The sequence below is a fragment of the Lepidochelys olivacea genome (assembly GCF_965140295.1).
Source record: "Lepidochelys olivacea isolate rLepOli2 genome assembly, chromosome: 16".
Taxonomy (NCBI): domain Eukaryota; kingdom Metazoa; phylum Chordata; order Testudines; family Cheloniidae; genus Lepidochelys; species Lepidochelys olivacea.
The window spans coordinates 23,258,772-23,330,860 of NC_140426.1; the positions used below are offsets into that span (position 1 = coordinate 23,258,772).

At 42.8% G+C, this 72,089-nt stretch overlaps 1 protein-coding gene across 1 annotated transcript; it reads right to left on the reverse strand.

Annotated features, from left to right (window-relative positions):
- Positions 1-5,040: 5,040 nt before the first annotated feature.
- LOC311532182 (N-acetyllactosaminide alpha-1,3-galactosyltransferase-like) lies at positions 5,041-41,300 on the reverse strand (the record flags this gene model as incomplete). The annotated part of the gene is given in 9 exon segments (XM_084650434.1): positions 5,041-5,316; positions 5,320-5,485; positions 5,487-5,537; positions 5,539-5,730; positions 16,590-16,727; positions 32,148-32,213; positions 39,027-39,886; positions 40,744-40,794; positions 41,244-41,300. Coding segments are annotated over 7 exon segments (921 nt in total). The 5' UTR covers positions 39,059-39,886; positions 40,744-40,794; positions 41,244-41,300.
- Between the last annotated feature and the right edge of the window lie 30,789 nt (positions 41,301-72,089).

Genomic DNA, 72,089 nt, shown 5'->3' on the forward strand with positions numbered 1-72,089 from the left:
GTATCTAATTGCAGTGTAGACATACCCTTAGAGTACAAAAAGGGACACAAACAAAGGGTGGGAGGGCTTGGGAAAGACAAGCGTGACAAAAGCAAAAGATTGTGTGACCGCCTTCTTACTTTAAGTTAATATGTAGTCATTACAGTATGTAGGAAGCAGTGGTGGAAGGCTAATAAAAAGGATCTTTAAGGAGGGATGCAATTCAGTGTGGGTAGTATTCTTTATTCTGATTGTATATCATTGCAAGACACATAATATGAGTGCCCTATGTAAATAAAGTAGCACCCCGTTTATTTGACCCTCCATTACCTGCCTCTCTGTATTAATAGAAGAGCCAGCGCACGCAGGTACAGAAGCGGGCAATCTCTCCTATGGCCACTAGATGGCACTGCAGCTTCGCACTTTTCCATTCTCCAGTTTATGTGAATTTTTGATTATCCAATCTGGCTCTGGTCCCAATAAGATTGGATAAACTGGGTTCTGCTGTACTCCAAATATTTTATGATTTGCAAATGGCAGTACATAAAACCAGTAAGCTACACTGGTAGGATAAATTGATCTTTTAAGTTTTATATATAGTGCACATCATCTATAACTTAGCCTCTAAGCAATGGCTCCCTGCATTTTACTGGATAGGATCACAACATCTTTTTGAACTTTGATCTTTTTTAAGTTTTATGGTATTCGCCAAATGTAGGGAAAATTTATTCTTGAGCATGTCTGCATGGGGACACTCAGAAAAGTTAAGATGAACTAACTGTAGGTGTGAATTTAAAGAGCATTAAACCCTTGTGTGGGCTTTCTCCTTCAGAAATAAAGTGTCTTTTATTCACCTTAATTTAATCCTTTTAAAGGAGATTAAGCTACTGCTGACTTTTATATATTGCACATGACTGTTTGTGTCAATGCTGTGTGTCTTAGAAATTGACTTAGGCCAAGCTAACTTTGTAATGTAGCCCAAGATTAAGACTTGAATGCTAGCAAGGTTTAATTATGACCTTGTATTTATACAAAGCTTATTTTAGTCATTAATGGCATTTTCAAAGAGTAAGACAATTCACAGTAACAGAACCTGAACACACACCTGAAGTCACACCGGATGGCATTGGCCCATTGTTATGATACAAGTTGAGCAATGAAAACCTGTCATTTGAAGTGAGCTGTAGCTCACGAAAGCTCATGCTCAAATAAATTGGTTAGTCTCTAAGGTGCCACAAGTACTCCTTTTCTTTTTACATTTTCTGAGTGTTTCAACAGAGGCCTTCAGCCCTGGATCTAGGGTGACCAAATATCCTGATTTTATAGGGACAGTCCTGATATTCAGGGCTTTTTCTGTTACTCCCCCATTCCCTGTCCCGATTTTTCATACTTGCTGTCTGGTCACCCTATAGATGCCATGAACAACGATACATTTTAACAGTGCAGGACAGGCTACTTCAAAGCACTGTACTGACATCCATTTTGCATTGCATATAATATTAAATAATGTAAAATTTTCTCACTGGGTGCAGTACTTAGCTGCATAGAGGGGAAACACTAGGATTCTTTTAAACATGTCTATGTGGTTTTGGTGCAGGATTAATTCCCAAGATGCACAGAGAGTGGGCCTTGGGAATCTCCAGCGAATTTTGTGTACTTTCCCAGACTGACTGCTAGGTGGTACTATTGTGTAATGCAATAAATATTCCGCTGCCATTTCCCATAAGATGGCAGGTTAAACAGGACCAGTCACCAGTGCCTGTTTATTTTAATTTTCTTAAAAAACTGAATTCAGGGCTGGCTAAAGGTGTCATATAATATCTTTTCAAAGTGATGTCCAGAGAACAGCTATAGTGTAGACCATAGCAGTGCAGGTTTCCCTACATCACTCACTGCCCTAGAGTGACCACTTTTAGGCATGACAGAGTAGTTCAGTCTCCATGGCTATTAAATTTTGTTCCCTTGCCATGAGATTGCCAGTAAGGGTATCAATTGTGATGGAGATTCTTGTGGTGTGATCACCTGGTCAAGTCGGAAATGGACTGCGACCCAAAAACTCATGGCACATAGGACAGACAGCCATCAGGTGATAGTTTACAGGTAATCGGTCATACAGGTCACCATCCACCTCCAAAACACCTTTTAACAGAAATACATAATAACCAAACTAACAATTTTTGATAAAATAAGAATATTTTTTAACATTCAAGATTTACAACAAAATAAAGCAAATAATTTAAAAAAACATTGTCAATTTGTATTTTAGGAAGAATTTTTAAAAAAAGAAACCTAAATTCAGTAACTGTTAGAAGATGATTTTAAGCCCTTAAATTTATATAGCCAGATCTAATACTATATACAAAACTCAATATTATCTCAAACATTCCCATCTGTATTCCAGATCCAGTCCCAGAATGACACTGTTGAGGGTGTTTCCTGCTTCCCATCACTCCATGCTTATTAAAACTCAAGTCGACAGTATTTTTAAATATCCATTTAAGGTGCTCAGGTACTATGGTGCTGGAAGCCATACAAGTATCTATATACACAGGAAAATCTCTCAACATGATTCTATTTTAATATGGTACATATCAGCCTTCCAGATATAAGGCCTCACTGATGCCATTTAATAAAGAAAGAGCAGCCCCAAAATCTCCAAGAAATTTTGTAAAAGGAATTAACTTCTTTACTTAACAAAAAACTCACGCTCCACCACAAAACAAAAGAAATATTATATCCTTCCCATGTTTCTAGTATTCCGTTTAATAGTTTTGCTAGGATTTCACAGTTTCTTGGTGATAAAAATAATTTCACAATATAGTATATAAAAATACAGTAGTATGAAGTCATCACATCAACTTTCTTATGGTCATTTTATGGTCATTTTCTGGACCAGGGCTAAAACAGTTACTTTTCATACCATGATCTCATGTTCAGCTCCTAATGGACCTCTTCAAATGTGCCTCAGCATCCTTTGCACTGATTCCCACAGCACTTCTTGTGGTGTACTTCTGGCATATGAAGAGGATCGGTTGCAGAGTCCAATTTAGTGAAATGCTGGAGCCAGGGAATGGAACAAAGGCTCAGTGAAATCTCCAGAGAGCTGATAGCAATCTCTCTGTTGCTGGAAGCTACAGATATGGAATGCCTGTTCTAGGCAAACATTCTGTTAAAGCAGAGAGAAATCCAGCTGCTTGTGCCCTAACCTGATGGACTATAGAATGAGAACATCACTGAAAGAAAAACAGATGGTTCTCTGAAGACGTCCACGCAGTATGCAGCAGCAGTCAAAAAAGCAAACGGGATGTTAGGAATCATTAAAAAAGGGATAGAGAATACAACGGAGAATATCTTATTGCCCTTATATAAATCCATGGTATGCCCACATCTTGAATACTGCATAAAGATGTGGTCCCCTCATCTCAAAAAAGATATACTGGCATTAGAAAAGGTTCAGAAAAGGGCAACTAAAATGATGAGGGGTTTGGAACAGGTCCCATATGAGGAGAGATTAAAGAGGCTAGGACTTTCAGCTTGGAAAAGAGGAGACTAAGGGGGGATATGATAGAGGTATATAAAATCATGAGTGGTGTGGAGAAAGTGAATAAGGAAAAGTTATTTACTTGTTCCCATAATATAAGAACTAGGGGCCACCAAATGAAAATAATGGGTAGAAGGTTTAAAACAAATAAAAGGAAGTTCTTCTTCACTCAGCGCACAGTCAACCTGTGGAACTCCTGGCATGAGGAGGTTGTGAAGGCTAGGACTATAACAGGGTTTAAAAGAGAACTGGATAAATTCATGGAGGTTAAGTCCATTAATGGCTGTTAGCCAGGATGAATAAGGAATGGTGTCCCTCGCCTCTGTTTGTCAGAGGGTGGAGATGGATGGCAGGAGAGAGATCACTAGATCATTACCTGTTAGGTTCACTCCCTCTGGGGCACCTAGCATTGGCCACTGTTGGTAGACAGGATGCTGGGCTGGATGGACCTTTGGTCTGACCCAGTATGGCCGTTCTTATGTTCAGGGACTGTAGCCTGTTTCTGGATGGTTTAGCCACTTAGGAGTACATTTTCAAAGTGTTGTGGGTGGCATTTTAGGATCAACATAAATAGGAGTCATGTGATTAGACCTCATACTACAAGAATCTCTCTACAGTGGTTACTCTTCCCCTCCACTGCACGCCACTCAATCCCCCTTTAGCTGAATGGAGGTTGATTCAGGGCAATCATTTCTTCCATCTCTTTGGTGCCCTGTTCTTGTTCAAAAGAGGAGATGTAATAGTGCCTTTGAAACATCAAATAATCCTCAGCATCTCTATGAGGTAGGTATATATTGTAATATTCCCATTTTACAAGGGTAAATTGGAGGAAAGGATAAGCAAGTTGCCTAAAGCCACACAGCAAATCAGTACTTAGAACTCAATTGCTCCTCAGTCCCTGATCTGTACTCAGGCTGTAGACCATACCACTCTGATTATAACAAATAACAGAGGAACATGTAACTTTCTAAACACAGTGTTATACTCCAGAGACATTGAGAAATCACACTGTAGGCAGACAATGGATAACTGCAAACTCAAAAGCAGTATGACAGCTTTGCTTTTTTAAGAGATTTCTACTGTTGAGTCAAAGGCATCTTCTCCTTTTATGAAAGTGAGAAGAGATATGTAGAAGACTTGGACAGCAGCAGTGGATCTAATCAGTGTAAATTTTTTACCCAGTATTTTCCTTTCCGCCTTGCCCGCTAGCATAAATTAATTTTATTAAATCGGATTTTTACCAAATCTCTGCTGGATGTGTTTTTCATGATAAACAAGGTCAAGTGTTTTCCATCCCCTACCAATATGTTCTAAAATTACTTTATATTTACATATAATTCTCCAGCATCAGTAAATTATTCAAAAAGATGAGGAATACATTTTGGCTTATCTTGCAGTTTATGGAACTACATTTTAAAAAAATGTTAATTTTTCTACCATCTATTGGTCATGTCATGATCAGACTCTGAACTACAGCAGATTAGACTTTCCAATGCTACTCTCCCAGGATCCTTTATAAATTAGGAGTTACTTCTGACCTCATCATATTTCTTTGGCATCCATGATAACTTTACATTTTTTATATCACTATTTTTGCCAATTTTGTAATCCCAGCAGTATTCCGGAGATAACAGTTTAGTAGGCTTGTTTATAAAATAATATTTGTTTAAGTGGCTTTCATCATGCCATATTGCCTCAGTGTTCCTTTCTTTGTCTTTTTTAATGCCTTCATAACATTCCCTGGTAAGGTTGAAAACACGAAGAGGAGTACCTCCAAAGACAGCAGCATGATAATACTAGTCCCCCTGCATCAACGGAATATAAGCTGTTGACTGGGGATTTCTCTCATAAGTGAATTTCTCTTTATCTGCCTTGTAAAACCAAGCTTGGAGCTGTGCTACAGACTCATCAAGCGTCTCCAAACCATAGTCACTCTGGAAAACTTGATCCACGTCCATACAAAACAAAGTCTACTTCATACTTGATGTGGCTTTCAATAAGGTCCCCTATGGTCTTAGCGCATCATACTTATATCTTGCCATCGGCTTTCTTTATTAACTTGGAATAGTTTAGATGTCCACAGGGGTCCCAGTTCTATCAAAGGCATTTTCGAGAGATCATCCACCATAACGTAGAAAATCACTTTATGGCCAACCATGAAGAAACTGTCTGCAGATATTAAGAAGGTTTTTAAATACTTATCGAGATACCTAGAAAAAAATGGGAAAATCATTAACTTTCTTTATCTACAGTTGGGGAATAAACTAGAGTCAGTAGGCCACATTCATGTTAATGTAATCCTGTTTCAACAGTATTCCCTTAGAGCAGTGGTTCTCAAACTTTAGCAACTCAAGGATCCCCATTTTGATTTAAAATTTTGCTGCAGACCCCCAAACTCCCCACTCCACCCCTTGCCCCAAGGCCCCAGCCCTGCCCCATCTCTTCCCGCCCATGCTCCGCCCCTCCTCTTCCCTGCCTCTTTACACACCCTTCCCCGCCCTCCGAGCTTTTCCTGCATGCTGGGAAACAGTTGTTTCCCAGCTTGTAGGAGATGCTGGGAGGAAGTGGAAGGAGTTGATCAGCGTGGCCTGCGGACCCCCTGGAATACCCTCGTGGACTCCAGTTTGAGAAACGCTGCACTTGGGAACTTTTAGTGCATGCCAGCAGGGTCCGCCTGGGCCAGGTTAGTGCATAACACAGTAGTGTACACTAGAATTTACACCCCTCTGGTGCAGACTAATGCACCATGTTGACAATCCTTCAATTTCTAGAAATTATTTTTCAGAGTATTAAGCATTATGTAGCACTTCATACGTTCAAAGCATAGCTTCCATTGACCTCATTTACAAATGTGAGTGCTCAGCACTTCTGCAAGTCAGACCCCAGCATCTCAAGACAGGCACCCAGAAAATGAGGACCCAACTGAGGCAAGTTGGGTTTAAGAGAGTTGCATCACACAAACTCTGTGGTAAAGGCAGAGATAGAATCTAATTCTCCCAGGCCCCATTCAACTGCCTTAACCATGAAACTGTTCTTTCTCTTCCTGCAATACCCTGCCACATCCTCTCCATATCTTCCAACTAATTAGATTGTTGTCTGTAGGCCCCCTACCTCCTTTACTAAACAATCCTGGTTCTTCCCTTGAGCAGATCCATCCTGTGCATTGAATGGAGTAGGGGTCCTAGCATTTCTTAACTACTGAGTCCCTGATTTGCAACCTTAAGAATGTTCTTTTCATATAGGTTGTGTGTGTAATTTCCTAGGTATTTAAAAAAACAAATTGAAAAAACAAATTCCATCATGGGGCATCATATTCACACGCTCATGTTTGATCATTAGAACTGGAACCTTTAGATCCACCACACAGAACTCTGCTACTTGGTCTAACAGAGTGACTGATGGTAGTAGGTCGTCATCCTCTATGTGGACCAGCACTAGGAGGGGGATGAGACATATTTTTGCCAGTGGTTTTCACAGATATTTGCTGACAGCAGAAGAACACTGAGAATCACGGGTTCCATTCCAGGCTTTAGTGGGCATAGACTCTTCTGCCCATTTGCCCCAAAGCTTAACCTCTTCTGTTTCATGCTCTTCTGTCTCAGTCCTGTCTCTTCATTAGCCGGTCCCAGTCTCTGCTCCTCAGGCTTCTTATCCCAGTCCCCTTGCGCAGCCAGCTCCCCTCCCACCCCCTACTGATGTTCCCATTTCTCATCTCAAAGTCCCAATCTCAGTGTCCACTCAACTCCCATCAGCTCCTTGGCCCCATCTTTTTGACCAACCAGTCCCAATTCTCCCACACACACACTGGCTCACCATTAGATTTATTACGCTCACTTCTACCCCACTGGTTCCCAGTCCTACTCTTTGCCCAGCCAGTCCCTCATCCAATCTCAGTCATTTGCCCCCCAATTTCCTCCCTTGGCTTCCAGCCTCCCCCAAACTCTCAGATTCTTTTTCTCTCCCCCGCCTCTCCCCCCCACAACTACCTCAAGTTGCTTGTCCAATTTACTCCCCCATCTGGCTCTTTTCAGAGCCAGAGAGTATTTTAATGAGGCAACTTCCTCCTTCTCAGTGCCTGGGCGCCAGCTGGGGGACCACTGAGAACACAGGAGACAGTTTCCCTTGCTTTCATTTCAAGTACCAGACCCAGCTTGGCCTGCAGCTCATCAGCCACCTATAGCCCTGGTCTGCAGCACGCTCAATGTGACCAAATCTTCAGATTTTAGCTGTAAAGCTCTAGCAAATCTCTACTTAGCATGTGCGAACTGCAGTTTTTCTAAGGTTGATAACTTGTCCAAATTTGGGTAGATTTTCATGGATTAGCAAAAGGCACATCAATGACACAATGGCTATCTCCTGCCAAATTTCAAGTTCCTCCAAACCATGGAAGTGCAAGACATTCTCAAAGAAAAGGACACCACATTTTTTTAACATGGGCAAAACAACATTTTTACAAAGCTTAATTCCTGGAAACAGCTGAAACATTTTGGACAAAATTTCCAGCTAGCATGGAAAATTGCAGCCCAAACAGTTTAAATTTAGTAAAGTTATGTGGTGCTAAAAACAGTGTTTTATAATGGGAAGTGTTGGGCAATTTTATTAATTGGTGGTGTTACCAGTTCCACCTATAATGTCAAACTGTTAACTTATAACTTAATTATTAATGTTAGGGTAGTTAGTGAAGTAAAGTAAAGTTGCATCTTCATTCTACTTTATTCTTATTAAACTGTAAAAATTACTATAGTTTTAGTTGCTCCTCTTTGGGCCTGTTCTGCTCCTATTCATACCAGTTGGAACAGAATAAAGCCCTTTATTTTAAAATGTATCTATAAATGTGTGTAGCTCCAGAAAGGTTCTCAGGAACCATATGTCTTTGACCTTTGTTTTCTGGGATAGAGTGGCTCATTGGAACAACAGTATAGATTACTGGAACACAAGACTCCCTGCTTTCATGCCTCATAATTTCCAAGAACAAACAACTGTTTTTAAGGCAGCAAACCTGCCATGTTAAAATGCAAGTATCAAAAGAAACTGCCAGCATCTGCAGCCATCTCCATTTGAATCCAGACAGCATCCCTGAACTTTAAAAAGCTCTTGCAAAACCTTTTTAAATGGAACATGTTGACTTTATACTTCTGTATATTCAGAAAACCACTTCTGCCATTGATCAAAAATGTTAATGTCTTGGCTTGTAGCTGAAAAATACGGACAGAAAAGTGACTTAGTCTGAATTTACAGCAGGTGGGGGATAAAATGATTGCAGTCTTCAGATCTTGTTAACGAGCTTGAATTATCTGCTTAATGTTCAAACAGATTCCTTGGAAACCACCAGAGAGGGTAATAATAAAAGAATTTCCATGCCAGAAATTCCTCACTAGATGGAGTGGGAACATTTTAGGAAGAATTGGCTACTGGAAGTTTAGTTTGTGACTGCAATAAGTTTCTAACAACTCAACAGGATTTTTTCCTCCCTTAATTATACACTTGATAAGTGGGACAATTTGGGAAATCTGTCTGTACTCGTGATTTCTGGTTGATATTATGAAGGTGTTACTATGAAAATTGCTGTATCACTGAAAGCCTCTATATAAATGTGGAATCCACCATAGACTGGCAGGGTCGTGTCATGTCTCTGCCAAAGCAAGGACAATGGTAGGGCCATCAGCTATTCAAGGGGAAACACCTTGAGGACAATGAGCTTGCTAGTCTGGAGAGTGGAAATTCTCCAAGCAGGACAAAAAGAGGTGACAAAGTGGGCGGTTATTAAAAGGACTCAAGGGGGATGACTCAGAGCCACACAGGAAATTTTGGACAGGAGAAGAGGAGGAGATGGACCAAAGTCACAGAAGATGAGCTAGGGCAGTGGTTCTCAAAACTTTTGTACTGGTGACCCCTTTCACATAGCAAGCCTCTGTGTGCGACCCCCCCTCCCTTTTAAACTAAAAACACTTCTTTACATATTTAACACCATTATAAATGCTGGAGGCAAAGTCGGGTTTGGGGTGGAGGCTGACAGCTCGCAACCCGCCTTGTAATAACCTCACAACCCCCTGAGAGGTCCCAACCCCCAGTTTGAGAACCCCAAGGTTAGGGGGAAGAGGCTCCCTGTCTTGGAACAGAAGTTATGAAGCTGCCAGGGAAGGATCTTGGATCTCAGAGAGGACCCTGACACAAGCCCAAAGAATGCTCTGGATTAGTGAGGAAACTGAGGCAGGAAATGCATATAATGTTTATTATTTTTGTATAGATGTCTATTTCTTTTACTATTAAAGAGCAATAGCACGTTAGAATGTTGTGCAAAGTGTCTTATGTTTCACGTTATACCTATCACATTGCTCTTGAAGTTATAAATGGTAAATCAGAAGATTCACATGGTGGAGTTCTGGGAGAGGGTGTGTTTAAGAGATTGCAGGGGCAGTCTGAGGGCTCAGCACTGGTTCCAGGGAGTGACCAGGTCTTTTGTTGCACTGCCTCCTGAGAGCTGCACCCCAAAAATGTGCTCAGAGACCCTAAGACAGGGGCATAGCCGTGGCTCCATTAAGACTCTGAGGGCTTAAAACATGAGATTCAGCAGCTGGATCCCCTTACAGCTGTTTGACAAGAGGCCAAAAGTGGGTGCTGGACTATACCTGTAACAATAAGAAACAGAAGAAAGCCAAGAGAGGTTTTAATTTTTTCCCTGGAAAAGTGAGAATAGATTTTGGTTAACAAATTTACATAATTTTTCTGTTCTTATCTGCTTTAAAAATTGTTAAATAGAAGCAGCCAAGGGGCTGAATTTTAGCATGTTCAGAAGATAACTGTGGGCTGTTAAATAAGTTTTATTAAATCCAATCCCTTGTCCTTATGAAGGCAAAAATTCCACTGAGTTTGAGAGATTTGAGAGACTTCTGTAGAAGTTCAGGGTCACACCCATTCCCAAAGCTGAAATTCTTGCATCAGTATTAACTCTCCTTTATGTCCCTGGCAGAGCCTGTACTTACATAATCTTTTCTTGAATTCTGATCTCTTTACTTTTGTTTTTTAATAGTCAGCTTATTAGCCACAGTACTGTGTTGAAGCAGAGTGTTCTAGAGACAGTTTCTCTCCTCCATCAAATGTAGTTACAGCCCATATATGATCTGTTAGAGATATCTGATCAATATATGGTTTATAGATACCAGTTGCTGTTTCTGTATTGTCTTAATTAATAAGTATGTGATTACTGTTTGTAGATGAGTTTTCTTCCCCTATGGAGAAAACACTGAGGACAATTTGTGTAGTGGTCACTAGTCTTCTTTGATGGCAGTTGATTTTCTTGCCTGAATCAGGTCTTTGGAGGCTTTGGAATTGTCCTGGGGACAAAATTTTTCAGCACAGTCCTGTGAGGGAAAGTGCTCTGCTGGAGTTCTTGGGGGTAAACTAATTTCAGACATCTCAGAGGGACAACGCTAGCATTCATAGTTGTATCATTTGCAGTCACTGGCATCTAATGCTCATGTTATAAAATAAATACAGTGGAGATTTAACCCACATCCAAAGTGTCTCATTTGGTTCTGCCTAGAAGGGGGAACCCCTCCATTCCACATGGAAGGGCCTCTGTCAGGTTCAGAGATGTGTGGCAACAGGGAGTAGAGATAGGAAGGTGCTGCTTTGCACAGCATTGTGCCTTGCAGAATGCAAGATTTCAGCAGATTAGTGTTCTCTTTTGGTCTTTACACAAGAAACGTAACAGGAAGGAACCACACAGGCATGGTGGGATCAAAATAACTGTTTACACCAACTATATACAACATGCAAGGCCTAGTTACATATACTCGTACTCTGGCAGGGTTCTATGAAACTTAGAAGACGCTGTACCCCTAGACGTTTCAAAAACAATTTAAAGGGATATTATCCAAGTCATATACATTACAGGAAATAATGGTGAATTACGTCTCCAAAGAAGAGCTGTGGGGGACCCCATGCAATCTTAGTATGGCTCCTGCTAGAGCCGTCTGTCTGGGAGGAGAAGCGGACAAGCGGAGTGGCAGGTATTCCTGCAGGATGACTCCTATCTCTATGAAGACCTCTAACGTTGGGAAGGGCCATGGCCTCCAACTCCTCCAGAGGTGATGGGTATAGAAAAACTGTGAGGTTTTTGCAAGGGGAGGGTTTTGACTCCACATTGACTTTTCTTACACCAGTCCTGCCTTTTTTAAAAATCACTTGGCTTTAATAAAGTTCCAGTTCATGATTATGGAACCTTGACATGGCTCAGAACTACTGAACAGTAACTATAAAACAGGAGTAGTAGGATTTGAAGAAAGTCAGGGGAGGAAGAATGGACACTGGATCTTACACTTCTCAAACAAGATGAGCTGGGGAAGCTGCATTATTTTACAACTTTAGTGTGCTGCTCCTGCTACAACCCCACCCTTCTGTCTTCTCAGTGTAAATTGCATCATCTACCATCTGTCACTTCTGAATTTGGTCCTGTAATATTTCATAATAAACTCCAAACTGTGCAGTCTGAGAAAATTAAACTTCTTGGGTGCTTGTGATTCAAGATTGTCTCAACCATTGCATGTCTGATATATAAAGAGTGGGTATATAAATGTATGTACATAATATAGAATTGTGTGTGCTTGAAAAGTGTTACATATCCATGTCAACATGTAACAGACTGAATAATTAAGAAAACTTTCTTAGAATAACAAGAAAATAGTGGAAAATAAACCAGCAGTTAGGTTCTAAACTTTTAGAAGTCTGAGCTTTTGGGGTTTTTTTTAAAAGAGGAAATAGTGGTTGATTTTAAAAAATGGCAACCATATTTTGAATAAATCAAAACAAAAAAAAATTTGTTTTTGACTTTGAGCCATATAATGCAGAATTTCTGAGTAGAGAAAACATTACAGTTTAGTTATAATTACCTTCTAAAACTTGCTATTTATAGTATGCTAACAGGTAAATACAATTTCGTTTTACACAATAATATTTAAGAAGTGGGGTACATGCAAGTGCTGTGTATACTCTATACCAGGGGTTCTCAAACTGGGGGTCGGGAGGTTATTACATGCGGGGTCGCAAGCTGTCAGCCTCCACCCCAAACCCGCTTTGCATCCAGCATTTATAATGGTGTTAAATATATTGAGTGTTTTTAATTTATAAGGGCGGGTCATACTCAGAGGCTTGTTATTTGAAAGGGGTCACTAGTACAAAAGTTTGAGAACCACTGTTCTATACAAAGGAAATCTTCTAAGAGTTCTACCCTCTGTTTTTCATCAGATGTTCTTCTTACATGCCTGTGGCACATAAGCTAATATAGACAGATGGTTATAAGGTATATTATGGAAAATATGCTTGTATTCTCAATATGAGCCCCTTACGTTATTGCATTAACCATATCACGTTGGCCATCTCTGCTCCTGTATATATGCCACAATAAGTAGAGATGAAATTGAAATCTTTTTACATTAGAGTATGTTGTGAAGAAAGAGGGAAGAAAAAAGTGAGCCAAACCTGATGCAATCTTCAAACCTGGGCAAGCCCAATGTAGTTAATAGGGGTTTGTCAGCATGTAGCCTGTTATAGTCCAGCATGCAATATTCAGTTTATTCTGACATGGAGAGGGATTCAGCAATTTTTAAAAAGAGACTAAGATTTCAAGTCAACCGGAGAAATGCCTTAAATATTAGGCTTCATTTTCCATATATTAATGTATTTATAAAAAATCAAATGACAGCAGGAGCAGTAATACTGAGTCCAATTGTTGTGTGTGTCAAAGGGTTAGATAGCTCATTAGAAGATAGCACAAGTGAAGAGTTAAGAATCTGGATTTTTGAGATCATGCTTTGAGAAATGTCTCCTTATGGAAAGTGGAGGGGGTACCTACAGAACTGCAAGAAGAGGAAGGGTATTATTGCTTGGCTACTATGGACCATGCCATGCTGATTCAGAAATTAAAGTTTTGGCTAAAGCCAAAGTATTTATTCTGGAAGTGCCATCCCTAATTCATTTTCAATAATTTACTTGCTCTTTGCATTATTAGCAAAAGTTTTTGTAAAGTACTGTAAAAAGCAATTTCAGAAAGAAAAATCTCAGCAGGTTTCTCTAATGCTGTGAGTGGCAACTTTATGGGCAATTTATGTAAACTGTACAGTGCTCAAATAAAAAGCCCAACAGGCTACTCGCACTATGAGCTCTGAATACCGCACAGGACGGAATACCAAGAAATGGAGTTGTCATAAATATAAAGGGAAGGGTAAACCCCTTTGAAATCCCTCCTGGCCAGGGGAAAGCTCCTCTCACCTGTAAAGGGTTAAGAAGCTAAAGGTAACCTCGCTGGCACGTGACCAAAATGACCAATGAGGAGACAAGATACTTTCAAAAGCTGGGAGGAGGGAGAGAAACAAAGGGTCTGTGTGTCTGTCTATATGCTGGTTTCTGCTGGGGATAGACCAGGAATGGAGTCTTAGAACTTTTAGTAAGTAATCTAGCTAGGTATGTGTTAGATTATGATTTCTTTAAATGGCTGAGAAAAGAATTGTGCTGAATAGAATAACTATTTCTGTCTGTGTATCTTTTTTGTAACTTAAGGTTTTGCCTAGAGGGGTTCTCTATGTTTTTGAATCTAATTACCCTGTAAGATATCTACCATCCTGATTTTACAGGGGTAATTTCTTTATTTCTATTTACTTCTATTTTTATTAAAAGTCTTCTTGTAAGAATCATAGAATCATAGAATATCAGGGTTGGAAGGGACCCCAGAAGGTCATCTAGTCCAACCCCCTGCTCAAAGCAGGACCAATTCCCAGTTAAATCATCCCAGCCAGGGCTTTGTCAAGCCTGACCTTAAAAACCTCTAAGGAAGGAGATTCTACCACCTCCCTAGGTAACTCATTCCAGTGTTTCACCACCCTCTTAGTGAAAAAGTTTTTCCTAATATCCAATCTAAACCTCCCCCACTGCAACTTGAGACCATTACTCCTCGTTCGGTCATCTGCTACCATTGAGAACAGTCTAGAGCCATCCTCTTTGGAACCCCCTTTCAGGTAGTTGAAAGCAGCTATCAAATCCCCCCTCATTCTTCTCTTCTGCAGGCTAAACAATCCCAGCTCCCTCAGCCTCTCCTCATAACTCATGTGTTCCAGTCCCCTAATCATTTTTGTTGCCCTTCGCTGGACTCTCTCCAATTTATCCACATCCTTCTTGAAGTGTGGGGCCCAAAACTGGACACGGTACTCCAGATGAGGCCTCACCAATGTCGAATAGAGGGGAACGATCACGTCCCTCGATCTGCTCGCTATGCCCCTACTTATACATCCCAAAATGCCATTGGCCTTCTTGGCAACAAGGGCACACTGCTGACTCATATCCAGCTTCTCGTCCACTGTCACCCCTAGGTCCTTTTCCGCAGAACTGCTGCCTAGCCATTCGGTCCCTAGTCTGTAGCTGTGCATTGGGTTCTTCCGTCCTAAGTGCAGGACCCTGCACTTATCCTTATTGAACCTCATCAGATTCCTTTTGGCCCAATCTTCCAATTGGTCTAGGTCCTTCTGTATCCTATCCCTCCCCTCCAGCGTATCTACCACTCCTCCCAGTTTAGTATCATCCGCAAATTTGCTGAGAGTGCAATCCACACCATCCTCCAGATCATTTATGAAGATATTGAATAAAACCGGCCCCAGGACCGACCCTTGGGGCACTCCACTTGATACCGGCTGCCAACTAGACATGGAGCCATTGATCACTACCCGTTGAGCCCGACAATCTAGCCAGCTTTCTACCCACCTTATAGTGCATTCATCCAGCCCATACTTCCTTAACTTGGTGACAAGAATACTATGGGAGACCGTGTCAAAAGCTTTGCTAAAGTCAAGAAACAATACATCCACTGCTTTCCCTTCATCCACAGAACCAGTAATCTCATCATAAAAGGCGATTAGATTAGTCAGGCATGACCTTCCCTTGGTGAATCCATGCTGGAACTGAATGCTTTTTCATTGTTCTCAGATCCAAGGGTTTGGGTCTGTGGTCACCTATGCAAATTGGTTAGGCTTTTTATCCAACATTTCCCAGGAAAGGGGGGGTGCAAGTGTTGGGAGGATTGTTCATTGTTCTTAAGATCCAAGGGTCTGGGTCTGTAGTCACCTAGGCAAATTGGTGAGGCTTTTTACCAAACCTTGTCCAGGAAGTGGGGTGCAAGGTTTTGGGAAGTATTTTGGGGGGAAAGACGCGTCCAAACAGCTCTTCCCCAGTAACCAGTATTAGTTTGGTGATGGTAGCGGCCAATCCAAGGACAACAGGTGGAATATTTTGTACCTTGGGGAAGTTTTGACCTAAGCTGGTAAAGATAAGCTTAGGAGGTTTTTCATGCAGGTCCCCACATCTGTACCCTAGAGTTCAGAGTGGGGAAGGAACCTTGACAGGAGTTCTAAACCGGGTTCTGATACCCGCTCTTTCTGTGGCTTTGACCACTCACAACCTCTCTGTCTCCGTTCCCCCATCTTTGAAGTGGGAACAATGATCCCTTGCTTCAAGGAGTATTGTAAGAAATAGCTAAAGTTTGCAAAGCACTCTGAAGTTGAAAAATGCACACATAACCTAAGTATTGTTATGAAAATATAGCATCTTAAACTTGGAAGTTTAAATATAGACTTTAGTCTTCTAAATATTTTTAACACTGCTAGCTGTCAGCTCCTCACCTGGCATCTTACTATCCACCTCTTCTCATCTCCTGTTGCTCCTCCCAAGCCTTACTGCCTTCTTTCTCTGCTTTTCCCCTCACTCTTTCATGGGAGTCCCTCCTCTTGTCCTCTAAGATATACTTCCATCCTTTCCTCCTTAAAACCTACTTCTTCCACACCCTTATACTGCTCTTTCATCCAAATCTGAATGCCAGCCCTGATATTTCTGTTCATAACCTTATATGTTCCACACAGGTGGGACCACATCACCTTGTTCATTTTAAAAAGTGCTGTGCACATTTAAGCATTTTATAACAGTGGAAAGGCTTCTAATTTCCTTGCTGTAAATTACAGCATGCTGGTTTTCTGTAGCACTCCCAAGGTTTAAAAATAAGTCCAGAGTAGTAACTAGCAGTACTTACTTCCTGATGGCAAAAACTGTCAAACCCACCGTGACGTTTCTCTTGCTATAATAGTCTTCTAGCACAGATCTCTTGAATGTACCATCCCATACAATTGGGGCAGACCAGTCAGTCAAAGTTGATACCTCTGGTCGCGCACTGCATGAAAGAATGAAAGAACCAACAGATTACCAAAAGTTAGCAGGAAGTGAGTCCCCCAAGAATATAGAGACAGGTGATTTCTGCATTCTCTCTTCCTTATTTTCAGAAATGTTTCTACATTACTCAGTTCTGCAGTCTTAGGATGGGTGGCAAGACATGATTAGGTTATGCATTTTATTTATTCAGGTTCTGTTTACATTGTATGTTATTTATTCTTTCCGTAGCACCTTTAGGTGGGCTAGGCACTTTAAAGATATGTAAGAAAAAAAAAAGACATCAGCACAGAGGGCAGTGGAGAATGCAACAAAAAAGCAAAATGATTGGGCAATTGAGCAGCACCCTCATTTTATAAATTCCAAGGGGCTCTGTAGTTTAACATAAGCCAAATTAAAAAGTAAAAGGGTGGAAATGCTAGCCCACAGAACAGAGTGAGGTTGCTTGGCATAATGGAAGAGTGAGGCTTTTCCAGGTTTGAGGAGGTTACAGATTCTGAGTGTATGATGTGCCCAGAGCTACGGATAGGACCATTTTAATTAAATCCTAATCAATCCATTCACAAGAGGAAGTGGTGAGAGAGCCAAGAAGTAGGCAAGGGGTTGCCCCATATAAGACTTCTATGGTGAGATTGAGTTTGATCTTGCTGAAGAATGAGACATGAACCCAATGGAGAGATTTGAGAACTGGGATCCACTAGGTGAAGTGGTCAGTATTGGGCAAGATAGTTTTAGCTGCACTATGGTGAATAGGCCAGAACAGGGGGAGAAAATAGATGTGGAGATCAAAGAAGAGACAGCACTATTTCCTTAGCAGATGACTCACCCTGACCAACAGTAAGATTCTCCCTCCCCTTCCTCCACCAAAAGTAATTTGCTGCTTGGCTCTTATCCTAAGTGTGGTAATGATGATGATGGGCGATCACTCGTTACCGAGTATGATCATCTTCCATGGGAGTTATGGATCCTCTGGTGGCTAATAAGACCAATCCTTGAACCACAAGTTCTATTGCAATGATGGCAGATGTTTTCAGGCTCAGCAGGAGGCTGTTGACCATGACTGGAAGTCAGTCTCTCCTTCCTTCTGTGTTTCTTGAACTTGTTCGCCAACAAGCTGAAGAGGACAAAATGCAGGGGACCATCATGTAAGACTTCACCCCATTTTAAGCAATCCTGGGCAAGTGTCTCCCAAGTGTCAATGTCAATATTACACGTTTTTAGGTTGTCCTTCAATAAGTCCTTATATCAATTCCGTTGTCCACCCACGTTACAGTACCCTTCTTTCAGCTGAGAGAACAGGACCTGTTTTGGGAGGCAATGGTCTGGCATCCGGACAATGTGTCCAGTCCAGCGGAATTGCTGACAGATGATCATTGCCTCGATACTGGTGGTCATTGCCTCTTCCAGGACACTAACATTGGTGCACCTGTCTTCCCATTTGATCTTCAGAATCTTACGAAGGACTTTCGAGTGGTGTCTATAGGTTGTCCAAGTTTTGGACCCATACAATAGTATTGGGAGACTAACGTCATGATAAACAAGAAGCTTGGTGTCTGTTCGAATGTCGTGATCTTCAAAAATCCTGTGCCGTAACCGAGAAAAGGCTACACTGGCACAGCTCAGGCAATGTTGAATTTCTGCATCAATATCTGCCTTGGATGAAAGATGACTTCCAAGGTAGAGGAAATGATCGACATTCTGCAGTGCCACTCCATTGATTTTTGATAGATGGGGCGTGTAATACCTTATTTGGAGAGGGCTGATAGAGCACTTTAGTCTTCTTGATATTAAGAGTGAGACCAAGACATGCGTAAGCATCGGCAAACACATTCAAGATAGTTTGAAGATCTTTCTCAGAGTGGGCAAAGATTGTGTTGTAATCAGCATACTGGAGTTCCACAATAGATGTTGTGGAGATCTTACTCTTGGCTTTCATCCTGCTAAGCCTGAACAGCTTTCCATCCATTTTGTAAGTGATTTCAACGCCAGCGGTAAACTTCCCAGCAACTAGGTAAAGAATGACGGTGATGAAAACCGCAAAAATGGTTGGAGCGATGATACTGCCTTGTTTTACTCCTATTTGTACTTTGAAAGGTTTGCTCTGGGAGCCAGTGCTGCTCAGAACAGTCGCTTTCATGTTATAATGAAGCAATTTTAGGACATTGATGTATTTATCGGGACATCCAATCTTAGAGAGTACAGTCCAGAGGACACGGCGATTCACTGAATCAAAGGCTTTAGTTAAATCAATAAAAGCCATGTACAGTGGTTGGTTTTGCTCCTGACACTTTTCTCGCAGCTGCCGTGCTTTGAAGGTTATATCCACAGTTCCACGACATGGTCGGAAACCACTCTGTGACTCCGGTAAAATTTCTTCTGACAGGGGCAGAAGGCGAGTTGCAAGGATCCGCGCCAGAACTTTGCCTGCAATGGCTAGGAGGGAGATACCACGACAATTTCCACAATCTGCTTTATCCTCTTTCTTGAAGAGAGTGACAATCAGGGCATCCCTCATTTCACTGGGTATCTCCTCCTTTATCCAGATTTTAAGGATAAGCAGGTAAAGCTACCGAATTTGCTCTGGTCCACCGTCTTTAAAAATTTCAGTGGGGATCCCATCTAGACCTGCTGCCTTGTTGTTCTTTATCTGCTTGGTGGCATTGTGTACCTCAGACAAATTAGGAGGTCTCTGAGCTCATCCCTAAATGGTCGTTGAGGGATTTACTCAAGGACTTCATCTGCAACCATAGAATTACGGTTAAGGAGAGCTTCAAAATGTTCTTTCCAGCAAGAATTGATGGCTTCGTTGTCCTTCAGAAGTGTGGTTCCATCCTTAGAGAGAAGAAGATTCATACCATGGCAAATTGGCTCATAAAACAGCCTTGGTGGCACTAAAGAAACCACATGTATTGTGGATGTCCATGAGATGTTGGAGTTCTTGCGCTTTCTCAGTCCACCATTTATTCTTGAGTACTCTGGTTTTATGTTGGACTTCTGCCCGGGCCTTGGCATGGGCTTCTCTCTATATATTACAATTTATGTCATTCAGCCAAGCACAAAATGCCATTCCTTTCTCATTAACGAGTTGCTCAATTTCAGCATCATTCTCATTAAACCAGTCCTGATGTTTTCTGGTTTGGTAGCCTATGGTTTCCTCACAGGCATTGATGATTACAGCTTTCAACTGGCTCCAGTGTTCCTCAATTTCTTCTGGAAACTCTGATGGCAGCTTTTCTTCTCAGACTGCTTGGAAGTGGTCACGCTTAATAGGTGCCTTCAAATCTTGAATCTTCAACTTGCGCCTGACCTGCTTCTTTTGCAGCCTCCATTTGGGAGCGATCTTAATTTTCATTGTGGTTCGAATAAGGCGATGATCAGTCCAACAGTCATCAGCACTTGTCATTGTTCCTGTGAGAAGTACGTCGCTATGATCTTGGGCACAAACTATAATGTAGTCGAGGAGATGCCAGTGCTTTGACTGTGGATGTCTCCAAAATGTTTTGAACTTTTCCTTTTGTGGGAAGAGAGTGTTCGTAATAATAAGTTCATGTTCAGCACACTTGGTCAGGAGCAGAATTCCATTTGAATTGCTTTTGCCGACTCCTTCTTTCCCGATTGTTCCCTTCCACAGGTCTGAGTCTCGTCCCACACATGCATTGAAATCCCCCAGAAGGATGTTCTTGTCTTCTGTAGGGGTCGCCAATAAGTTGGTTTCCAACTGAGAATAAAAATCTTCCTTTACATTCTCATCGGCATCCAGTGTTGGTGCCTAGGTGCTCAAAATAGTTGCCTGTTGATTTTTGGTGAGCCTCAATCGGAGTGTCATAAACCGCTCATTGATGCCAACTGGTACCTCAGAGACGCACCTTACAAGTTTTTTCTTTATAGCAAAGCCCACTCCATGCAATCAAGATTCATCAATAGATTTTCTTCCAGAAATAGGTGTATCCTCGTTTCTTCTCCCTCATCTGTCCCTCATCAGCTCTTCTAGTTTCAGACAAAGCAGCAATACTGATGTTAAACTGACTCAATTCACAAGCAATAATGGCTGTATGTTGCTCTGGTCGGTCGCTGTTTGAGTTGTCCATCAGGGTATGTAAGTTCCAAAGTTGAAGAGTTTCTTACATTTTCGACCGCTGAGGTGGTGATCCTGCTGGATGCGGCTATCCAGCCAGGAAAAACAGAGGCAAGACTATTTTTAGGGTACCTTTTCTAACCCCCTCCCCAAGTGGGGCGAGCAGAATGGATCCTAAAAAGGACTGCTCAGTCGTGGGTGCAGCTGCCGAGATGCTCGATCCGCCTCAAATCTCGAGCAAGATGATTGTAATATACACCCACCGCCTGTGTGTCAGTCTGTAACTAGGAACTTCCGGATTTCACTGTCCTGTTCCCATCGCCACTCACCGATTGCCACCGGACTTTTGACTTGTGCAATATTATTTTTCCCAAAAATTGGAAGATGCCTGTCTAGGACTTGTTTTTTCCTCTCCATGGATCACCACCTTTTAGTGGTGGAGAGGCTTGCGTGTCTCAATGACCCAGAGAGCGATGCTGCCTGGAGTAATGTACTCCCTTAGAGCTACCCATGGCACAACAGTCAAGGGCAAGGGTTCCAGACAAAGTGTGATCCAAGAAGTCCCTAACAGCAGAACAGAGGGAGGATAACTGCACAATGGAAGTGAAATTGTTGTGTAATGTTACGACTGTGAAGGTGGATGAAGACTGCAGCAAATAGAGGCTGTCCAAACATCATGGTGCCCATGCCATTGGTTTCAAGTTCCCTATCTATCAAGGATAGTGTGCTGACTGTTGTGCACCAGTCTCCCCCACCAGTGTGGCAATGCATACTTGCCATCCCTATTAACTATAGGAGTGTATAGGTGAACCCTGTATCAGCAAGATACTTAAGTACTTTGCTGAATCCAGGCTTTAGTCTCTGCAGGGCAGATGTTCCACATCACATTAAGCATTGGCAGTAGGCCTCTGTGCACATAATTTGGAGACATGAGGAACAGTTTTATTCATAAGCACGTTGCCTGGGATTAGTCTCCCCTAAAGCATCAAACTTGAAATAAAACCTGAATGTTCATCTGGCTAACATTTCTCACTGTTATGACTGTCTGTACTTAATTTTAGCTGGATATTTTTGTATTGTGAGATTGTTTTTCAGTGGAAACAGAACTTTTTTTTTTTTTTTTTTTCAAATCAATATCAAGATAGGAATGTGCTAAGAGTGGGCCCATATATCAGCATTCTGTATTTGGGACCATGTTGCTCATAGGCCTATCTAGCCACAGATAGACATTGAAAGGTACACTTGTAAAATTTCTTATCATTGGGCTGCCAGAAGTGGGGGAAGGTGCATGCACATGTTCTCTCACTCTATAGCAAACATACACTTACTGAGCACCTCTAAAAATGCTTTACAAAATAAGTATTTAGAATCTATTTTGCAAATGAGGAAACTAAGGCACCATGCTGACAGGTAAAGTTTTCAAAATTATGTAAGAGCAGGTTTTTAAAGGTATCTAGCAATTGCATAAAGATGCTGATAAATGTCTTGTGAGATTTTCAGACTGCCTACGCACTGAACTCCCATTGAAATCAATTATAGTTTGGACATGTAGGTGCTATTGAAAAGTTCCACTTGGAACCTATCTAAATATAGTACTTTCAAAAAATTGAGCCCTAATTAACTTAGGCTACCAAGTCCTATTGACATTGGGTTTCACAGTGAGCAGCTGAGAACAGAATCCAAGTTTTGTTATTTCCATTTCCCTCTTACTAGAGCATACTGCTCCTTTCTCATCTGACCTCTTCAAAGGGGACTGGATCTCAACCCTGGAAGAATTCCAACAATCTCTCTCACATACTTTCTCTAAGAATATCCTGGCAACTGTGCCCTCTCGGTTATTCTCCAACTTTGCCTTACTGTCTATTTGAGCCTAGGATGAGCAGCTGTCTTGTGTTTTTGGGAGATAATACTAAAATAGCAAAAAAATAAAAATAAAAAAAAAATCACAATTCCATTATTAAACAGGAGAAAACTGCAATGACTAGACCAACACAACCGATTCCCCTTTTCCAAAAAAACAAAAACATCCTTCTTTGCTGAACTTTGCACTCTCCAAACTCACAGCCAGCAGTAGCTCAGGGAAATGGACAGTTCAGTTTCTGGGAAGAATTTTTCATGTAATACTTCTGTCCTTGTTGGAATGGTCATGCAGTCTAATCTAAACAAGTACAATTCCAGAGAATTGCGTGCATAGAAAACAGAATGTGTCTCAATTGCCCAAACACACTAACTCCTCTGGGAGCTGATCTAGTTGATGGATGGTGTTAAATACATTGCCTCTTTCCCTCAGTCAAAGGGGTTATGTTTCTGTATACATAGAGAAAACATATGTTCAGTCTAAATGATTTATTTTAGGTTAAGAGACTGCACCACAAAAATAAAGTGGGTAAAATGTTCAAGAGCGCCTAAGTGACACAGGCACTTGGGTGAAATCTTGGCCATGTTATAGTAAATGGAAAAACTCCCATTGACTTCAGTGGAGTAGATTTTAACCCCATGCGCCTAAGTCATTTTTGAAAATTGGAACTTGGGCTCCTAAACAACTTAGAAACCTTTTAAAATTTTACCCAATATCCATAAGAGCTCACAACGTGCACTTTTCTTTTGTAACAATCAGCAAAGAACACAAAAAGGCTTCCCGTTTCTAGAATCTGAGTCCTTAGAGATTTAAAGATGCATTCTACAGAAATAGTCAAAGTTACGTAGCTTTATATACAAGAGAGGGAAAGATTTGAGATGTCAGTACTGTTATATTAATTTAGATGGAATAAAGAGAACCAAAAAGTCAAAGGTGTTGTCAAGGTTCCTCCCCCACTCTGAACTCTAGGGTACAAATGTGGGGACCTGCATGAAAAACCTCCTAAGCTTATCTTTACCAGCTTAGGTCAAAACTTCCCCAAGGTACAAAATATTCCACCCTTTGTCCTTGGATTGGCCGCTACCACCACCAAACTAATACTGGTTACTGGGGAAGAGCTGTTTGGACGCATCTTTCCCCCCAAAATACTTCCCAAAACCTTGCACCCCACTTCCTGGACAAGGTTTGGTAAAAAGCCTCACCAATTTGCCTAGGTGACTACAGATCCAAACCCTTGGATCTGAGAACAATGAAAAAGCATTCAGTTTTCTTACAAGAAGACTTTTAATAAAAATAGAAGTAAATAGAAATAAAGAAATCCCCCCTGTAAAATCAGGATAGTAGATATCTTACAGGGTAATTAGATTCAAAAACATAGAGAACCCCTCTAGGCAAAACCTTAAGTTACAAAAAAGATACACAGACAGAAATAGTTATTCTATTCAGCACAATTCTTTTCTCAGCCATTTAAAGAAATCATAATCTAACACATACCTAGCTAGATTACTTACTAAAAGTTCTAAGACTCCATTCCTGGTCTATCCCCAGCAGAAACCAGCATATAGACAGACACACAGACCCTTTGTTTCTCTCCCTCCTCCCAGCTTTTGAAAGTATCTTGTCTCCTCATTGGTCATTTTGGTCACGTGCCAGCGAGGTTACCTTTAGCTTCTTAACCCTTTACAGGTGAGAGGAGCTTTCCCCTGGCCAGGAGGGATTTCAAAGGGGTTTACCCTTCCCTTTATATTTATGACAGGTGTTAACATAACCTAGTCACTGTCCAACATTAAACAGTGTCAAACAAGAGACCTCAGCCTGCTTAGTATCATGGCAAATACACCATAAAAATCTGTTTAACCTTTCATTAAGGATATAGAAAAGGAGAAACAGTTAAAGCATTTGAAATGTAAAGTATTAAGTACAGCTAATTTTAACAATATCCTTCATTTCCTTTAATTGGACAAGTTTTTAGAAGGAAAAAAATCCCCTTTGTTTGACAGTCTTTTAGATGGAAATAACCAGTGCTTAATTTGTGCCATGAGGCTTGACAGTTCATAGCCCCAGCACCTCTGGGCTAGGTGCGTCAGTTATTAAAGTAAAAAAAAATTGCTTGAGCCCCAGCACTTCTTTCATTACAAATTAAGCACTATCCCTTTTGGGGGAAAAGTTAGTTGAGATGGGCTGGAGCTGTTATTACCCTTGTTAAAGTCCGATCCTGTTTCCTAGAAAACAAAAGAAACACACACAAAAGGGAAAAGGAAAGAACAGCAAACATAGAAAATGCAGATTCTGTCTCTGGTTTTGACCCATTTGCAACCTCACTGTTGGAAAAAATAAAACAGGCACAGCACACTGTCTTCTCAGCCACTTCAAGACCTGGCAAACTCCTTTCAGCATTGGACTGTTTAGGCCGTTGCTTTCATCTCCCTTTCTAGCACAGGCTGTCACGGAGTGTGGGGGAGTCCAGGCCCTGCACCCCTCTTCCTGGGATTCACCGAGACTCTCAGCCAGCCAGTAAAATGGAAGCTTTATTGGACAACAGGAACACAGTCCAAAACAGAGGTTGTGGGTACAACCAGGACCCCTCAGTCAAGTCCTTCTGGGGGAGCAGGGAGCTTAGACCCCAGCCCTGGGGTTCCCTGCGTTCTTCCACCCAGCACCAAACTGAAACTAAACCCCCCCCAGCAGGCTCCCTTCTGCAGCCTGTCTTCACATTCCTGGGCAGAGGTGTTACCTCCCCCTCCCGGCTCAAGTTACAGGCTCTCAGGTCTCCCATCCCCAGGGCACATTCCCAGGTCAACAATCCCCCCTCCCTGCTGCGTCACATCGTCACACAGGCTTACAGCAGTGTCGCAAAATATGCAATCTTGGCTGGTTAAGGCAAACTCTTATTATACAGAAAGAAAAGGAGGACTTGTGGCACCGTAGAGACTAACCAATTTATTTGAGCATAAGCTTTCATGAGCTACAGCTCACTTCATCGGATGCATTCACGAAAGCTTATGCTCAAATAAATTGGTTAGTCTCTACGGTGCCACAAGTCCTCCTTTTCTTTTTGCGAATACAGACTAACACGCTGTTACTCTGAAACCTCTTATTATACAGAAGGATAAAGGAAAGATAGGAAAAGAAGAAATAAGGTAGGGAAGGAAAAGGACATGTGGAAGGAGGGATGAGAGTCTCACGTGCCTGACGGTGTTTGGCATTTCGCTGGAGCTAGTGGCAGTGTAACTTGCCTCCCTCTCTCTGGCCAGGACATCCTTCAAGATTGGAATGAAAGTTGGTCTGGGGTCCCAGGAGACTGTGGGGTGGCAGCCATGATGGTGAAGCTGGCTCCTTCCTCTTCTTTCAGTTAGCTAGCATCATGGTTCACTTTTCTTTCCAAAGTTTATTTTTGAGGACCCAAAAAGGTAGGAATGGGTGGACTAGCCCGTCCTCTCATTTTGTCTACCAGTTAGGCCTAATTTTCAATGCACCAATTTTGGTTCATTGAGATCCAGTTCTATGCTTTTCTTGTTTACCAAGCATGATCTTAACACAGTCCTTGATTTATATTAGTAGGCCTTTTTATTTGGACTAATTTCAGTAAGTCTCTTTTGCACCTTTTCCCCCATCAACATTTGTTATAGACTATAGTGACATTTTATGAACTTTCACTCATTTTTACAGTTGAGCTCACAATTAGGGTAAAATTGCAGGCCCAATTATTGTAACAGTACATAGATCCACATCATCTTATACTGTAAAGTTCTGAATAGGGAATATTTATTTCCTCTTAGGCAATGTTTCATGGTTGTGTGTCCCAATTTCAAAAAACCTAAAGCAAACAGTTGCAAAATACGAACTGTGAAAACTGCATATTAAATTATGCAACATAATAAATACCTAAATATTTTTTAAAATACAGTATGTAGGCCTGGCTTGACATGAGTAATTAAATATGGATGAGGACATTTCTCAGAAAGCATGGGTGGAGAATTAAATGGATCAATAGGCTAGAGATAGGATATCTGTACTAGATAAGATTAGGAGGAACACCTCATTACTTTTCGTAATGGACAAGATAAGCCTGGAATGTAGCATGAGGTTAACTTGCACAGCGTGTGGACGAAGCAAGATTGGTTCCTACAAAGTAACCAAGTCAATCCCCAAACTGCAAAATGTGTGATATAATGTTTAGTAATGCAATGTCAATGTTATCTAAAGGAGGAAGATTTCTGTGTAACTTGGGATCTTTGATGTACCCCAAGCATTTGAGTCTGATCAACCCAGCATAGCTTTGCTGTATGCCGACTAAAGAAACCTGACTGACACGATCTGAAGTTGAACTGAGTTCTTGGGAAGCCAAGTAGAAGAGGTCTTGGAGGGAATCCCAAATACAATTAAGATTTATAGTTAGAGGGATGCGTCCAGATAATCACATTAAAGTTCCCTGTTCCATTATTAAAACTGAAAACATTAAAAAAAATTAACTACATTTACTGTCCACCATTTATACTATTTTTACTTTTCTTGTACAGACGCTCACCGGGTTACGCAAATCCAAGCTTATAAAAAAACTTCCGTAATCTAGAAATAGGAGGAGTTGGGGTTCTTTTGTTTTTTTGCATAATGACCGGAGATACATTTCCAACTTACGCAAATTTCAACTTACGCTAGGTGTTCCGGAATGGAACGTTTGCATAAGTTGGGGAGCATCTGTAAGTAATTCAGATTTATTTTGTATTTTATTTCATCCCAGAAAAACAGGAAGAGGAACAACTACATTCGAATTGAGAGTACTAAGTGTTGTATGGGATAACAGAAATAAAAGGAAGAATATGTTGCTATAAGCTACTCATTATAGATGAATGTTTAGTTTAGTCTTTTTGCAAAGTGGAAGGCAATTTTGGTGAAAGTGATCCTGAAAAGATGATTTAATGCTTCTTAAGAAAAAAGAATGAGCGGCAGAATAAGGCCAATAGACAAAAGGGAAAGCAAATATCAAAAAACTCAGAACTGGTAGGTAAAGTCCCATGGGAAGAAAATCTAAGGGGAAAATGAGTTCAGGAGAGCTCCTTGCAGTTTTTCAAGAACACATTATTAAAGGAACAACTGCAAACTATCCTGATGTGAAGGAAATGTAGGAAGAATAGTAAGAGGTCAATATTCTGGGATGCATTAACAAGAGTGTTGTATGTAAGCCACGGGAGGCAATTGTCTTGCTCTGCTTGGCACTGATGGGGTCTCAGCTGAAGTACTGTGTCCAATTCTGAGTGCCACACTTTAGCAAAGATGTGGACAAACTGGAGAGAGTCCAGAGGACAGCAACAAAAATTATCAACGATTTAGAAAACTTGACCTATGAGAAAAGAAAAAAAATTGGGCATGTTTAGCCTTGAGAAAAAGACCTGATAAGTCTTTAAACATAGAATCATAGGACTGGAAGAAACCCCGAGAGGTCATCTATTCCAGTCCCCTGCACTCATGGCAGGACTAAGTATTATCTAGACCATTCATGACAGGTATTTGTCTTACCTGATCTTAAAAATCTCCACTGATGGAGATTCCACACCTCCCCTAGGCAATTTATTCCAGTGCTTAACCACTCTGGAAGTTAGGAAGTTTTTCCTAATGTCCAACTGAAACCTCCCTTGCTGCAATTTAAGCCCATTGCTTCTTATCCTATTCTCAGAGGTTAAGAACAACAATTCTTCTCCCTCCTCTGTGTAACAACCTTTTATGTATTTGAAAACAGTTTTGTCCCCTCTCCAGACTAAACAAACCCAATTTTATCAGCCTTCCCTCACAGGTCATGTTTTCTAGACCTTTAATCATTTTTGTTGCTCTTCTTTGGAATTTCTCCAATTTGTCCATATCTTTCCTGAAATGTGGTGCCAAGAACTGGACACAGTACTCCAGCTGAGGCCTAATCAGCACAGAGTAGAGTGGAAGAATTACTTCTTGTGTCCTGCTTACAACACTCCTGATAATAAATCCCAGAATGTTGTTTGCTTTTTTTTTTTTTTTTGGGGCAGTGTTACCTGTTGACTCATTTAGCTTGTGGTCCACTATGACCCCCAGATCCCTTTCTGCAGCATTCCTTCCTAGGCAGTCATTTCCCATTTTGTATGTGTGCAACTGATTGTTCCTTCCTAAATGGAGTACTTTGCATTTGTCCTTATTGAATTTCATCCTATTTACTTCAGACCATTTCTCCAGATCATTTTGAATTTTAATCCTATCCTCCAAAGCACTTGCAACCCTCCCCTTCCCCCCAGCTTGGTATCATCTGCAAACTTTTTAAGTGTACTCTCTATGCCATTTTCAAAATCATGTTGATTTCACTGGGCACATACAAACTTCTGAAAAATATTTCCACTGATAATTGGAATTTACAAATAGACAAAAATGCTGCTTGAAAATTTTAGAGTTTGATCTTTTGACATGTGATGTTTACAATGTGTGTTTTAATGGCTATAAAGCTTTAACTTCTTGAATATCAACTCCATCAAATTGTCTAAACCCCCCATTTGTCTGAACCAGCCATAATTTCCCACAACTTCAAATTTAAATGCATAAAAATAAAAAATGCTTAAATATAAACACTGGTATATGATTTTTTAAAAAATAATTTCAACATTCTGCCAAGCCTAAATATTTACATATTCACTCATAGCATGTGCTTGAATTATTGGATGCATTTTATGGAATGATTGTTTCATGAGAGAAAAAATGTAAAACACTTGTCCTATGTCTTTTTCCAAAAAGGCGGTTTAGCACAGTTCTATAAATTGGAATCTCAAGCTCTGTGTCTTTGTCACCTGACTATTGCAAGTGGCCTCACAGTTGCCTTTATAAACTTTGCTTCCTAGGACAATAACCAGCCCAGATAAAGTGACAGCAATAAAACGGGAACTCTGTCCACATGACACCATCAGATTTTCAAAAAGTTAACGTTAGTTGGTATCCTGCTGAGCCTTAGTAAACTGCTATGGGTGGTGACCAGCATACTTGGAATTTAAGATGTCTGTAAAATGTGTTCCCATGATTTTTCCTTACCTAGCATGAAACCAGTCATCTAGCTGCAATGTATGTGGCTCTTTGTCAGCAGTATAGGTGAAGACACAAAGAGACAGTAAGGGTCACAAAAATAAACGAACCATTTAGGGCTGTTGATTAATCGCAGTTAACTCACTTGATTAACAAAAAATTAATCACGATTAATCACAGTTTTAATCGCACTCTTAAGCGACAGCATACCAAGTAACATTTATTAAATATTTTGGATGTTTTTCTACATTTTCAAATATATTAATTTCAATTACAACACAGAATACAAAGTGTACAGTGCTCATTTTATATTAATTTTCCATTACTAATATTTTCACTCTAAAAACAAAAGAAATAGTATTTTTCCATTCACCTCATACAAGTACTGTAGTGCAATCTATTGTGAAAGTGAAACTCAGATATATTTTTTTTGTTACATAACTGCACTCAAAAACAAAACAATGTAAAACTTTTAAAGCCTACAAGTCCACTTAGTCCTACTTGTTCTTCAGCCAATTGCTAAGACAAACAAGTTTGTTTACATTTACAGGACATATGCTGCCTGCTTATTATTTACAATTTCACCTGAAAGTGAGAACAGGCATTTGTGTGGCACTTTTGTAGCCAGCATTGCAAGGTATTTACATGCCAGATATGCTAAATATTCATATGCCCCTTCATGCTTCGGCAACCATCCCAGAGGTGCTTCCATGCTGCTGATGCGTGTTACAAAAATAATGCATTAATTAAATTTGTGACTGAACTCCTTGGAGGAAGAATTGTATGTCTCCTGCTCTGTTTTACCCACATTCTGCCATATATTTCATGTTACAGCAGTCTCATATGATGATCCAGCACATATTTGTTTTAACACCACTTTTAGTGCAGATTTGACAAAATGCAAAGAAGGTACCAATGTGAGATTTCTAAACATAGCTATGGCACTCATCCCAAGGTTTAAGAATCTGAAGAGCCTTTCAAAATCTGTGAGGGATGAGGTGTGGAGCATGCTTTCAGAAATCTTAAAAGAGCAACACTGATTCTTTTTTTGGAGCTTTGGGTTCTGTAGTTTTCTCATCAATCTTCTGATGGTGACATCTGACTCAGATGATGAAAATGAACATGCGTCAGTCTGCACTGTTTTAGATCATTATGGAGCAGAACCTGTCATCAGCATGGATGCATGCCATCTGGAATAGAAGTTGAAGCATGAAGGGACATATGAAATCTTAGCACATCTGGCACGTAAATATCTTGTGACGCTGCTATAACAATGCCATGTGAACGCCTGTTCTCACTTTCGGGTGACACTGTAAACAAGAAGCTGGCGGAATTCTCTCTCATAAATGTAAACAAATTTGTCTGTCTGAGCAATTGACTGAACAAGAAGCAGGACTGAGGGGACTTGCAGGCTCTAAAGTTTTACATTGTTTTATTTTTGAATGCAGTTTTTTTTTGTACATAATTCTACTGTTGTAAATTCAACGTTCATGATAAAGAGTGCATTACAGTGCTTGTATTAGGTGAATTGAAAAAATATTTCTTTTTTTTAAAGTGAAAATACTTGTAATCAAAAATATAAAGGGAGCACTGTACACTTTGTATTCTGTTGTAATTGAAATCAATATATTTAAAAATTGAGAAAATATTATAATAAATGGTGTTCTATTGTTTAACAGCACGATTAGTCTTTTTAATCATGCAATTTTTAAAAATTTCTTGACAGCCCTAATAAAAACCAAACGTTCAACCAATTTTGCAGTAAATCATTTCAGTGCTAAGATGTTTTATATGCACTGTGGATTTTTTTTAAGGTGTGGTGAATTATGGATCAGAACTCCACAATGTAACAATAATTTTACAAAAAACAATCTAAATGAGTACTTCCTCCCATAAGTGAGCTCTGGGATCTGGAATTTCTGGTGCATAAATGCAAATGAAACATAGCTCTTGAACAATACAGAGAGCAGATTGGCTATGCAAACTCCTTTTAGAAGTGCTACTCCTATTTCAAACACTTCACAGAAGCTGATGGCCATCTGGAACTCCCACACCCATAATTTTACATGGTGCTCAGCTTCAAGCCCAGCAGTCCATCAAGAAGCCATTTACGTTTCCCTGATTCTCTGCCTCTACCATGGCCTTAGAGCAGGTTACAGCTGTCCTCTGGAGCAGAGGCTGTGGGGAGTATTATGCAGGAGCCAGCTATGCTGGCTCTGCCTGCTAGTGACTTTCCCATGCTAAGGGAGTTAGGAATGGAGCAACTGTGGACTAGAAAATCTGGTTGTGTTATTGTTACACTAGCTGTATAAGCTCTCAACCTAATGCAAGTAAACAACACTAGAGCTGCTCTCAGAGTTCCATGAGAGACTTTCCACCTGCATTTCCTTACACACTGTCACCACCGAGGTTACTCATGTATATATAGGTTTTAGTTGCCGGTTATGAAGTAACTTTACCTGCAATTGAACCAATTTGTCAGCCAGTGTTCTGTTTGATTTTTCGATATAGTGATTTCTTGGCTTCTGTATGAATGACACAAAAGGAAAATCATGTTTAACCAAACCAAAGTCACCGTAGGTAGCAGAGACAACAAAACAGACCTACTAGAATAAATTCAAAGCCAGCCAAGTGTCTTAAAGCAGTGCAGTATATCACGCTATAATACAGGTGACCCAGTTTCAGGAGAAACCCTTGTATTATATATGTCACTGAAATGACAGGCTTGTTTCACTGAAGAACTTGTTGAATGTTTCCATAGCCTCTCGTGCTACACAATCTCACTAGATACCTCTCATGGCAGAGAAATGTCCCTATGATACTAACAGACTTGGAAGAAGGCAGTTGGTTGAGATGGTGCTACTAGAATGAAGGCATGTTAGAAGGGTGCAAAAATCAATACATTTACTGTATACAGATTCAACACTGATCTATTCCTATTTTAAAATGCAGAAAGTTATATTGAATCTATTTCAGACCAAATAGATGAAAGCATTAGGATAATTTAAACCTGTTCACAAAGGTTCCAATGTCTCTCTGAGGGCATTTTACAATTTATAGTACAGATACACCTATTTCTGACATACTGTGGCTTATCCAAGGACACTCACTCAATCTGCTGTATAGTAAATGGACTAAAAGCAATTTGAAAGGAAATGTAATCAAAATATGTAGTACTTCTCTCACTAATGACTCAGGATGAAATTCTCCCACGTGCAGAGGGTCAGCTGCATTGTAGCCTAGAAAGGAGTATATCAACTTCTCAAATGAATGCACCTGGTATAATGTATTTTTCATAGTAGCACAAACTTGGCCATTTGTAGAAGGAAAAAAAGTCAAAGAGAAAGAACACAGTAGCAATACTTCATAAAATTTTTACATGGCATGCACTTGTAACCCTTCTGCCCATCAGAGTTGGCAGCAACAAGGGCCGGGTTCAATATCTAGGGGTTCCATTCCAATAACACAATGCAAACCGGCTCGAGCCCCCACCCAGTGACCTGGGACAAATATATACCACCCCCGCTGGGCGCCTCCAAGAGGCAATACTTCCCCTCTCGCAAGCACATAGTCTGAGTGTAGCAAAAGTCTTTTAATAACAGAGAGAAACAATGTGGCATTATGTTGGGGAAACACCACCAACAGGATTCATAACACAACCCATGAGCAAAAACAACCCCACCCCAGGCAAATTGGGGCATGCCCTTTTCCCTTTGGTTCTTGAGTCCAGCAACCCCAAATCACCCGAAGTCCCAAAAGTCCAATGCCCCAAAAGTCTCTGTCCCTGGTCAGGGCGGCCCCAGAGTTCGAAAGTTTATCGGCGGAGCTTTACCTCCCAACCTGGGTGGAAATGGGACAGGGGTAAGAGGCACCTTACGTGATCTGAAGCTGACCGCCCCATAGCTCCATAGCGGCGCTCCGCTCCGCCAGCCGCCCCACGAACTCCTTCGCTCAGCGGCGCTCCGCTCCGCCAGCCGCCCCACGAACTCCTTCGCTCAGCGGCGCTCCGCTCCGCCAGCCGCCCCACGAACTCCTTCGCTCAGCGGCGCTCCGCTCCGCCAGCCGCCCCACGAACTCCTTCGCTCAGCGGCGCTCCGCTCCGCCAGCCGCCCCACGAACTCCTTCGCTCAGCGGCGCTCCGCTCCGCCAGCCGCCCCACGAACTCCTTCGCTCAGCGGCGCTCCGCTCCGCCAGCCGCCCCACGAACTCCTTCGCTCAGCTGCGCTCCGCTAGCCGCCCCACGAACTCCTTCGCTCAGCTGCGCTCCGCTCCGCCAGCCGCCCCACGAACTCCTTCGCTCAGCTCCACGGCCCACAAGCAGCTCCTGCCATCCACACACTGCTCCGCATCAAACTGCTTCACCAGCCGTCCCCGCAAACTGCTCCACAATATATCTTCAGGCTCCCCCACTACTTAACACAACACTCAGTGATTTCAGCTCTTAGGTGAATTCAGCTTATAGTAGGGGAGCCCCAGTGCTGGTGCACTGTCAGCCCAAAGTGAGCTCAGCAGCCTATAACTAGACTTCTAATGATATCAAAATTAGCTCTGATATTCCACAGTGGAGAGAGGAGGAAGTGCAATCAGCATGTAAGGCCCTCACCAAGGGGCCCATGCCACCAAGTATTAATACTTGTCCCCAGCCTCTCTCCATTCACACAGTTTTGGAACCCATGACCCTTGCCTAGCGAGTGCTACTTAGTTGATGGTGAATCCCTCCATCATAACAAAAGGCCACGTACAGTTCCAAGCAAAGTTCCCATAATCAGGGTAATAACAATTTATTCTTCCTGCCCCAATAACAGAGACACTGGGGATCCCACAGCAGCCAAAGTGACCATTTGGGCAGCTATGGTCTCATTCTAGGCGTGGTGGGTGTGCCTATGCAAATGAGATCGGCCCCTGAAGTTCTTTTCCACAACTTGCCACACCTCACCACCAGATGTCAGGGTGGAGCTCATCCTGACACTGCTTACATCCTCCCCCCAGCCGAGACTTTGTCGTCCCGACAAATCACACTCCCTTTATACCAACTCATTGGTTTCCTCCAAAGGGCCTCAGGAAGCCCACTTTAGCTTCCACAAGCCTGTGTGCTAAATGTATTGGCTCCTCACTAGTCACCCCAGGTGCATCATAAGTTAACCGTTTCACTGGTCTTATCACCCTGTCTCGTCTATTGAGAATCTCTGTTGCCGAAGTAAGGGGAACATCCTCTTGAGTGACGGATGGAGAGGCTTCCCTGGAGGGTCCCTTGGCTACTGGCGTAGGCCCCTGCACTCCTAGTTCTAACGCTGGAGGGTCCAAGGTGCCCAGGACATCCTCTACCTGTCTGTCCCCATTGTCCAATAACCTGTGTGTGTCATCACAGGGGGGTCTCATCAGCAGCACCGGGGTATCAGAAAGGGGCCTAAATAGTTCCGCCATTGGGTTTAGGGCGGAAGAGGGAAAACTCTCGTTTGGTTCAGCTGATCGAGACTGAAATCTTGTCTCCATCCCAGGATACACCAGGGTTGTGTCTTCCTCCTCAGACTCACTCTCAGATGTGCAGAATAGGGGTAAGTTAGCTGTAGGGGGCCCACTGTCTGTGTTGGATGGCGGCTTTGGTCTAGCACCTCTGTTCTGCCCGGCGGCCCTGCCGTGGCCCATCTCACAAGGGGTGCTTACCAATTCCCCCACAGGGAGCAAAAGGTTTCTATGCACCGTCTTTATTTGCCCTGGACCGTCTTCAGGTTTGATCTTGTAGACCGGCAGATCTCCCAGCTTTTCCATCACCAGGTAAGGTATTGCCTTCCATCTGTCAGCTATCTTGTGTTTGCCAGCAATACCCAAATTTTGCAGCAGGACTCTGTCCCCCGGCTGGAGCTCCTGCGAACGCACTCTAGCATCATATCGATGTTTGTTGCGGTCTGCGTTCTTCCGAGCCGCAGCGGTAGCTAAGCGATAAGCATCCTGCAGCTTTTCTCTTAGTCGGGATACATATTGCTGATGAGTTTCATAGCTATCTCCATCCTCTGATACACCAAAGCACAAGTCTATGGGTAATCTTGGTTCTCGCCCAAACATCAAGAGATATGGGGTGACTCCCGTAGCATCGTTCTTTGTGGCATTGTAGGCATGCACCAGAAATGCGACATGCTGGCTCCAGGTTGCCTTCTGCTCTGGTCGCAAAGTTCCCAACATATCTAATAGGGTTCGATTGAACCTCTCTGGCTGAGGATCACCTTGGGGGTGATAAGGCGTTGTCCTAGACTTTTTAATTCCTGCTATCTTCAGCACTTCCTTCAGAAGGTGACTCTCAAAATCCCGCCCCTGATCAGAGTGTATCCGAGCCGGGAATCCATAGACTGAGAAATATTTGTCCCACAATACTCGAGCAACGGTGGTGGCCCTCTGATCACGTGTGGGATATGCTTGTGCATACCGTGTAAAATGGTCAGTCACTACTAGAATGTTTCCAACATTCCTCTTGTCTACCTCTACAGACAAGAAATCAATGCATACCAACTCCAAAGGTTTGTTGCTGGTGATGTTCTTGAGATATGCAGCCCTCGTGGGCAGAGTTTTCCTTTGAACACATCGAGCGCAAGTCTCACATTTCCTGCGAACATCTTCAGCCATTCGGGGCCAATAGAACCTACTACGAATAAGTTCCAGGGTCCTCTCCATCCCTAAATGCCCAAAGTCATCATGCAGGGCCCTCATGGCCAGGGCTCTGTACTTTTTTGGCAGTACTAGTTGTGCTCGTTGTTTTTGTAAAGGGTCAGTGGTCATTCGGTGTAGCACTCCCTGAATCAGTTTTAGTTTGGTCCATTCTCTCAATAGTAGTTTACCCTCCGGGTTAGGTGGGACAACCGCAGCTGGGCTTCGCCCCTCCCTTTTGGCAAGTAGTGTATCACGAATGTCAATATCTTGCCGCTGGGCTTCTTCCCAGTCAGTCGCATTGAGCATGGGCAAAGGAGATTGGTCTAATGCAATATAGTTCACCGAAGCAGAAGGCATGCATTCAGGGGGCAGGCCCAAAGCTTCTGCAACACATCCCTGAAAGCCTTCACGGGCCTCTGGCTCTCGGCGACTCACACTGCAAATAGCTCTCACTCCATCTGTGGGTATCACAGCAACTTCTGGAGCCTGCGGACGCCTGGACAATGCATCTGCATCTACATTGCTTCTCCCTGATCGGTACTGAATGCTGAACTCATAGCTAGCCAAGGCGGCCACCCATCTCTGCCCTGTAGCATCCAGCTTAGCACTTGTTAACACATAAGTCAGTGGATTGTTGTCTGTCCACACCTGGAACTGAGCACCATACAAATAGTCTCGAAATTTCTCAGTGATGGCCCATTTCAAGGCCAAAAACTCCAGCTTGTGGGTGGGATAGCGAGTTTCACTATCAGACAATCCTCGGCTGGCAAAGGCTACAGGTTTACATTTGCCTTCCACTTCCTGGTACAGGACTGCTCCCAGACCCTCCAAACTGGCATCAGTATGCAGGATAAATGGTTTGCTTGGGTCAGCAAAAACTAGGACTGGAGCATGAGTTAGGCAAATAATGATTTCTCGAAAAGCCCTTTCACATCTCTCATCCCACCGTGGCCCAAATGGTGCAAAGGGGCCATTGTGTCTCTACACAGGAGGCTTTGGGGACCTCCCCTTATTCTTGGACTTAGATTTGTTCTTGCTGGACTGATGTCCCCTGGTAAGATCATTCAGAGGCTTTACAATCGTAGCATAGTTTTTCACAAATCTGCGGTAGTAGCCACTAAATCCAAGGAAGGTCTTGAGTTCTCTGTAGTTACTTGGACGTGGCCATGTAGTGAGTGCTTCTATTTTATCAGGATCAGTACTCACACCTTCTTGGGACACAATGTGACCCACATACTTCACTGAGGTTCTGCAGAACTGGCATTTGTCAATTGAAAGCTTCAGACCATAATCCTCCAACCTATCAAGCACTTTAAGAAGTCTTTCTTCATGCTCCTCTAAGGTTCTTCCAAACACAATCAGGTCATCCAAATAAACTAACACTTGCAGTAAATTCATGTCTCCCACAACTTTCTCCATGAGACGTTGAAAGGTGGCAGGTGCTCCAGAAATCCCTTGGGGCATGCGTTCGAACTGATAAAACCCTAATGGGCAAATGAAGGCTGTCTTCTCCTTATCTTCTTCTCCCAGAGGGATCTGGTAGTATCCACTTCGAAGATCCAACACAGAGAACCACTGGCTTCCCAGCAAACAGTCTAAGGCGTCTTGCACTCGAGGCATAGTGTACTGGTCGACCACAGTACGGCTGTTTAGGGTGCGGTAGTCAATACACATCCGGATTTTCCCATTCTTTTTGCGGACTACCACAATGGGTGAGGCGTATGGGCTGCGGGACTCTGTAATGATGCCATTCGCAGCCAGCTCCTGAAGATGATGTCGCACATCTTCCATCTCAGAGAGAGCAATCTTCCTAGATCTCTCCCTGAAAGGTCGAGAGTCATGTAGTCTGATATTGTGCTCTACTCCTTTTGCACATCCCACATCCCACTCATGCAGTGAGAACACCTTGGATCTTTCACAAAGTTTCTTCCTCAGGCGATCTTTCCAGTCCTCGGACACTGGTGAATCTCCAAAGTCAAACTTTGCTGGGTCTATTGTCGGAACTTGAGTTTCACACTGGGGTTTTACAATCGACTCAGGCTCAAAGAGGTCTGCTATCTTTTGTCCTTGCTTCACAAAAATATCACGACTCGTTTCATTAGCAATCAGTATAGTCACCCTTTCCTGGGCTTCAGCAGGTAGGGTTATGACTCCACTGGGGACCAGCACTCCTTCAGGGAGCTCTCCTCCCATCGGCTGCTCTATCACTGCTAACGTCCCTTTACTGCCTTTCAGACAGGTACTCATGACAAGCACTTCTTGCTCCGTCCTTGCAGGCACTACTAAGGGGGTTGTGCCCGCGTACTTCAGTGCCCCAAGCGGTAGCTCAGATGTGTCCCTTTTAGCGCTCTCAATTTTCCTATAGGCTTCAGCACAAAGCGTATGGATCATCAGGGTATTCAGGTACTGGTCCCCAGCCCGCCTTCTGCAGTAATCCGCGAGTACCTTGAAGAGACTGGAGTTGGTCCCTATCAGCACAGACACATCAGAAGTCCCTTTAGGGTCAGGGCATATTAAGGCAGCTGTGTCTACCTCTTCTCTTACCCCAGCAACCCCAAATCACCCGAAGTCCCAAAAGTCCAATGCCCCAAAAGTCTCTGTCCCTGGTCAGGGCGGCCCCAGAGTTCGAAAGTTTATCGGCGGAGCTTTACCTCCCAACCTGGGTGGAAATGGGACAGGGGTAAGAGGCACCTTACGTGATCTGAAGCTGACCGCCCCATAGCTCCATAGCGGCGCTCCACTCCGCCAGCCACCCCACGAACTCCTTCGCTCAGCTGCGCTCCGCTCCGCTCCACCAGCCGCCCCACGAACTCCTTCGCTCAGCTGCGCTCCGCTCCACCAGCCGCCCCACGAACTCCTTCGCTCAGCTCCATGGCCCACAAGCAGCTCCTGCCATCCACACACTGCTCCGCGTCAAACTGCTTCACCAGCCGTCCCCGCAAACTGCTCCACAATATATCTTCAGGCTCCCCCACTACTTAACACAACACTCAGTGATTTCAGCTCTTAGGTGAATTCAGCTTATAGTAGGGGAGCCCCAGTGCTGGTGCACTGTCAGCCCAAAGTGAGCTCAGCAGCCTATAACTAGACTTCTAATGATATCAAAATTAGCTCTGATATTCCACAGTGGAGAGAGGAGGAAGTGCAATCAGCATGTAAGGCCCTCACCAAGGGGCCCATGCCACCAAGTATTAATACTTGTCCCCAGCCTCTCTCCATTCACACAGTTTTGGAACCCATGACCCTTGCCTAGCGAGTGCTACTTAGTTGATGGTGAATCCCTCCATCATAACAAAAGGCCACGTACAGTTCCAAGCAAAGTTCCCATAATCAGGGTAATAACAATTTATTCTTCCTGCCCCAATAACAGAGACACTGGGGATCCCACAGCAGCCAAAGTGACCATTTGGGCAGCTATGGTCTCATTCTAGGCGTGGTGGGTGTGCCTATGCAAATGAGATCGGCCCCTGAAGTTCTTTTCCACAACTTGCCACACCTCACCACCAGATGTCAGGGTGGAGCTCATCCTGACACTGCTTACACAGTCCAGTCTCCGCTAAAACAAAAAAAAAAATCATTTTTTAAAAATTAAGGAATTTTCTGCCCCTCATCTCACAAAAAATTACTACAACTAAAATCACCCAATCTTTTTGTGTATGTAAAAGGACATTGTACTTTGGATGTAGTTTTAAATGGCACAGTAAAAGCAATGGGACTTTGTGCCCACCTCCACCAGTCCCTCCCTGTGTGAGGTATAAGATTACAAAGGGAGGACCTGAGGCTCAGAAAGGTCAAGAGATTTATCTAAGGGGGTGGGGCTGAGGGGTTCGGAGTGTGGGAGGCGGCTCTTGGCTGGGGCAGAGGGTTGGGGTGCAGGGGTGGGGCTTCAGCTGGGGGTGTGGGCTCTGGGTTCGGGCCAGGGAAGGGGTGCCCATCTGCAGCAGGTCCAGGGCTGGGTTCTGGCCTCGGGAGGGGTGCCCTGGCTGCGGCAGCTCCGGGGCTGGAGGCGGGGCACCCCTCCCCCCAGCCCAGCAGGTCCAGGACTGGGTTGGAGCTAAAGGAGGGGTGCCCCTCCCCGGGTTCTCTATGCACCTGTGCAGTACTTAATAGGCCACTTCATGGCTGTGTAGCTTACAGGGAACTTAGGTTGCCAACCCTCCAGGATTGTCCTAGAGTCTCCAGAAATTAAAGATTATGTCATATGATGAAATCTCCAGTAATATGTCTATCCAAAATTGGCAACCCTAGCCTGAGTGGGGGCTTTTGTTTGTGATACCTGCAAATAATATGTTTATTAATTTTTGAAATTTAATCTGTGTATCTACTTCCAGTGGATACACACACACCAGTTGAACCTTTATAACACTAGTGCTTTACAAGCTTCAGTAGCATTCAATTCTCTTTCCTACTCACCAATTATTTTTCTTTTGTATGTATCTCTTCCCTTCTGAGTTCCTGATAGGACTAGAAACAGGAATTAAGTAAATGCAGGTGGCAAGGGAGAGAACAGTAGAAGAGATTCGTCTGAGCATATCCAATCCCTCTCCTTGTTATTGGAAAGAAAGGAAGAGGTCCCCACCTTGTCCCCAGGTGATTGTGTTCTGGTGTTTCCAGTTGCAGTGGGAATGCAGAAGAGCAGAGGGAGTCATTCAAATGAGAAATGAACTAACCACACATCTTAAAGGGTCAAAACAGGTTCTGTTTGTGTGTGTGTGAGTTTAGTCAAACTACTCTATAAAATAACTACAGTTTTGCATCTGCAAGAAGCCAAGCCCTCATTTGCCCCTGAAGTCAGTAGAAGCGGAGTGTTTTCCTCAAGACCTAGGATCAGATCTTTCACTTTTTAGATGCTGGCAAGTCCCCCAGTGGTACAATCACACACATTTAATCCTGGTTTTATACTTAAAATTTACCTGTTAAAATACACAACTCCACTCCCAAAGCAAAATATTAGAAAGGCCATTCATCTGGGGGACATTTTTATCTAATGGGAGAAAAAGAAGAACTTAGTAAAGTTTATAAGAGACTAAATTAAGCAAAGGATGCATTAAATGTACAACTATGTCTAAAGTCTGAGAGAAATTGGTCTCTCTCTCAAACAAGGGTAAGTTCACCAATTTAACTTAAACTTGGTTTTAAACCAATTTAGTTAAACTAGTGCATAAGGCTATGTGGATCTTTATTTCAGTTTAAAATGAGGGTTATTTGTGGTTTAGCTTAAAACTATTCCTAATTGACTGGAGCTAAACCAAAACAAAACCCTGCAAGCATACAAACACAGGTCTTAGAACAAAAGAAGAGTGTCTACACATAGCACAAGCTAAAATACAAAACAAATTTACCTCCATCAAGTCTGGGGATTACAACAGTCAAGGATTCTATATCTGATATTCGATATTTGGCTTCAGTTGACAGTCTTCATTTCTTTGCCCTATGTAAAAGAAAAAAGCTCAGTTTCCCTACAGGATTAGTAACATTCCACAGCTTCTTCCATTTCTGCCCTTAAATTCCCAGACTGAGTTACTTTTCTGATTAAAAACAGAGAGATAAAGTACTGCTAATTCATGTCAGTTTGAAACCGAAGCACCAATTTCTGGCAGCTCAGCTACGATTTACACGTGCACAGTGCAAGATCAGAACACTTGCACTTTCTAAGTGAGTGCCTCGGCGGGTGTATATGCACTGTTATTTAGAGTCTCCAAAAGGTTAGTGTAATTAGGTGGAGTTTACTCTTGGTTAATAGTGCTTTTTTCTATTCAGGTGTCAATATGTTATCTGTTTATATAATTATTCCTACCATGGTCATTTAACATATCAGAAAGGAAAATCGAAGTAGGCTTCTTAGTCAAAGGTGGTAATTATATAGGGCCATATAGGACATTGAGAATAAGTCTAGAATCTTGCAATACAATTCAAACAAAAAAGCAAACATGGAACAGTAGTTCAAGTATTGAAGGATGCAGAGATGAAAGTTAAGAAGGATCCATGGAAGATAGGAGGTGTAAAGGAGGGCTTATGGGAGGTGGGACACGCTACCAACCATAGCAGCAGCAAAAGCAAAAGTATGAAACCAACAGTTTTCAGGAAAATTCTGGATTCTGGGGAGCCCAACTGGAAGCAATGTTTTCCTTAACAATTTTAACTTTCACCTTCGTCTCTTTCAGTCATTATTGCCATATCTTTCAAGCTGCTTTAATGGAACTCAGAAAAATTCCCTCTGAGCTAAAATGTGACAGTGCAAGGTCCCAGTCAAGGGTAGTGACACTTTCAGTCATTGGTGAATAATGGAGATGAAACATGTCTGGTCACTTCTGCATTTTAGGAAATCACTGGCAATAGGCCTTTGCAAACACCATAAATGCAGGCTCTGCCAGGGGAAAGCCCCATAGATGGATGGCAACTTGGAATCTGATAAACGCCACTGAATGCTCAGTAGTCTCTAATGCAAACAGTTTACTTTAGTATTAAGCTGCAAAGAGCTCTCTACACTTCAATAAAGCAGCAACATATATGTTCACTTAGATACCACAGTGATAGTTGCTTTAGATATTGTTACGAATTATACCTGATAGGTCACGCACACAACTGCTGCAAATTATACCTGATAGGTATAATTTGCAGCAGTTGTGGACTTTGTTCATGTGCCTCAGCCTAGATTCGAACTGGACGTGTCCTATCAGGTCACGCACAAAACTGCTGCGGAGTTCCCAAAACACACTTAAGTTTATTACGCTCGAGCGTGGTGCCCCCCTGCTAGTCAGGAGGAGACCCCGAATACAGATTATACAAAGGTTATATACCTTTTAGCAAAGCATGTTGCCCTCGTGCATCGGAAATCTTAGCCAATAAACAAACCCTTTTCTTATCTACCACCTATCCCTGCTTGGTGTATTCCTTGTGCTAAACTAGTATGTTAATTACACAGCATGGTCCTAAAGCAATGCATCAGTAACTTATTATCAGGATGGGAGGCCTTACATCAAAGGCCAGGAGATAGGGAGTTAGGGACAGACAAAGAACAGATACCGGGAGTCAAGGCAGGCTGGAGACAAGGAGGAGGATTTTCACAGGAATGCAGTATCTAAGGAACACTCGTCCTGGTGCATGATGTGCTTACTTTTAGACAATGGTGGGCCCCAAACCAAAATGGAGTCATGTGTGCTAACTTTTCCTTAACAATATATTGCAAACAGCCCCTTTTTAAGACTACTACCAGTCTGAAGAGACTTTTGGAGTGATTTTCTTACCTCTGATGGAGGTCACTCCCTTGCTGGATACTGCAATCTGATCTCTGCTAGAAAGGAATCATCACTGGGACTCAAATGTATTAAGAGCAAATATTTTGCCTTTATAATGCACCAAGTAGCAAGTATTTCTAGAAACTCTTCTGCGAAGAAGATGCACTGGAACCACTACAAAGTCTTTATTTACACACAAAACAAGGTCCTATACTGTCAAGATTCTCACTCTTTCCTTCCAGAACAAAGTAGCAACACTTGCTGTAAATGGACTTAGAAAGTATGTTGTCCTAGTGGTGTTGCCTCCTTCATGGTGTGTTTGGCTGAGAAAACAAATATTTCCTAGTCCTTCCCTGACCATCTCCTTGGGAAAGGGGTTTAACCAGAGGCTTGTGGGTGGGGGTGTTTTGTGGGATTCCTTTCCTCAGATGCTGACAGCACATCACCGAGCAACAGCACCACCACTCACTGCTCCGTCAGTCCAGAAAAGCTCCCCCACAACACACCCTGTCACCTCTGGACTTCACCTCTAGAAAACTTTTCAGACCCCCAAATCAGCTCAAAATCCAGATTAGAGATTGGTCTTCAAACCTTGGGGAAATTCAGATTCAAATCCAGATCCAAACTTTGTGGTGCATGCCCAACTCCAATTTTAGACAAAAACCATCTCTGGTTAAAAATAAAGAAAATCAGCTTTCTACATCTATAGTAGCACAGGCTCCCCCCGTACTACTCCAAACTTGCTGTGGTCCCAGCTGCAGACAACAGGAGTCAGAAATTTTTGTTCTGCAGATATCTGTAGAAAGCTACAAGATAGGAAAGGAAATTGAACCCTGGGCAGCTATCCAGTATTGTAGCACAATGAACAGTTAAGACCCTCTATGATTTATAAAGAAAAGATTGAGACTAAAACACAGTATCACTGAAACCTGAGCAGACGGCACAACTATTTAAAAAATTAGAGCAAGTCCAAAAAAATAAGCTTTTAATAGCAGTTTCTATCTGACATTCATTCACTCAACAGCTCTGTTTTCTCCCCTTGCCATAGCTACTGCGTATTAGGGAGGTAGAGTACCTATGCCAATGGGAGAAGCTCTCCCATCGGCGTAGGTAGCGTCTTCACTAAGTGCTACAGCGGCACTGGTGCAGCACTGTAAGTGTAGACAAGCCCTGAGATGCTGCTATAGATTTATCTTAAACTCTTGTCTGATGATTGGTTGAAACATAGGTTTGGTGATCTGATCTTAAGTTTCTCCCTTTCCTTCCCAAGAAGTGAAGAATACAGAGCAATGTTGTCAAACCAGATAAAAATATACAAAAGGCTGCATCTTTCTGAAAAAGATGTTCAATTTCGTTCCCGTCCAGGAATGGAGATTTCAGTTTATTCATTTGTTTAGGTTTAGAGCACCACCAGTCCAATACTGATGGGGCTTGTGCTTTCTGGTCATTCTGTGAGGTACTTCCAGATTCACCTCTTCTCTTTACAAGAAAATTGTTACACACTTGAAGTTTACAATAATAGAACTTTGCAGCTATTTTTGATTAAGGCAATCAGAATGGATGTAAGGATGCATGGGAAGACTTGATATTTTGGTGACTTTAAGCAAGTGCTTTCCAACTTTTTCTACAAACAGTCCACACATTACATAAAGGCCAAGCTCAGCCTCTCCCTGGATTTTGGCTTTATTAAAAAAACAAACAATGAAATATCGTAAGGACTAGCTCAAACCTCTACAACTGCTCATAGTACTCCTCCTTTAGGACTGCTCAGCTCATATCCCAGATCCTTTTCCGCACAGAGCCTCTCATGTTTCATATTGGAGTAGACTAACCAATCACCAGACCCCAAAGAATCAGCAGAAGTCAGAATCCTTTCTCAGCAACATCAACACCTGAATAGGAAAACACTGCCAGCCAGTAACCATCAAGATTTATTGTCCCTTGAGGCAAGTACTGATCATGAGATGATTCTGTGATTCTCAGGTCTGTAAATTTTGATAATCGCAACATAAATCTGTATCTGATCTTTTACAAAATGTTCCTGGCCCAAAAGGGCCCCTTTCTTGGTGTATCATTACCCTGTCCACCACCAAATTGGTACTGACTGACGAGCTTCAACGTAACTAAGTCACAGCTTTCTTTTAAAGAAAAGGAGTACTCGTGGCACCTTAGAGACTAACCAATTTATTTGAGCATAAGCTTTCAAAGCTTATGCTCAAATAAATTGGTTAGTCGCTAAGGTGTCACAAGTACTCCTTTTCTTTTTGCGAATACAGACTAACATGGCTGCTACTCTGAAAGCTTCCTTTTAGGATTGCATCACTCCAAAGAATTTTTAAATTTAATTATTAAAAAAAATGTTTTAAGGCAGAAACAAATGCTTGCATTGTTGGGATGTCTCTAGCCATCTTAATCAGAATAGAAACAAAAATATCTCGACAGGGAGAAAGGTGTCCTACCTAATAGAAACAGTAAAGTATCATACATTGATTACCTATCTATAAAGGCATCTTTGACCTATCATAGATTTGAAAGACTATTAAATCAGCATATGGCAATCTATACCAATTAGTGTTTCATTGATATTTTACATGTAGTGACAGACCTTTTACAGTTCATTTTTACAGTGATTTTATCTGTAAAATAAAAAAGTCCTTTCCTCTTAGTAGAAGCTCTGCTGTATTTCTGTAAGTAGGGATTACGTGACAGAACATAAAACACACCCATAACCGCTTTGCAAACACACAGTCCAATGGCCACACTAATATTGTGTTTTGGATTGCTTCTTCACTGCTGTACACATCTGTGCTGATGGCTTTTTCTGTTGCAGCTGGTGTGTTTGCATTTCTAGTTTGGTGAGGGTTAGACTCTGACCTGTCATAGCAAGTTTTCACTCTCGTGTCATGTTCCAGCCAAGAATCCCTCCTTAGCTCTCAGAAGAGTGCCTAGGGAGAGGGCCATCTAATCGGCTATGTACCATGTCTCCAAGGGAGTTTAAGAGCATGCCCAGAGCAATGTAGAGTATCTCCTGTTGTCAGCAGCAAGGGCTAGATGAGGTGAATACAGCTGCTGCTTTTCAAAGTAGCAGCAAGCTACATCAATGTGAATGATAATCTTGATAACTGTTAATGCCACTGAAATGATTGCAAATGTAGTCAATTCTGGGACAGATATCTGTCTGACTTTTGTTGCCTGATAGCTGGCCCAAAGAATGTTGATGCCACCATTTCTTTATACCGTTGTTTTAAGAAACTTTTTCATCTCACTGAGTTTATACTTCCAGATAAAATAATAAATACGTGCATTTTCCACAGAAAGGAAAGGCTCTAACTTAGACCCCAGAATCTGTATTCTTAATATTAAGTCAGTACAGCAAGCAATGGCCATATTCTGTTCACAGCAAGACTAGCAGGCTAAACAAAAAAATTCTACGGCTATTAAAAACATCTCTACAAAATATTGCCCCACCCACCTTGTCTCTATCAAATGAGTCAGTTTTAAGGCTTGGGGAAAGAGAGACCTTGAAGGCTTACATTGTTCCCCTTAACAGCACAGCGAGAAAGTAGTATATAGCTCAGCATACACACACACACGCAAAACTAGGCTCTTAACAGAACAAATAGCAACATTAAAATCTCCCTATAAGGCAGAAGAATTTAGCAGTTCAACTACATACATATCACATGGCTGGACTTTTCTGCGCAAAAAAAATAACCTGTTGAGCTCTGCACTTCCTGAACCAGGCAGGACGGAAATAAAAGGAAACAAAGTTCCAGTCCTTTCTGACAAAAATAAGCCCCGTTCTGTTTGAGGGGGGGAATTTCTCTTAACACAGGATTTTGAACATTTCTACAGTAACCTGCTGTGCTGCAGAATGGTGAAGTGAAGATTAGCCACCCTGCCTTGCTTGATACAAAATAGTGAAAAAAACAGGCATAGGAGCTTCATATTTTTTGGTATCTTATATATCACATTTCCTGGTTTTTGCTTGCAAAAAGTGACAAGTAATGTTTCTGTTAATGCAAATAAGATAGGCGGAAAAGACAACCATTTGAAGGTGGCACCCTTCCTTTCTCACCTAAAATATTACATTGGCTGGTACGCTTTGATGAGCTCCTAGAAAATAAGTTTTGAGGGGGTGCTTTTAGCTTGTTTTCCAAGAGATGCTTTTGGTTTTGCTTTTGCCTATTCATTCTTTTTAAAACTTTATTTACAGAATAAAACAACAATCTTAAAAAGCCTAATCCTGCAAGGTTCTGAGCACCTCCGACTCTGGGTGCTGAGCACTTTCAGCTTTCAATGATTTAAATAGGAATGGAGGGCCCTTGGTGCCAATTAAATAAGAGACGTTCAGTAACTCCCAGGATAAGAGTCAAAAGAACATTTAATCATTAAAAAAGAAAAATATTAATGATCAACTTGGGCTTTTTTTATTTTTGCAAAATCTCTTTTGTTTGGTTTTTCAAATGAAGTGATTCCTCACTGGATTCTGTTTTATCCAAACCCCAAAAGTTCAGACAAATTGGGGGGAGCTTTAGACATATATTTCTGGCTGTGAACCCATTTACGATGACAACTAAAACTACAGCATGATCTCACATGTTATCACTCATGACAAAAAAAATTCTAAAACTTAAGCTTTTTACACTCTAATATCATCTCACTTTAAAAGGGACACAAATTTAAGCTAGGAAAGGATTTTTTCTTTAACTTTTTATTAATTTTTAAAATATAAATTGAAAACACTATAATAAACTTCATACCATATTACCCATTTTCTGCCTAGCCTTAGCTATACTTGAAACAATTCACATAAATGTTTAAAATATAAATCAATTTATATTACATAATTTACAATCAAAATGTGTTTAAAAATCCAATTAGTTAATGAAAAATTATTAAGAAAAATAATAGATGCAAAATTCAAAGGAGGGGGATAGAGACCGGGAGGGAAAGAAGTGGGCAGAAAGGAGGGGGAGATAAGGGATGGCAAGGGGCGGAGTATGCATTTAATAGGATCATTCAGATACTTCCAGGAAAGCTTCCTATATCTCTAAGAATTTTTATTGGATTTCTGTTCTGGTATATAATCCTTCCATCATAAACTAGTAAAGAATTATTATAAAACTAAAGGGACACTGCCAAGTAAATTTACGTTTTATAAAATCTAAGATCAAAAGAGGTTTCTATCCTGTGTTTCTCTTAAAATTCTAGTGGAAGCAGGTTTTCCGTTTGAGCGTAAATATTTCCATGCAGGATTTGTAACCCAAACGTTACAGCATTGTGCTAAAGCACAAGAGCTAGAAAGCAAAGATGATGGGTCTGTTTTTTCCATTGCCCTTGCTAAGACCTATAGTCAGATCTGCAAAGGCATTCTTTCTTTCTGGCATAAAATGCTATTAGGGTTCTATGCTAGTACAGGAGTCTGCCCATATGCAGCCAAGGACACATTAGGAGAGGAAGGGAAAGCAACCGTGCAGATCCAATTGCAGGACCAAGGCCTATGAGAAGTACAAAAAATTAAATGAACATTAATAATTAATCAAAGTACATTTTAAAAATGTATATTATCTAAGGTGTAAGCAAAAAGGAGTTATTTAACAGAATATGATTTTTAACTTGGTAGTGATGTATACTGTTCAGTGATTAGAGTTTACTGGGAAGAGTAGAACAAGAGTAAGTTTAATTGAAGTGGTAATACATTTAAGATCTTGAAATATATTATTTTATATTGATAGCAAATGTGTGGAAGGCCTTTCCACACAGTGTAGAATACTTAGTGTTTAAATATTTTAACAAACATGGGATGATTATGTGGACTTTAATAAATTAGAGCATCAGCTAGTTTTATGCTTGAAATTAAGTATCTGCAACTGAAGGAGTTTTTCCACTGCTCCTGCATATTTTCCCCAGACTGTGTCTTGGCTGGCTGCATAGAATTGGTTTTGTTATTGTTTTTCCTCCTTCTCTGGCACAAAAATGTTTAAGAGTCTATAAATCATGGTAGCAAAGTTCTAATCAAGGTGTTCCAGGTTCTGGTCCTGTACAAAGGAGAACATAGCGTATTCCACACAGAAGGATCCCGAAAGTGACTACTGGATGGAGCAGGGAAAGAGAACAAAGCAAGAAATAGTGCTAAACTGGCAGTCATACTACAAATAAATTAAGTAGAAAGGGACCAAAAAGTCACTTAGAGTCAGTAACTTTTCTTAGCTGTCCCATGGCTTCAGAAAATGGAACTCTGCCACAACACAGTGCTTCTTGGATTGGGATAAAAAGAACATGGTTCTTCACTCTCAGCTAAATATAGTCAATTTAGATATCAGAAATATGATGCAGTCATTAAAGGAAAGCTTTAAATGGCAGTAGACTAAATACTTCACAATGAGAAGGGCATTTTTTGCTCCTTTTCTATTATGAATTAACCCTCACAGAGGGGACTGATTCCTCTATGATAGAGTCCACTGAACAAAACAAAAATTGAAACAACCATTTGAGGAAACCCTACAGAATATCATTTTGCCAGACACACAGGTAGATAGATACTAGAAGCTGATATCGTAGGTTTTATTTTACTGCACCTTTTAAAGAAGTTTTCAAGCCCAAGAGCACAGCAACAGAGATCTGAGGCCCCAATCCTGCAAAGATTTACAACCATGCTTAACTCTCCAACCATGAGTAAGTTTAATTGATTTCAGTGGGACTACTCATGGTAGTAAAGTTAAGCATGTATGTAAGTCTTTGCAGGATTGTGGCCTCAAACATCCAAAGGCAAGGTCCTCTCTCTCTCATATCCTGGTGAACAGAATGCCTGAGCACCAAGGAGCCAAACATGGAACCAGTTACTTAAACCCACCTCAACACTGGGGTTTTGAATCAACTGAACACAGATCCAACTTATCCCATTTCTGGTTTTACAAAGGCAAGATGCAGCCCCCAAAAGTCTTCTCCTTTGTCTTAATTACCTGATATTTCACAAGGCTGCAGTTTACTAACTGCAGGCTCTGTATAGTAAGATTTGTGGCTTTGTTTCCTCATATATTTGCTTCTGGCTATTGTGACTAGTAAAATTGGCTTAATTTCTCTGTGTAGATATTTCCATTGGCACCCTCTCTGTAAATTCAATGTGAGCACAACACATATTGAATCACTAGGCCATTCCAATTTGCTTCACATTCCTCACGCTTGGCTTAGGAAAAGCCCCAAAGTTAAAGGGAAAATTACTTTTTCTCTGTACTAACATTTATTGGAAGAGCTGTTTTTCCTTCATTAGGACTAATAGTGGGATTGTCTTATTTCCTGCACCGTGTGTACTAGATATTGTGTCATGTGGTCTTTTGATTTGTATAGTTTATTTGCAGTATGCTGGGTGCTCAGAGGCACCTGTTCACAAGGCACTTCATAAAGTAGAGATATTTTATTAGTTCTAATTAGGAATTTTATTTTTCAGCAACAACAGCTAGAGGGCACTAGAAAAAACAGTGCAAGGAAGCTTCCTCTACTGGATAAAGGGGATTAGTTAAATATTCTAATCAGTATTTTCCATTCCCAAGTCACTGTATAACTAAGCAAGTGTAAAAAAAAAAAAAAAAAAAAAAAAAAAAAGAGTACTTGTAGCACCTTAGAGACTAACAAATTTATCTGAGCATAAACTTTCATGAGCTACAGCTCACTGCATCAGATGCATCCGTAAACCGCTGGCCTGCCTCCCCAGCTCAGGAAAGACTAACCCCACACCTAAAAGTCACTTCAGGCCCTTTTCTCAGGACAATACTTTATTCTTCACACACAAAACTGACAACATAACAGAACTATTCCCTGGCAAAATCAAATTGCAGGAACCTCAAGGCCTTTCCTATAGCATCTCTGCCCCCTTACTCCAGGATCAGCAATAGGCACTCACCTGCTTCCTGTGGTTTTCCCCTTCAAGGGCAGGCTCTCAGCCCTTTATAGAAATTATATAATCCTTTTCCAGCTGCATCTGATAATTGAACAGGCTGGCTGGCCCCAGGACCTTAAAGGGGCAGGCCACACTGTTATGTATGGTCAGCTCAAACTTCCCCTTCTATTTGGGCTTGGCTGCTCCTAGACATGCTTCCTCCCTCAAGATTGCTCAGCCAGCATACCCTCTCTCCCTTTCCCAGCAGGGTGCACACCTGACAACAGGACTGATCATTTCAGTCAAACACTGCCAGCCTTTTACACCAATATAAAGCAAAAGCATGCCTGGTTGCTGGGTCACTCCCTGGCTCTACTACACCCCCATGGGGCCCTGCTCATCTGCTTCTATTTCTGTCAGCTACTTCCCTTCTGATATCATTTAAAACCCTTTTCCAGAGCTCATCAAAACCTTCTGCTTTGTTTACTAGCATATAAATGATCTCTCCCATAAGCAGCCATTGCTGCCAATCTGCAATCCACTCTCTCTCTCATCTTTCTCAGCCAACATATCTATCCAATGGAGAAATATATATTTTGTGGGGGAGCATTGGTGTTATCAGGTGTATCCTAACCTGGTTAGAATTTTCATAAGAAGTCTATTTTTACTTCAGAATGAAACCGTGCAAAGAGCCTTATTATTGAGTGATTCTAACATTAATGTATTATGTAAATTAACAACAATATTTTGCCTGAAAAGCATGGTATCATCTGTGTTTATGTAGATAAGCAATGTCAGGGATGGACACACATGCTCTCTCTCTCTTACCCCCACCCCCACACAATCTGACAGACTCTTCAAACCCCAATCCCTACGCCCCAGAGCAGAGACTTCTCTTCCTACCACTCTTGAATCCTTGATCTTCCTCCTAAATGAAGCAGCCCAACCCATTGCAGACAGCGTACTACTGCCTGCTACTCTGCCTCTGCGGCTCAGCTCCGTCTATATTCTGATGATGAGGCCTGGATTCCAAGGATCCTGCCTTTAATCCTTCCCCCGGGAAGGTGTGGCTACTGGCTGCTCCTCATGAATGAAAATGAGATGTAATTCATGAGGCTATGCTGGAGAATATCATTTCCCATAAATAAATAAAATCTTGGAAAAAGCCCCACGCTGCATAGCACCAGGTGTCTGAGAGTAGACAGTAACTAATATCCTGTGGGTGGAATTCACACAATCCACAAACTTGATTATACGAGTCTTATTCATGAAACTATGTAGTTAGGGCCCTTCATTTTAAGTTTTGATTTTATTTAATTTTTCCTGGGAATTTATCAGTGTTTGTTACCACTACACCAAAAACAGGTGAAAATCAGTGCAAAAGTCTATTAATAATTTTTCTGGGTAAATATCGGGGTTTATTTTGGTGGACAGAAAGACAGGAGAAAAAAGTATTCAGTAGATTAATGCTTTAAATTCTGTTTTATCAGTGTAGTTTGCTGCAGAACTAAAACAGAACTCAAACCACAAAGCCACCTCTGAGTTGAAGAAAACAATATATCTCTAATCCCCAAATAAAACTTTTCATTTTAATAAACAGTTTACTGTTGTAGACTTAGAACTATTAGCCTATAAATATTTACATTTAATAATTGGGCCCCACCATTTGCCGCTCATACACTCAACTTCATCCTTTTCTCCTGTTTGTTTTTTTTAATTTTTTTCGAATACTTCCTTGTGTTCTGAAACATATTCTCATACAGATTTTCATTTTCTTCCCATTTTAGTGTGTAAAATCTTTAAATCGTTATCTGCTAACAGCTTGAAATGTGTACATGATAGGCGTGAGATTAATCAGTACGTTCAGCTGCATATGCACTTCAGAACTTGCATGCGTACCTGTTTGTTTATTGTGTGTATCTTCTAAACCAGGGGTGGGCAAACTTTTTGGCCTGAGGGCCACATTGGGGTTGCGCAACTGTATGGAGGGATGGGTAGGGAAGGCTGTACCCCCCCCAAACAGCCTGGCCCCCACCCCCTATCCACTCCCTCCCACTTCACACCCCCCTCAGAACCCTTGACCCATCCAACCCCCCCCCGCTCCTTGACCGCCCCCTCCCAGGACCCCTCATCCCTAACCCCCACCGGGACCCCACCCCCCTATCCAACCCCATCCCTGCTACCTGTCCCCCAACTGCCATGACCCCTATCCACACCCCCGCCCCTCGGGACCCCATCCCTTATCCAACTCCCCCTGCTCCCCATCCCCTGACTACCCCTGGGGACCCCCTGCCCCTTATCCAACCCCCCCGCTCCCCACCCCCTTACCATGCTGGAGCCAGCCACGCTGCCCGCGTGGCGGCATAGCTGCAGGGGAGGGGGGACAGCAGGGGAGGAGCCATGGACTAGCCTCCCCGGCAGGGAGCTCACGGGCCGGGCAGGATGGTCCGGCCCATGGGCCGTAGTTTGCCCACCTCTGTTCTAAACTAATACATAGCCTTACTTCAACAGGCAGCTTTGCATGTACACACAGACTAATGTATTATAATACATAGATCTCACACAATGGATTGTATTTTCCTAATAAAACAAGTTATTTTTATATATTGGAATGATGCAAAAGTAGGGTGAAAATCAGAAAAAACTAAATCCTTTTTCTGAAACCTGGGAATTTTTTTGGTAAAAATCGGTTTAAACTGAAAATGAAGGGGCTTATATATGGTGCTTGAGGGTTAGAGAATCCACCCCAACATATGAGCAGGGTGTAGGGTATCAGAACCTATATAAAATAGAATAGCTCTGCAGCCTCTGTTCAGCAGCTATTCTGGGCCCTATGCTGGAATGACATGATGACCCCTGTTGGGGGTTTGCAGCCCTCACTTTAGGCCTCTTCTGTGCTGGGCTGTGTGGAAGTGGCATAGGAGCCCTGCTAAAACACACAGAGAAGATGTGGAGGCCCTCTGTTCATAGCAGGCCGTCTCCCACACAGTACAAAGACTGCGCTTCTGTTGTACGGGAATGAGGAAGGTGCCAGAGCCCCTGCACATTGATGTGTGAATTTCACCACAGATACAGAAACGCCCAGAATTTCATGTCATTACAAATCTAATCTATCCACCTCCCAAGCCTTACCTTAGACATAAACTCCCAAAAATAAAATCTACAGCATAAGACCATTATACAAATACAGACTATTAACGAGAGAACAAAAAAGCATGCTGTTATCAGGAAATAAAAACAATAAAACCTGCCTCAATACACATTATTGGCTTGCATGCTGCAAGCAGATCAGAAGGTTCAATTAACAAAATTCCTACAACCATATATTATATTAACATTTTTGTACTAAAATTTCCTGCTGCTCCCAGTCTCTAAATGATCCTCTGAATTAATAAAATATAGCTGTCGCACCTAGGTATCCTTTTATCAAAGAGAAATCACAACTGTTCTGCTGAAAATGAAGACTATTGATTTAGAGCTGTGGTTCCCAAGCTCCCATTGGCCTGGAGCAGCGAACCGCGGCCACTGGGAGCTGCGATCGGCAGAACCTGTGGACGCAGCAGGTAAACAAACTGGCGTGGCCCACCAGGGGCTTTCCCTGCACAAGCGGCTGAACAAGTTTGGGAACCACTGATTTAGAGACCTCAGGTCTGCGTCCTCTGTGCTGGTCCTAATGTACTTTGAAGATGTATACCATATCAAGTGACTTTGTCTCATTCTTTCTTTGAAAGCCAGTACATTCATAGTTTTGAGGATTACCATCATATTCATTTTGTGTTTGTGTCTCTATATTTTTAGCTAATAAAACCCCAGATATCTGTGTTATTTAATTTTTTTCCCCTATTGGTATCATAGAAACCACTCATTTTCATTTTAGGCAAGCTCAATGTTTCATTAACGATGCAGCATTATTCAGTCTCTGTCTGGTAGAACTACCGGCCATTTTTAAAAGAGGTCTGATTTTCACAATTCACTATAATTTCCATTTTTAAAAATTAAAAAATATTGTAAAGCTTTCCCAACAAGGAAGATACATTCATTTTTATACACAAGCCAAAAGCGTAAGGCTGGACGATCCAGTTGTTCCAGGGCTAGCCTTGTATTTGGCAGACACAGGTTCAATCTCCTGCTCTACCACAGCTCTCCTGTCTGACACTGGGCAATTCACCAGTTCCCATCTGTGCTATGGGGCTAATAGTACTTCCCTAACTCACTGGGGCATTATGAGGTTCACTACAATAACGATTGTGAGCCACTCCGAAATCACAGTAATGGGGCCCTTTATAGAAATTCTATCACTGTGCTGGCACAGGTTGCTGTGAAGTTATGCCTTCCTTCAACCGCTGTCACACAGATGATTGCCAAACTAAAACACGTATAGCTTGTCACATCGAAGGATGGATCCATGGTGTAGAAGTAGACATAGGAAGTATACCCCTGTGCTGGTCAGACCCACTATCTGCAATCAGACAGCAGAACCTGTCTGGATTAAATTATTTAGGCACTGGGGAGATTTGTGGGGAAGGGACAGGGATAGGCAAACTACGGCCCTTGGGCCGGTTCTGGCACACAAGCCATTTTAAGCCTGCCCACAAGCTCCCGCTGGGGAGCGGGGTCTGGGGCTTGCCTCGCTCCGGTGCTCCAGCCGGGGTGCCAGATTGTGGGCCACGCCACACACCTCCTGGAAGCAGCCTCATGGCCCCTCTCCGAGGGTTGGGGCAGTTTCTCGTGTAGGAGCTGGAGAAGGGACATGCCACTGCTTCCGGGAAGCCGCTTGAGGTAAGCGCCCCTCGGAGCCTGCACCCCATAGCCTCTCCCCGCACCCCAATCCCTGCCCCAGCCCTGATCCCCCTCCTGCTCTCCAACTTCCTTGATCCCAGCACAGAGCATCCTCCTGCACCCCAGACCTCTCATCACCAGCCCCACCCCAGAGCCCACAACCCCAGCTGGAACCTGCACCCCTTCCCCCATCCCTACCCCAGCCCCGATCCCCCTCCCGCCCTCCGAACCCCTCAATCTGAGCTCAGAACTCCCTCCTACACCCAAAACTCCTCATCCCCAGCCCCACCCCAGAGCCCTTACCCCCTCTGTCACCCCAACCCCAATTTTGTGAGCATTCATGGCCCACCATACAATTTCTATTCCCTGATGTGGCCCTCAGGCCAAACAGTTTGTCCACACCTGGCCTATACAGAGCTAATGAACCTTCACTAAAGTAGAAGTAAGCTTCTGGCACAGAACGTTGACAAGGTTTGGAGGAGTAAGGTTCCTTGAGTCGCCTCCAGGGGAACCTAGGTCCACCCTGTATTCTGGGTTCCAATCCAAGGACCTTCAAACCAGCAGTTCAGCACTGTACTCTCTGCCTTTACTGCTCTTTCCCAGAACTTCAATAGGGTTGACTTGGGTTTGGGTTTTGATTTAAATGGGCTCTACCTCGCATTAAGGAGTGTGACTGCAGTCAGCAGCTAGCCTCAACTCTTAGGCTTTATAGAAGCCTCACCTGTTCCTACCCTGGTGAGCTTCATTCTCAGTTAGCAGCATTGCCCCTTAGATCCCCAGCAGGTGCAGCTTATGGCTAAATGGCCTTTCCTGCTAGCTTTAACCCCATTAGTACTGGTGTGGAGTGAACATCCCCATCACACCAGCAAATCTTACATTAAAGATTTTTAGAAAATCCTCTTTTCTACTAATAATAGCCCTGATCCTGAACAAAACAGGCAAGAATACCTGAAAAAAACAAACAACCCCTCAAGTCTATTCTTACCTATTTTTAAGCATGAAATTGAAACGTGGCTACTTGGAATTTCACAGTAGCAAGAACGGAAAGTTCTTAGATCTTCTTGTTCAAAAAGCAGAGGCCTCTGTCATATCAACCAAATGAGATTATCCTTTAGTAATACAGGGTCTATGACACACAGCTGAACGGTTCTAACTTTATCCAGTAGAGGCCAATGGTATATAGACACAATAACTCCTATACTGATGTGTTTTATAGTAAAAATCACACATTATTCCTTAGCATACTTGCATTTTCCTGACTCACATCCAAATGAATGTCAAGGTCAACATATAAATATATTTGGAGTCTCCAAAGGGTTAAAATAGCAAAAATAAAAATAGAAAGCACACTATTATCATTAATAGTAGTAGTTTTGTGGAAATGCCTGGGATATCCAGTCCTGGCCCCACTCCGGGGTGCAGGGTTGAGGGCTGCACCATGCAGCTCCCGGAAGCAGCTGTGTGGCCCCACTCTGAGGGTGGGGGGCTGCTCCACACGTAGGAGCTGGAGAAGGGACATGCCACTGCTTCTGGGAGCGGCTTGAGGGAAGCGCTCCTCGGAGCCTGCGCTCCTGAGCTTCTCCCCACACCCCAACTCCCTGCCGCACCCTGATCCTCCTCCTGCTCTCCAAACCCCTTGATCCCAGCACGGAGCATCCTCCTGCACCCCAAACCTCTCATCCCCAGCCCCACCCTAGAGCTCTTACCCCCTCTGGTACCCCAACCCCAATTTTATGAGCATTCATGGCCCGCCATACAATTTCTATTCCCCAATGTGACCCTGAGGCCAAAAAGTTTGCCCATCCCTTGTTAAACTGATAAATAGTCAAAGGCTCAGACCTTCTGGGTGTGGGCTGAGCAAACACAGTCACTAGCTCAGGCCCTTTGGCCTAGGGGTTAGTGCTCATCCAACCTTGAATGTGGGGGAAAGAATAGGGGGAACTTGGCCCATACTGCTCCACTGGGTCCCAGCCTAGGGCCCTTGAAGCTGGGCTGATGGGGAAACAAAGAATCATAGAATCATAGACTTGTAGGACTGCAAGTGACCTCAAGAGGTCATCTAGTCCAGTCACCTGCTGGAGGTTGCTGGCTCAAGTCTTGGCAATGCAACAGGTCCAGTGTCTCGTTTACTTGGGCTGCTTCCTACCGGTGTCTGGCTGGGTTGCTCCACAACCGCTGGGACCTGGTTCCCTGTCTCCACGCCGAGCAGCTCCCTCTGGGTTCCTCTGTCTCCTGGGGCCACGGCTTGCCTTCTCTCCAGGCTGGCTTGTGAGTGTTGTCACCTGCCCCAGCCAGTCGTGGGCTCCACAGGTAGTTTGGCTCCTTGGAACGGACGTCAGACTCTTTCCTTGGACTGACCTCAACTGCAGAGCTGCAGAGCCTGGCCCTTATGGTTCCTGCGAGTGGGATGGGGCGGGGCTAACCGCGTCCAACACAGTGAATTAATGGACAAAATGAGGCCACTACATCTCATTACACAAACACACCCCTTAAGTCAATCTCTGAGGCATTGGAGATGGCAGTTTTACCTTCCCCAACCCTGGAAAAGAAATCTGCATTTAGGGGTGTCTTATCAGCTTGATGTCAAACTGAAAAGGTGAATCGTTGAAAGGTCAAGTACCACCTCATGGTACTTGGTCTCTTTTGTAGTATGCAGCCATTTCAATGGGGTATGGTTAGTCACTAGTGTAAAAGGGGCTCCCAGCAGATAATACCGCAAGGTATCTACAGTCAACTTGACAGTGAGGGCCTCCTATAATGGGGTGCTCCACCCTCTGAACTTCTTGGGAAAGGAGCACTCCCAGCCACACCTCCAAGGCATCTGTTTGGAGGATGAACCTCTCAAGAGAAGACAGGGCTGAACAGCACATGTTCTTGGCACAGGCAGTTTATAAGTGCCTGGAAGGCTCAGATGCAATCTTCCATACAGTGAAATTTATTGGGGGCTGTTCTTCAGAAGCTCAATAACGGGGCCGCGAGCAGTAAGAAGTTGAGGACAAAGTGGCAATAATAGCCCACCAACCCCAAGAACTGTCGCACCTGCTTCTTGGTTGACAGTGGTAGATAAGTCTGTAGGGCCTGGACTTTACCAACAAAGGGGTGGATCTGACTGCCGCCCAGGGTGTATCCTAGATAGGTGGTCTCTTCTCAGCCTAGTTTGCATTTGATGTGGTTTGCCGTGAGCCCAGCGCTGTGTAAGGCTCAGAGGATGGCCACTACTTGGTTGGGAAGGTCCCCCCAGTTACTGATATACACAACCACATCATCCAAGTAGGTGTCAGCATAGGTGCATGTGGTCATAGGATGTGGTCCATCAAGGTGGTTGGTGCCCCATAGAGCCCAAAGGGCATTCTGGTAAATTGGTATAGTCCTGCTGGGGTGGCAAAGGCTGTCTTCTCCTTGGAGGTCAGATCCAGTGGGATTTGTTAGTATCCTTTTGTGAGGTCTAGAGTGGTAATGTAATTGGCGTCACCCACCTGGTCAAACAGGTCATGGGCCCAAGGCATCAGGTACTCGTCAACTTAGATATGGCTTTCACCCTCCTGAAGTCTATACAGAACCTGAGGGTTCCATCGGGTTTCGGAACCAGAATGATGGGGCTGTGCCTTGATTACCCCTAATTCTATTATGGCTCAGACCTCCTTCTTCACTCTCCCTCACATTTACTGCAGCAGAGGCCAAGTGTTCTCATGGATGATCTTCCCCAGGGTTGTCAGGATCGTGTGATGCATGAGGGAGGTTTGTCCTGGTCGGGCTGTAAAGAACTTGGGGAAGGCTTTCAGCAGACTGCTGTCTTGCTTCTCTTGTTCGGTACTCAGGCTATCTCCAATTTGCGGTTTCTCAGTGTCTGTTGGGACTGGGGCCTGCAGACCCAATTCCGGGTCAGCGCTATATGAGGCAATGAGCAACCCCTCCCGATCCCGCCAGGATTACAGGACATTTACTTGATAAATTTGTTGTTTTTTTCTCTTGGCCAGCTGCTGGTTCTCATAGTTAAACAGGTCCCACTTGGCAGATAACCTTCTAGGGCCCCTGCCCTCGGGTGAGCAGTTTTGACTCCCTGGAGGGAAGCAACAGGAGAACCATATCCTTGGATTCAAAGGCATAGGACAGACGTTACAGCTGAACTGGAGGAGGGACAGAGTGAAATCCCGGAAGTATATTCCAGGAAAGTATACAGATCAGGGAGCTGAATAAAAATAGGCACAGGGCCAGAGAGTTCACTGGGTAGGGGCAGAAGCAGGCAAAGCAGAGACTTCTGCACTTGGGGAGAGGGAGTAAAATGGGGCCCAGCCTGGGACACCCCTCCCCCAGACCAGAACTGTGCAGGATACCCACAAACACACACATAGGATTTGGGACATTAGGACCCAGGAAGTGCCTCCCCACCCCCATATGGGCTGTAGAGAGGAGCTAGCCAGACTCTCCAGCCAGGAAGGGACCTTTGGACCTCCCCTCATTCAGAGAACTCTGCAGTTTTATGTGGACTTTCTCTGCCCTGTGCTGATTGGCTGTTTGCTCCAGCCCTCCTGCTCCTCCTCCCCCGCAGTCTCTTCACCTCCGCACCTACCCCTCTTACCCTCTTCTTCCCTGCACTGATTCCCCCAACTTTTTCTTCCATTTAGCTTATCCCGCTCCTAACTAACCCCACCAAAACCAACAACAAGAATTAAAAAATAGTTGAACTAGTGTGATATTTGCTGCTGTCACATTGTTCACTCTACTTGTGTGTTATTCCCCTCCCTCAACCCGTATCTGTCTTGTGTATTTAGATTGCAAGCTCTTTGGGACAGGCACATCTACTACTTTGCATTTATACAGTGGCTGGCACAATGGGGCCCCATTCGTTATTGGCCGTTACGATCTACTATAATAAGCAAGTTAAATAATAAAAAATATTTGTCCTTTTAGATCTGTTGGTGATATTTCCTACTGCTGACCATGGCATTCTAGTATCTCAGCTCGGAGATGGAGCCCGTGTTGACAGGCTGACATAGGATTCTCACAGAGAATGGCATTTGTACTTTTACCTCCTAAATACTCCCCAGGGGAATCCTGAAATGCTCAGTCTTCTCCCACATCCTTTTAAATGTCTTCATGGAGCCAATGGGCGTCTTTGTGAGACACCAGGGTCTCAAATCCCTCAATATGACACCCCACTCTGCTACTCTTTTGTCTTCAACCTCAGTTGTACCATCTCCCTACTGTCTTGCTTAGAATCAGTACTTGAATGAAGCTGAACCCAGGCAATATGGAGATGATATTGGAGGAGAAGGGGAATCTCTTGGAAGTCCTAGCAACCAGTACCAGATCACCCTCCACTGTAGAGGATCTACTCCCAGACTGGGAAATCAGATCTCCTTGACTCCTTACTGCTGCTGAGCACATAGGGCCAGATTTTCAAGTGTTCAACATCTACAATTCATGCCAGACTTTCAAAATTGCTCAACATGTTTGGTTTCAAAAATGCGTCCTTGATTGTGGGTGATGAACTTTTGAAAATCTGTCCCAATCAGTGCAGAAGGTAGCAGCCTGCCTTCTCAGCAACACTGGTGAATGAAAACACATCACTTTGGAGCTCCACTCACAACACTGGCTCTGCACTGAACACCAAGCGAATTCAAGATCTCACTGTTAATCATTGGATTGTGGACCTAGGCCTGGTCCCCCTGGAAGCGATGTAGGGGATGGGGCTGTTTCCGTTGACTGTGAACTGCTTTCCACTGGTGCACTACATTGGGGTTTAGGCTTCGGCTGAGCTTCTTGTGTAGGGTTATCTGCTGCTGCCAGTGCAGGTTCGGTGGGGCCCGCTGGTGCTGGGGTTGCAAGTACTGGATTCAGTGCCGGCAATGGTTCTGGTGCTGGTTGTTCCGCTGGTTCCAGTTCTGGGACTGGCTCTGTCTGGGTCTCTGGGACTGGATCCACTACTGCCGTTGCAGATGTTGGCATGGGGTCCGGTTCCATTACCTCTGACCGGGTCCTGGTTGAAGTTTCCAGAACAGAGCTAGGCATGACAGCTTGCTTAGCTTGGCTGCAGGTGACCATTCCCACCCTCTTGGCTAGCTTCACATGATTGGCCAAGTCTTCCCCCAACAGCATGGGGATGGGATAATCATCATAGACTGCAAAAGTCCACGTTCCTGGACAGGCAACTTGGCTGTAGGCAAATTGAAAGAGTTGGACTTGAAGGGTTGAATTGTTACTTGGATCTCTGAGTTGATTAAATTGGGGTCCACTAAGGAAGCATGGATAGCCGACACTTGCACTCCAGTGTTCCTCCACGCAGTGACCTTCTTCCTGCCCACACTCACAGTTTCCCTCTGCTCCGAGGGTATCTGGGAGGCATCTGGGCCTGAGGACCTCTGGTGTGATTCCAGTGCAATGAACTGTAATCTGTTGGGGTTCTTGGGGCAGTTGGCCTTTACACTCCCCGGCTCGTTACATTTAAAACATCGTTCAGCTGACGGGTCACTGGGGCGAGGTGGGTTGCTGGAGAACGGTGTGGCATGACGATAAGGTGTCTGGAGTGTTCCTTGGGTTGTAGTTGGGGCCTTGGGCTGCCCCTGGTAGTATGGTGTGGTCTGAGTTTGTCCCTTCTGGTATCCCGTTCCAACTGTGACCAGGATTGTTCCTTTCTCCTCCCTCCACCCATTTTGTTCCGGTTTGCCCCTTCTGATATTTGCCCCAACTGCTACTAGTTTTTTTCTTTTCTGCCATCTCCCCCACCTCGATTACAGTTGTGGGCTTCCCATCTAGGATGTATCTTTCTTTTTCCTCAGGAACACCCTCTAAGAACTGCTCCATTTGCATTAGGAAGGGCAAATCTTCTGGAGATTTAACACTTGCTCCTGATATCCAGGCATCCCAGTGTTTCACAATGTGGTAGGCATGTCGGGTAAATGACACGTCTGGTTTCCACCTTAGGGCTCTGATCCGCCAACAGGAATGCTCGGGTGTTAGCTGTATTCTGACTCTCGCCTGGGTTTTAAACAGTTCATACTTGTTCATGTGTTCCTTAGGCATTTCAGCCGCCACCTCAGCTAAGTGTCCACTGAGCTGCGGCCTCAGCTCTACCATGTATTGGTCTGTAGAGATGCTGTACCCAAAGCAGGCCCTTTCGAAGTTTTCTAAGAAGGCCTCAGTATCATTGCCTGCCTTGTAGGTGGGGAACTTTCTGGGATGGGAAGTGGTACCTGGAGAAGGATTGCTAGGGTTTGTTGGTATATTCTGCTGAGCCTTTGCCTTCTCCATCTCCAGTGTATGCTTCCTCTCTTTTTCCTTTGCCTCCATAGCTCTCCTGTGGGCAGCCTCCATTTCATTTTCCTTTGCCTCCATTTTTCTCCTGTAGGCAGCCTCATTTTCCTCCTCAGCATGCTTCCATTCATGATAAATTCATGGAGGATAGGTCCACCAATGGCTATTAGCCGGAATGGAAAGGGATGGTGTCCCTAGCCTCTGTTTGCCAGGAGCTGGGAATGGGTGACAGGATGGAATATTTGGGGGGAAAGTGGCGACACCATGTGGAGATGACAATCCCTCCTGAGTCCTGCTGCGTGGTGGGGCTGGTCAGCCACATGTGGCTCGGGGCGAGAGTGCCACCTCCACCCCGACTTGCTATTTAAGTACTACTTTAAAAAAAAGAGGAAATTAGACCTATACCTATTAGTATTAAGTTTCCTGCCCCTCAGTACAGAAGTCAAGCTATGCCTATGGTGCCACACATCAGCAGATCAAGTGGCAACAAGCCTGCATGTTCGGCAGCAATCACTGTTCAGGCAGCGGCACTGCAGAACCAGGAGCAGGGGGCTATAGTGAATCACACATTGAATATGAGTAATGCTGCAAAAAAGGCTAATGTCATTTGGGGAGGCATTCAGGAGTGTTGTATGTAAAACAAAAGGCAGTAATTGTTCACCCTCTTGACATAGGTGAGGCCTCAGCTGAAATATAGTGTCCAGTTTTGGGCACTTTACTTAAATAAGGATGTGAACGAATTGGAGAGAGTTCACAGGTGAGCAACAAAAACAATAAAAGGTTTAGAAAATTGTGCATCCATAGTCTAAAAAAAGACATCTAAGGGGGAACAGGATAGTTTTCAACTATGTAAAAGGTTGTTATAAAGAGGGCAACGATCAATTGTTCTCAGTGTCCACCGAGGGTAGGACAAGAGGTGACTAGCTCAGTTTGCAGCAGGGGCGATTTCTGTTGGAGATTAGGAAAACTTTTTTCAACTACAAGGATAGTTAAACACTAGAACTGGCTAACAAGGAAGGCTGTGGAATCTCTGGAGGTTTTAAAGAAAAGGTTAGGCAGACACCTGCAGGGGTGGTATAGGTATAATTACTCCTGCCTAAGTGCAGGGGGTTGGATTACATGACCGCTTGAGGTCCCATTCACTTAGGCATTTTTGACTCTGGGATTCTGTTATGCAGATATATTCAGTTCTTCTAATGTTTTCCAAGGACTGGTCAGTCATGGTGACCTGAAGTCTCTGGCAGTGTCAGAAAACACCACAGCCCCAACTAATGAACAACTATAAATACAAAGATAAAATCTCAGTCATTCTTAGGAACCCTGCTTCTTAAGAGTTCTCCTGTAGCATGTAGCAACCACATCCTAACTTCCCAACTGCTTGAAAACCGATTAATTCTGCTTTGATTATAACATTGAAATCCAGATTAACTTCATTTCGCTGATGTTAATGGAACTACTTTTGATTAACACTAAATTCTTCCCTTACTGAGTACAGCACTACCGCCTGCTTCATGCTCCTGTTCTGACCTTTGTTCCTTCCTGGTAAGAATTCAACCAACCTTACTTCTCCAAGGCCAGCAGGCTCCTTCACTTAACTAATTATTCATCTATTTAAAATTCCTAAAAGAGTAAGGGGGGGAGTCTCTTAGAATGTATAACAAACTACTGCATCTCACTTGCGCATCACAGAATCCCGCAGGTGAACTGGGCTAGAAAAACAGATGGGGAAAGAACTCTCTAGTTTTCTCTAAGGGTTATTCCTGGCTTCTCTCAACTGTTATAGACTTCAGTCTTTTCAGCGTTCTATAATTTCCTTTGGCAAGTTCTGAGTGAATAAAGGAAGAGAAGGTAATAGTTAGAAGAGGAGGTAGTTGGCCTAGAACAGGAAGAGAAAGAAAGGTAAAACACAATTGTTGAGAGAAGAGGGCCTTTTCTGCTGCCCTTTTTCCACAAAAAGTCCATCCCATGCCTGCTTGACAAATATGCTGGTTACGTCAGGAGAATGGTTGTAACAAAATGGAGCTGCTTGCCATGAGATCTAATTTTTTTGGTCTGGTGCTTCTCTGCAGTTCTTCACTATCTAACTACTGATTGGTTAGCTGTGGAAGAATAATCCATTTCCATACAAGAATACTGAAGGTGTTTGTGACAATCCCTTCAATGACATCCCCAGTAAGCCCATGATTAACAACACTGAAAAAGCTGGTCAGACTCCCGACCTGAGAGTTAGTTGTTGTAGATAGCTGCAGATATCTCAGGCAGATTTCTGTGGCAGTTGGAAACTAAGAAAATCCCTTCGAACTTCAGAATGGCCTCCATGACACTAGTGCTCAGAAATCTGAGCTTTCACTGGCTAGCAGCTATGTGGAATCTTATTTTCTGGATAGGAACCCTAAGCCACTTATCTCTTTGTCTTCTTAAAAAGACTCTACTTCTATTGTGGAGGGCTAAGACTTGCATTTTCATTACGCACTCATGTTAATTCAGTTTAGTGTAAGTGTAGCACTTTGGGATTGTAGTTTCTCTCTAGGCTGGAATCTGATTTTAAAATTCAGTCAACTACCAAAGTAGTACTGTAGATTTATGAATCCCATGTAATACTGAAAATGAAGTGATGAAGTATGTTAACTTTATCAAAGCTTTAACTGTATGCTTTACCAAGTGGCTTTTAATCTGTGGTCTGTCGACCGCTGGGGGTCTGCAGACTAAGATTTCCAAAGGGGGTCTGCATCTCCATTCAAATATTTTTAGGGGTCCGCAAATGAAAAATGGTTGGAAACCGCTGCTTTATACACATCTCTGTACCAAACAGACCAACTATGCAGAAAATCTCAAAATAGCTTTCCATAAAGACTAAAATGATACCCAATCCTCTCTCAATGTAAGCCATACGAAGGCAGGGGGACAGTTTTTCCCTCATTGGGGGACGGTCTCATGGCATCTCAATAGCATATATATGGTGCTCCCCATCTTAAAGCATATGGTAAGCATTAGCTGATCCTCACTATATCCCTGTGAAAGTGTGAGAGTATCATCTCCATGTTACTGATGGAGACACTGAGATCACAGATGTTAGTATCAGAAGCTGAATAACAGATGTTAGTGGCTTCAAGTCCTGACTCTGGATGCTACTCTAATCTAAATTAAGGAAAGAGAGTGATTGGGTACTATTCCAAAGTCCCTAATGTAGACTGGAGCCTAGCTCTACTAATTGTTGTACAAACAAATATGAACACTGTGGCTTACCAACCTCACTATCAATGTAGGCAAATTCTAAAGCTACAGTGACAAGAAAGCATTCTAGCTGAGTGTTTTGCAAAAGTCTAGTAAAAGCCATGTAGAACTTTAACATTTCTTTCCTTCTGCATAGTTCAACAATTTTATTTCATATTCAATGTACCCTCTTCATATAAATAGTTATGCCTATCACCATCAAACTGCAAGTTTATAGTATAAAGCTTCATCAGGAGAACATCCATAAATGACTAAATATCTGCACAGAAACCCTCCCAATATAGAAAATATAACTTAAGGGAGAAAACTCTGTTTTGCAGAGACTTCTGCTTTATGTAGAGAATGCTGAGTAAACAAGCAAATAAACATAGACCCTTAATCACATTAATGGTTCATTATTCTAACACTTCTATTCATATAAACAACCGTTCTCCCCTTCTTCTAGATCTCCTTCCCACTTAGAAATATGGGCAAAGTGGCAGAGATCTCATACCAGAATGTACTAGAGTGCTTAGGTTTCAGAGTAACAGCCGTGTTAGTCTGTATTCGCAAAAAGAAAAGGAGTACTTGTGGCACCTTAGAGACTAACCAATTTATTTGAGCATAAGCTTTCGTGAGCTACAGCATCTGATGAAGTAAGCTGTAGCTCATGAAAGCTTATGCTCAAATAAATTGGCTAGTCTCTAAGGTGCCACAAGTACTCCTTTTCTTTTTTCTAGAGCGCTTAAAATGCCTGAATGTGAAGTGTCCTGGGGCAGAGCCTCCTCAGTGACAGGCTTTTGACACAAATTAATTTTCCTCAGTGTGAATAGCTGTAGCTAGTAGCTTTTGTTTTTTAGACCTCATATATTGTAACTTTTAGATAGCTCTGTGACCAGGATCAGAAAATAAGTTTGCCTGATGGTATCCATAGTTTAGGGCCTTATTTGGCATTTCTTATCCCTTCTCACTTTTCTTATTTGACAGTTACCAGACTCTTTCCTGCATCACAGTCTGCAAACAGGAAAAAGGCAGCAGCAGTTTTTTGTTTATAATTTGTTTTGTAGCATGAGTTAAATATCAGTGGTTAACTGTGTAACCTCAGCAGCAGGGGGTGGAAATGTACTGGAACAAACTTTTGCTTTCAGAAGTGTGTTCAAACTTCAGCACAAAATTAATTGACAATAACAAATGCAACTACATCCAGTCCAGTGATTACACAATGTATTTGTTCCATTTACAGTACTTTCTGATATCTTCACATCTGCTAGCAAAACTATTTCAATAACTGGTTTATTAATCTGCTAGTGTATTTAAGGCAGTGTTTAAGTAAGTCACTTTAAAAAAAACCTCTTGAAACCAGTTTCCAGACCAGCATATGAAAATTGCTATCAACCATCTGTTAACGCTGCTTCACTCCCTATTAATCTCCAAAGATACATGAGTTAAAGATTCTCATCACTCATTTTAAAACCTTGCATCCTCACTTCCCAGAGTAGTTCCTGAATCTGGAGATCAGTTAGCATCCTAGAAGCTCCTGCATAGTTTAGTGGGCCCTCGTAGCATCTAGGGTGAGGTGGCTCCTCTAGTCACCTCAGTAGGTGGTGGTCTCAGATATATTCTCTGTTAGGGGAATGTATCCTGCTATGGCAAGGAGGTGGATTTGAGCTAATAGGTCCTTTTCATATCTTGCTGCTCTAATCTTTTATCCTGCTGTACAATCCTAAAGGTTTAACTGCACAAACAGAAAGTGTTTGAGGTAGTGAGTCAAAGCCATGTTAGTTTTGTTTTCAAAGCCTGCATTTTCTGTTCACATCATTTTCACATGATTTTCACATCAATGTCAATGCCGTGATCCTGATTTGGAAGTAATCTGAGTAGAACACAGCACCTAATTTCCAAACACATATTTTACCCTGTTTTTCCTTGATGGCTGGGCTCTAGAAAGCAGAGAAGTGGCTCATTCAGCAGCCTTCTTTCATAGGGCTGGGTGTGTATAATATATTAGGAGTATTTGTGGCACCTTAGAGACTAACAAAGGTGCCTCAAGTACTCCTGTTCTTTTTGTGGATACAGACTAACACGGCTACTATTCTGAAACCTATAATATATTACAAACTCTATTATAAAATAAGACTTTTGCTTGTTAAAATCAGTCACAATGTGAATCTGCTTTATTTTTATGAGTGCTGTGGTATCTGATTTTGATGCTCTTACCCGATAAGTTATCTTCAGGGTGTGTCAACTCTTAAATCCATTTTTTAAAAAAAATCACAGTTCAGGGATTCAAAGGAAGAGCATAGGTCTCTGATTAGGCACTGATGGTCAGTCAGTTGACAGCAATTTGTCAGGGCCCAGGAGGAGCAGCCTACAACTTCAGAGAGGGATCTTATTTCAGTGGCAGCCATGTCAAGAGTGAGACCAGAAGAATCTAGAGGTGTTAATGAAAGCACTTCCTAATTTTTTTTCTTTGATGGTGGGCATTGGACACTTGGCACTGAAGGACTATGGAATGGACAGAAAGAACCCCAGATGCACAGAGTAAGTGCACACCTTGCCTAGACTGCTCAAGAAAACTCGTAGGGGTAACGAAGCCCACACTGCATGTGGCCCGCTTTGCAGATGATGAGTTTGGCTCAGTGGTGGGAGAGTCTGAGGCAAGATTGCAAAAAGAAAAGGAGTACTTTTCCTCACCGAGAGAACCTGGATTTGTGCTGGAAATGACCCACCTTGATTATCATACACATTGTGAAGAGAGTGGTCACTTTGGATGGGCTATTACCAGCAGGAGAGTGAGTTTGTGTGTGGGGGGGGGGGGGCAGAGGGTGAGAAAACCTGGATTTGTGCTGGAAATGGCCCAACTTGATGATCACTTTAGATAAGCTATTACCAGCAGGACAATGGAGTGGGAGGGGGTATTGTTTCATGGTCTCTGTGTGTATATAATGTCTACTGCAGTTTCCACGGTATGCATCCGATGAAGTGAGCTGTAGCTCACGAAAGCTCATGCTCAAATAAATTGGTTAGTCTCTAAGGTGCCACAAGTACTCCTTTTCTTTTTGCAAAGACAGACTAACACGGCTGTTACTCTGAAACCTGAGGCAAGATTAGCATTTTAGTACAAGCAACAAATGTGACTGGGCAAAGAAAGAAGACTGACTTACTGACTTGTTTTTTAAATGCAGAATTGTTCCCATTAGTGGAAGACCTGGAAGATCCACTTCATGATGTGGAAGGGGAGGTTGGTAAACGACCCTACAGAATATCAGGAATAACTAGAAACACTTGGAATCTCCAAAATGTATTTTACACACTTCTTCTATCGCTCATAAAAAATAACCCAAAAACCTTAACTGAACTGCTAAAAGAGGCATGTTCCTAAACTGAGCAACTACATAACTATCTTACTGTAGCCTTCCTCCTGCTTCCATCTGTTACCTCTGTTTCATATCATGACAAAGCCTGAGACTGAGCTTTTGAGGGCTTTCTAGATTTTCCATGACGTATGCAGAACACGTGTAGGTGCTATAAAATTCATGCTTTTTGTAATGTTGAAAGCCTCACATGCTGGACTTGTTGTTTCTTGTTTGCTCTTGAACTATGCCTGGGAACTAATCTCAATTCTGAACCTATTTAACAGGTTTTGGGTTAACCCAAATGGCTACAGGTTCTCCCCCAGCCCCTTCCATACACTCTGCCATACTGCTGCCAATAAGATTTTTTTTTAAAGAGGATTACCAGATGTCCAACCCTTAAAAGATTCAGTGTGGATCAAAACTAGCAGTAAAGCAGACAGTTTACTTGGAATGATAATGTAACAATTACAACTCTTCAAAATATTTGCAAGAAAATGTATCTAGTTTTGGAGTGAATGCCACATGGTTGCATGTTTCATTAGCAACTCTCAGTAGGGCCATCAAAAGGTTCTTTAGTATGTATTTGCATGAAGTTATTTCAATCCTGTACAGTAGTTATGACATCAAATGAGGCAAAACTTGGGGATGGGGGTGGATTGACAGTTTCACTCTGAAACTGAGTTGATTCTAACCTAAAGTTTGCAGCAACATCTAGGTCTTATGACCAGAGTAAGTATCTAAACAGATGAGACTGCTCCTACACTCTTGCAAAAGTACACCATAATTGGGGTGCCAAGAATGAGGAAGCAAAATGTGTCATTAGGTTGAGACAGTTGAGGTTGTGGGTTTTGTATCAGTTGCTGGTGAACGCTGAACTAGTAAAACTCCATGGTTTTGCTTTGTGTGATGGCCCATCCACTCCCAGTCTTTGTTCAGGCCTGGGTTGATGGTGTTCAGTTTGCAGGTTAGTTCCAATTCAGCAGTCTACTATTTCCCCATGTTTATTCCCCCCGCCCACCCCCCGGCTGTTCCTCAGACGTTCTTGTCAGCTGCTGGAAATGGCCCACCTTGATTATCACTACAAAAGGTTTTTTCCCCCCAGCTCTCCTGCTGGTAATAGCTCACCTTACCTGATCACTCTCATTACAGTGTGTATGGTAACACCCATTGTTTCATGTTCTCTGTGTATATAAATCTCCCCACTGTATTTTCCACTGAATGCATCTGATGAAGTGAGCTGTAGCTCACGAAAGCTTATGCTCAAATAAATTTGTTCATCTCTAAGGTGCCACAAGTACTCCATTTCTTTTTGCAGATACAGAGTAACACGGCTGCTACTCTGAAACCATTTATAAGTGTAATAGAAAAGAAGCCAGACTGTTTCCATGCACTTGCTGTGTTTGAACTGTGTTTCTGTTTGTAGTGAAACTTTGCCTAGAGTGAAGATCTTCCACTGATGAAGAAAAAATCCCATCAGAGGAGGAGGGACCCATTTCATATGGAAAGTTTTCAGGGTTTTTTCCCCCTGGGTCACTTGTAATCCTCCCTAGAATACATATATCAATTCTGTTTTCATTTTTCACCACCATGTCCAGAGCTCTTACTAGCTCCTGACTATGTATCATGCTCAAACATTGGGTTCAAACACTCAGACCTGCTGACCAGTCACAGCTGAGCTAAGAGGTGGAGAGAAATACTTTCCCAACCAGCCAAGGACTGAAAGGAAGATTTGTTGCTGAATGCTGTTGTCTTGGAACTGGCTTCCTGGCAGGCCTTCCTGATCATGCTGCCAAAAGTTTCCAATTGTAAAAGGCTGCTGTAGCGTCCAAAAATATGTAGCACTGTTTCGAACAAAGGAATGGGGGTGAAGGGACCCACGTCACTCCAGTGTCTGATTCCACATAGAACGTATTCTAAGGGCTGTAGAAAGTTCCTGAAGAAAGGGTTGAAGAAAGATACTTCTCAGGGGATTGGGAAGGTGCCAATTTTAACCTCCAGAATGGACTCTACTTCCTCTCCATTTGGGAAGATGGTTGTCCC